At 39.8% G+C, this 72,089-nt stretch overlaps 2 protein-coding genes across 2 annotated transcripts; both read right to left on the bottom strand.

The window, feature by feature from the left end:
* Positions 1-38,987: 38,987 nt before the first annotated feature.
* Positions 38,988-44,745, bottom strand: c14h5orf15 (chromosome 14 C5orf15 homolog). Its single transcript, XM_023962356.2, has 3 exons — positions 44,588-44,745; positions 42,297-42,934; positions 38,988-40,484 (listed from the first exon to the last, which is right to left on the bottom strand). Exons 1-3 carry the CDS (start codon positions 44,706-44,708, stop codon positions 40,350-40,352), a joined length of 894 nt encoding a protein of 297 aa, XP_023818124.1. The 5' UTR covers positions 44,709-44,745; the 3' UTR covers positions 38,988-40,349.
* Positions 44,746-47,645: 2,900 nt separating this feature from the next.
* vdac1 (voltage-dependent anion channel 1) lies at positions 47,646-60,489 on the bottom strand. The gene is made up of 9 exons (XM_004076064.5): positions 60,352-60,489; positions 58,197-58,266; positions 57,216-57,265; positions 55,588-55,740; positions 54,962-55,014; positions 54,609-54,836; positions 53,738-53,888; positions 51,640-51,697; positions 47,646-48,682 (listed from the first exon to the last, which is right to left on the bottom strand). Exons 2-9 carry the CDS (start codon positions 58,261-58,263, stop codon positions 48,591-48,593), a joined length of 852 nt encoding a protein of 283 aa, XP_004076112.1. The 5' UTR covers positions 58,264-58,266; positions 60,352-60,489; the 3' UTR covers positions 47,646-48,590.
* Positions 60,490-72,089: the final 11,600 nt, after the last annotated feature.

The raw sequence follows: 72,089 nt of genomic DNA, 5'->3' as shown, positions 1-72,089 counted from the left end.
TTATTGATAACGTTCCAAATGTCTGGAAGGTCATTTGTTTGATTTCCGATTCATTAAAGTTTTATTTATTGATGGTTGGTTTGCAGGATCTCTGCAGCCCGATGACTCCGTCGTCGGTGTCCCTGCAGCTGTTCGCTTGAATCCTTTCTTCCTCCACCAAAGACAAGACTCTACGTCTGTGTGACGCTTCCGTCACACAAAAGGAGGAGCACTTTTTTTTTGACATTTTCAACGTTCCAAAGCTAATATAAAACACTATTTTCATTCCTCTTTATTGTTTTATGCTGAAACGGGACATTTCATCTGCAGGAGGGGGCGTTTGTAACACTGTTTACTTCCGCATTGGTGATGGGATGACAGGTTCATGACGTAATGAGACAAATGAACTTCAGGATATGTGAATGAAAAGGACAATAAAGGCTGCAGCGATTGTCTACACCCAAACGTGTCTCTGAGCTCCTTATTTTACATATTAAACTCCGCTTTACTGACACTGAACCCCGGAAAGACTGCTACACGGAAAATAATCTGATTTTGAGTCGCCAAAAGGTTCAGAATCTCTTTGTTTTAAAATTATAATCCGGAAATGAAGCTTCACAAAAGGCTCCACATACTTCATCTTCAAGCTAAGCTCCGATAAACAGACAACTTCGGTGTTTGTTCCTTAATCTACGCCTTTTTTTTTGTAAATTTATGAGATTTTAAGTCGTAAATTTATGAGATAAAAAGTCGTAAATTTACGAGTTTTTATCTCCTAAATTTACGAGATAAAATCTCGTAATTTTCCTTTTTTTTTTTTTGGTGGCTCTAATTTTTTTTTTTTGGTGGCCCTAATACTCCGTCGTAGAAACGTAATCCGTCTTTAAAGTACATTTAGTTGCATAGTATGTAAAATAAAACATAAACAGGAATGAATGAAGGTATGAAGGTCGTTTCTGCTTCCCATTTCCCAGTTCTTTTATCCTGTAAAAATATAGAATAACTCTTTTAAATTACATTTAAAATACTCTTTTCATTGTCTGCCCATTTACTATATAAAACAACACAAGTAAAGGAGTACTCTGCACTTCTAACTAATCCAAAAATTTGATAAGAAATTCATATCGTTGTCTGAGTAACAACTATCTTTGACTCCTACAAATCTGGCCTTGTTAATTGTCCGTTGACTTTTCAATAAGTCCATTTAATTACAGATTTTATCACTGCTAATACTCTGGATTATAAAATGTAAGAGTATGATTAACCTGCAGCAGCTAGACAAGCTTTTTTTCCAAATGTTATCAGAAACAACATTATTAGTCATGTTTTGTTGGCTACAGGAACAATCTGATCAAAATCTCATGACATTTCTGACATGAAACCATGAAATCAATGATTTAATGATTAGATTTTTATTATGTTGTCCATTAGAGGACAACCTTTCTGGAAAAAACTAATCAACCTGCTATTTTGACACTTTTCCAACCAGATTCCTCAAAAAAACTGTGTTTGGGTTTGTCTTGTTAACAGCTCGCTCCAGTCAGAAGCTGTTGAGCCCCTTCTGAAGAAAAGCAGCCAGAATCCGACCAATTTCTAATGCTCCTTTTATTGGAAAGATTATTAAAAAAAACGACTTATGATCCAATGGCACAACCTTTTGAACACAAGCAGCCTCTCAAGACAAACTTCAGTCAGGCTTTAGATGACAGCTCACGTCAACAGTTCTTCTTAATCTGAAAGAAGTCTTTGACAGAATGGACTATGAGATCCTCCATACCAGGCTGGAAAAGTGGGCAGGATTATCAAATACAGGTCATGGTAGATTTGACCGTACTTTGACAGCAGGGGTTAAGTTGTGTCTTTGGTGAACTGAGATCTGAGAGCCGAATCATGCTCAAAAATAAACATTCATTCTATATTTCTGGACGCCTGGTTTAATGTGGCTTTGACACCAAACCAACATGATCCATTAGACTCTGTTGCTGCAGAGCTGTTAAACTCCTGGATGTATTAACAAAACATAAACCTTTGGATTTGGTTAAAAAAAAGAAGGAAAGGAAAAAAGGAAAATTGAAGAGCTGGTTTCTGTGAAAATAGTCCATCCATCCATCCATTCATCCCTCCATCCATCTTCTGCTTCTCCGGGACCGGGTCATGGGAGCAGCAGTCTAAGCAAAGATCCCCACTTTTCCCCCGCCCAGGCTACTTCCTCCAGCTCCTCTGGGGGGACCCCGAGATGTTCCCAGGCCAGCCGGGGGACGTAGTCTCTCCAGCGTGTCCTGGGTCTTCCCCGGGGCCTCCGCCCAGTGGGACATGCCCGGAACACCTCTCCAGGGAGGCGTCCAGGAGGCATCCGGACTAGATGCCCGAGCCACCTCAACTGGCTCCCCTGGATGTGGAGGAGAAGCGATTCTACTCCGAGCTCTCCGCGGGTGACCGAGCTTCTCACCCCATCTCTAAGGGACCGCCAAGCCCCCCTGCGGAGGAAGCTCATTTCAGCTGCTTGTATTCAGTACCTCGTTCTTTCATTAATGACCCAGAGCTCATGACCACAGGTGAGTAGTGGAACGAAGATCAACCAGTAAATTAAGAGCACTGCTTTCTGGCTCAGCTCTCTCTTCACCACAACGGACCGGTACAATGACCGCATAACTACCGACGCTGCTCTGATCCGCCTGTCAATCTCACACTACGGTCCTCCCTCAGTCATAAAAAAGACCCCAAGATTGTTAAACTCCTCTCCTGGGGCAGGAGCCCTCCACCCACCGAGAAATGGCAAACTACCTTTCTTCGGTCAAGAACCATGGCCTCAGATTTAGCGGTGCTGACCCTCATCAAGACCAATAGTAGAGTCAGATATCACAGTATCATGCTAGATTCACATTAAGACCCCACTATATCAGCTTTTTAGAATCTCAGTCAAACAGAGACACAACGATCTCATGTCAAGGCTGGATTTAGAGAAGCTTATTCATGTGTTCATCTCCAGCAGGCTGAACTGCTGTAACAGCATTATGTCTTCTAAAAGACAAAAGCTCCCTTCAGAGTGCTGCTGCTAGATTTTTACATTATAACCCGTCTATCATTCCTGTTCTCACGTCCTTACTGGTCAGCAGTTCAAAAGGACTGTGATAATCCCAATCTGATGCTAGATTATAAATCAATCGGTGATGTTTGACCCAAATACCTTTCAGATCTATTGTTGCTACACCAACAAAGCAGAGCTCTGCCAAAAGCCATCAGTTTTGTGAATCTTTATGTTAGAACCAGAGTGAAGCTGCTTTCAGCTGCTGCTCAGTTGGAGCCATCTTCCTGATGAGCTCATGTGTGTTCCAACTGTTTCTAAATTTAATTCTAAACTTCTTCTTTTCTGCATTTGTTTAAAACACTGCAGTCTTACAGTTCCATTTAATGTACTTTCATTTGTTCCTGTTTTTTTTTTCTTATTTTCTTTTCTGTTATTCCTGTTGCTAAAAGTCTTGAATTCCCTGATTGTACATAAAAACTTAGCCTTGCTTTGAATCTGGGTAGTTAATCAAAAACCAGTTTGTTGTAGTCTCCTGAGATTTTCACCAGTTTTCAACAATTTGAATTTTATTTCTTTATTTCATTTATTTTGTCCTGAAAATTCCATCTTTCCCCTTTATATTCTTTCAGGTATTGCTGAATTTAATTAATTAACTTATTTAATCTGAACTACTGGGGATATTTCTTTTTTTTCTGAAACCGAAAGTGAAATTTACACTGCATCCTTCTCTCCTCATTACAACATTCACCTCATTCCTATTTATCATTAAATCTTTAATGTCACCTTGGTGTGCGACTCTCGCAGGAGAACACATCATAACTCCTATTCCAAAGTGTCCTTTCTCACCGAGGATTTCCTCTTGCCTTTTTCTGAACTCCAGGACATCTGCAGCCGGCAATTTATCGCAACTACAAAGCTGCACTGCATGTCTCAAAAGTACCGAAGGGAGGGGTCGTAAATCTCCAACACATGGGGGGGCATGTTTCACTCCGTGGAGGATGGGGCTGGGAAACATTGAGCACTACATTAGTCATGACATGACTACAGATATCGTAGAGTTGGCCTTAAACTGTATCCTAACATAATAGGTTTTTGGGAAGGACACAAACCAGTAATCAAATTGAATCCATTTATTTCACAAGTAAAACTGTAACATATTTACATATAAACAATCAGCTTATTGCGAAACATTCATGTTATTTAGTACTAAAGAAAAATGTATTGTGGCGCTGTCTCTTTGTTTGGAGAGGTACCATGAAAACGCCCTTGGTTCCGTCGTGAATCCCAGTCTTTCTGTTCTTTGATGATAACTCATCTTATGTATAAAATTAGACTTTACAAAAATATATGCTATAGTAGTTTTGACATATTTCCAGTTGAAGTGCATATCATAATTAATTTCGACTCCAAAGTAAATGCAGGATGGAATTGAAACAAACTCTCTCACACCCTGCTTTCATTACACATTCACGTTTATGTTTTTCCAAGGATCATTGAGGTCAGCTAAGAGCCTCCCTGAAACTTTGTTGAATCCATCTCGGGTTTTTTTTAAGGATGCAGGGTTGTATGAAGCTGTTCAAGCAAACAAAACTTCAAAACTCACGTTTCTATCAAAGTAAAAAATAAACCACATTCACCATGAAACAACTTAAAAAAAAGATCTCACACGAAACACACGGTTGAACTGTTTGAAGAGTCAAATATCCTGGTGCTTTCAAAGTTGGTACCCACAGACATCACGGACGGTTCAGGAGTAAATACCTTGAGCAGGAGATCGGTGACAGGCTTGGAGCGAACTCTGAGCAAGTGAGTTGGAATCAGATTCCAAAACACATCACAGGGTCTCCCGGGTGAGGCTTATGATGGGGATTACCGAAACCAGGAACAGCTGAGAGGAAGGAAACATGGGAGTACCATAGAGCGGGAGAGTTTGCTGGGTGACAAACATAAAACATGTTCCTCGTGTGTACCATGGTCTCCTAGAAAAGACAACTTCTCCATCGGTGCACGTCTCCATTTGTGAGCATTGTTGAATTGTTGACAACACAGTTTCCACAACAAAACACAAATGATCCCTAGAATCTTGACATGATATAACATCACATTAGCAAATATCTGCACATGTTACCTCTGGCTTTCTGTGTGCCTGACTTAACTGATCCATCTCGAGTACTTAAGCAGAAATTAGAGCTCTTATAATTCTAAGGGAAAGAAAATGAGAGCCAGCTGCTGAATGCAAACCACTGGTTAAAAGATGATAATCACGTCTGACAGGGAATTAGCACCCAGAGTGAGTGCTGATGATTATTAGATTTATCCTCTGAGTGGACAATTACACTTTAACGTAAAAGATGTACATTGTGGAGTGCATTGTTTTTCTACGAAAAGAATTTTGTCATCACAACAACAAAATAAACCCTTCATTTGTTCTGGAATTGGAAAATGTTTTTTTTTTTCTGCAGCCTGTTCTAATGCCTGTTTTTTTATTTTTCAATTTTCTACACATCTGCTTTCATCTTTGTTTTGAGTAAAACCATATTTCCAGCCATCTAAATAATTAAGTTCAGGTGTTCTCATCACTTCCACGGCACGAAGGCGTGCAGACTGCTTTTCCAAACATGTGTTTCAAAAAATTAGGTTTGTTCTCAGTTGCTCTACAAAAACCCAGTGTGCTGCATTAAAAGGTTCCCCCTCTGCAACAAGTCCAATCATAAAAATTTACTGCAATGAAGCCAACTGACAGCGAAGCAGTTGGGAATGACAGCAACCCAGCCACAGAGTGTTAGTAAGCTGATAGAGTGGGGTCAGCAAATGCTGTGGTGCATTGTGCCAACTTTAGGTCGTCAACTTTCTGTGCTGACATTAGTAAAGCTTTCAGATTACGGTAGCTCAAGAACAATGGCCAGAAAGGTTTAGACAGTTTTCTAGAGCCAAGCAGCTGCAAGCAAGTGTGGTGTAAAGCGTAAGGTGCATCAATGCAAGTCGCCTTAGGCTCTAAAGCAGAGGAGAAACATTCCCCTGGAGGGAAGATTCTTACCTGTTCATCTTAAAATCTGATGGGTGAGTCTCTGTTTGGCCACTGCCAGGAGAACAGTACTCGTCTGACTGTATGATGCCAGGTGTAAAGTCTTACTGATGGTATCTTCTGATGTTTGGATGTATTTTAAGAACTGGACTTGAAATTTCAGACAATTCCATGCTGTGCCTGGCAAGGCTATGGATGAACTTAACGGGCCTGCACAGAATTCAGACCCGAACAAGACAGAGAACCTTTGGGATGAAATACACTGATGACTGGGAGCTCAGCCTTCTTCATCATCAGGGTCTGAATTCATGAATGCGCTTTTATAAGAATGCTCAAACATCAACATAAACACACTCTTGAACTCTGAAAAAGTGTGCCATAAAGACTTGAAGCTAATGTAGCCATTCTAAACTCTATGGACCACAAATAGTGTTGTTGCTACTGTTCACATGTGACTTTTGCCTTCCATAACTCTTCATCCGTTTATGCAATCAATTTAATTCCAGAGGATTCAGAAACAGAGAAAAGCAGCTTTGTGTTGGTATACCACATTTTGAAGTAGTGAAGTGTTTTCACAATCATTTATATACAGTTGAGAAAATTAAATGCGTTTCTGTTGCAGAGAAATATTGATCAAATAGTATGTTTGGAATGCTCGATGTGTTTGTGGGTATCTATCATTATTGTTTTTGTAATTTAAGATTAACATCTGCTCCCTATTTTTGCTCATTTCAGCTCCGTACTGACCGGAATCAGATGACATGAATTCTCAAAGAAAAATATATTTTCCTATAAATAAATGCTATTACAATTGAATCGGTTGGTTCACAAGGGGCCCAAGTCCACAATTTTTCAAAATAGAGATATTATATGTTCTATGGTCTTCAAGGGAAAAGCTATCTGATTATGTACAAAAAAGTCCCAATTCCGTTGTAACGTATTGACTATGCTTGACATTTAAAATGCATTAAGTGCAAAATTCCTAGACTTGGGCCTCTCTTGCATGGATTTTGCTTTATCCCATAGATGGCAGCACTAGTTATCCAATATGGCAGCACCCCTGTTTAATTCAAGAAGGGCCCAAGTCCAGAGACTTTAGTTTGCTAGTCCTCTGAAATGATAAAAGTGAGGTTCTTCATATTATAGCATTTATAAGCTATGAACTGGTGCTAAATCTGGGGAAAGTATTAATCATTTGGTGAGCCTCCCTTTAAGCTATGCAATTAAAATCATTTCCTGAAAAAACAAACCTCTTGGACTTGGGCCCCTTTTGAACTAACCGATTCAATTGAAAAATGATTTTACCAACATACACATTATACACAGTTAGAACACATACATGCATCCCTTCAAGACATACCACACCCACAATGCTGTGTTTTGTACCAGTTACTCTTCTCCCGCCTCCATGACATGACCCCTCGTTTGATTTGGCCCGTGTATCTCTGAGGACATTTGGAGCCTTTGATGGCAGGAAATCCCAATCTGTGTGAGGTCAAGCTGGCCACAGGAGCTAGTACTGGTAATAATATTTGTGAGCATTCACCCTGTGAACATTTAAGACGTCTGCAATGCTCCTCAGAGAGAGTTTAAAAAGAAAAGCTGAGTTTTGGCAGCAAAAGACTGCAGGAATTTAGGAAATTCCATTTCTTTTAAAAATATAAGGAAACAGTAAATGCATTTTACCTCTAAAAAAACTTTATCTAACACTTTTTATAATAGAGGAGCAATTAAAAAGAAGATAATAAGGTATTTACACAACAGCTTTAAAGTTATATAATATGTCCTTCTTAAAAACAGAACCAAAAGACGTGAAATGTAGGCAGAAAGATTACTAACAGATGTGGTTCCTTAACATGTTCATTCCTCTTTAATCACAGATGAATCAACTGCTCTTCAAAAGTGTTAAGGTTATGAGCTGCTTCTAATCAACTGTTTTATGTGAACACATGCAAAAAAAAAAAGCCAAAGAGTAGCAGAGTATTTGTTCGATACACATTTTCCTTTCAAATAGGAACCCTATCAGTTTCCAACACTTGTTCAATCTTCTTGATTCAGCATGTTTTCATTGACTATTTTTGCAGTAATTTAGACCACAAAACAGAATACAAAAGGTCTGCCATAACAAGTACAAGCCAAGAAAGACTACAAAAAATCAGAGCCACTCCTTGGTGAAGACATGACACCAGTCAAGTGCCGCATAATGGATGAAAACAGAAAGGGAGAAATGACTTAACAGCTTGTTGCTTCAATTAGCCCTTTGTTGTGAGGGTTTAATCTCAATTATCCCACTCCCTCAGTTTTCTCTGTCATTTTTATATTCGCTTTCCCCCCCACACACACATTAGAACGCTTAGAAGCAAAAGACAGAAGAAGGTTTAAATTAAGCAGCACCCTGGAGAGTCTGTAAATACAGACAAAAGAACAGAGGAAGACGGGCTGAAGAGAAGGCTGTATTAAAGATTTAGGAATGACGTTTTTCAAAGAAAAGCCAGGGAAGAAATGTAGATTAAGAAAGAGGATAATTAGGGACACTAAAAAGTATGTTTAAAATATATTGGATGCTCTTGTTAAATGCATTTAACAAGAGCATCCAATATATTTTAGATGTACTTTTTATTTTCCCTAATTATCATCACTTAACCCAAATGACTTTAAAGAGTAAAACTTAAAAATGATCAACTGAAATAAAATCTTTGGCTGAATAACTATCACTGTATCGCTACACTATAACAAATATAAACAGGAATAGCGAAAAAAGTAAAGCCAAGGATGTCAGGAATAAGAAAGTCAAAGGGTACATGTCAATAGGGACAAACAACTGATGCAAGAAAACCTGGGAATGTGCAACCAGGGGAATTTTCAATTAAATAGTAATCTTACTTTTAACAAAAGAATCTTAACCCTCCTATTATCCTTGGAGTCAATTTGACCCCAATTCATGTATTCAATAATAGTTAACCTTTTTCTTTTACTTCATATGTCATGACTTTTCCTCATTTGATGGAGACAATTGATTAGGCATAAAATGATCATGATTATACATATTTTTTAATGTGCTAAACACATATTGCACACATTGGTGTTCCATGGGGGTCAATTTGATCCCAGGCTGTTTTAGCTGTGTGAAACTTGTCTGTCTGTGTGTGTGACCTAACATTCCCACACCTGCAGGTGCAGAGTTGATACATAACGGGGGGGGGGGGGGGGAGAAGTATTCCCACGAGAACTTTGATACTTCTTCTCGTGGTGTGAAATCCTGCCGAAATGAGGAAGCCATTGTTGGTGTTGAGTTGATCACATCCAAGTCTTTCCATTTACACATGCCACCCCTCTAATATCATCATCTCAAGTAAAATATTTTCAATTGATGGTTATGTATTTTATGTTATATATATATACATATTATAATGTTGAACTTTAACACACTTTGCTGCTGCCTCAGTCAACAGAATTTCCCCGTCGTGGGATAAATAAAGTTTAATCTCATCTCATCTCTCAAAATGAAGAACTCGAATAATGACTTTGTCTTCAACATGAGTGACTGTGAGTCTGGTGGGACACACTCTGAGCAAGAAATATGTCTGCAAGGATCATGCACAAACTCTCTGCACATGCTGTGTGCTGTAGTGCAGACTAAAAGCTCGACTCGGGGCATAAAGATTTGTTACATTTCTATCTGACTTATGTTCTCATTATGATTTTCTGCTTCACACAAAAACATTTATGGGGGGAGGGGGGGGGGGGTACTCTAACTCTGCGACTGCTGGTCCCAAGCCTGGATAACAAAAGAGGAGGGGTGAGTAAGACTTTATAGTTTCTTACCACAAATACGTCACAAAAAAGGAGATAAAAATAAGTAAATGAATGTTTTCATAAAAGTAAAGAGGGTCACTAACTTCAGCCAATATGTTTTATTCTGTGAGAGTCATGAATGTGCACCCCAAATTAGAAAAGATTTGGATAAAAATTTTCAAGATCCGCTTACTCTAAAACTGAAAGTTTAACCTGATGGTAACTCAAAAGCAAAGGTCATATCATCACCAAAACCAATAGGGTTCAAACTCTTGTGGTCTTTTATGTTGTCAGTAAATTTGAGAAGATTTGAATAAAAACTTTTCAAGATTCATTCTTTCTAGTTTAAAAGTTTGGCCTGATGGTGGCGCTAGACAACAGGTCAACCCACTGATCTGTTTCATTATCAAGGGGTTATTTATGTATTCAACAAATAAACAATGTGCCTGACACAAAAACCTGGTTAACAATGTTATGTAAATCCTTGTCTGAAGGCAAATATCGGGTCAAATTGGATCGGTTAGTTCAAAAGCGGCCCAAGTCCAAGAGGTTTGTTTTTTCTGGAAAGGATTTTGATTGCATAGCTTAAAGGCAGGCTACACCAAATGATTAATACTTTACCCAGATTTAGCAGCAGTTCATAGCTTATAAATGCTATAATATAAAGCACATCACTTTTATCGTTTCAGAGGACTAGCAAACTAAAGTCTCTGGACTTGGGCCCTTCTTGAATTAAACAGGGGTGCTGCCATATTGGATAACTAGTGCTGCCATCTATGGGATAAAGCAAAACCCATGCAAGAGAGGTCCAAGTCCAGGAAGTTTGCACTTAATGCATTTTAAATGTCAAGCATAGTCAATACGTTACAACGGAATTGGGACTTTTTTGTACATAATCAGATAGCTTTTCCCTTGAAGACCATAGAACATACAATATCTCTATTTTGAAAAATTGTGGACTTGGGCCCCTTTTGAACTAGCAGATTCAATTGACCCCAAGGGTGAAATGTGTGAGTAACATTTGAGGATAATATCAGGGTTTATTTAGTCAAAGACGGAAATATCAAATTGAATGAGGCACTTTTCTTTTTATAATAAATTAATTGAAACTTCCAGTCTGTTGGATGTTGCCATCTTCAAATTGGAACAAATGTTGCTGGGGTCAAATGTTTTTCAAATGGGTTTGCATACCATTTTGCCTTTGTTGCATTACTAATTAAAAGATTAAAAAATACAATTAAAATCTTTTGTAAGGGAAAGGAACACAGGAAGGTTGTTAGTCAAAGAAAAGATTATTGGTTAAAAGGGGAAAAGAAAAAAGCTGAAAATGTCTTAAAAGCAAACGGATCAAGGTGGAATAAGCAGGGACAAGTACACCACAAGTGTACTTGTATTCAAGTACACTTGAATGCAATGTTGGAAATATGAATAAATGTGATAGAACAGCTGGAAATGATATACGAAAAATATAGAAAGCAACTTTGTCAGAAGAATGTAAAACTCCTGTTTCTATGTTTTCAATAAAAATTCCAATGCATTAAATTGATGCAGTAAAATATCCAACATTCAGAGTTCACATGAATGATGCTAGATGCTGTACTCTCTTCCTATTTAGGTGAACAGTTAATTGAACAGTCATGTCTTTCTGACAAATTGAGACTCATAAGGTTATCCGTAGTAGGAGGAGAAGGACAACGAGGGAAAGAAGAGGCATGACATTTAAAACTTCCTAAATTCCTCACAGTAGAAAGAAAAGAAGTCTTTAAATTTGAGTCTGACTTTTGCAAATAAAAAAAAGGAAGGCCTATAATGATTTAAGGAAAAACTGATGGAGCACTTCAATTACTTAAACCTTAAGCAACATCTACGCCACAATCACAAACAATTTAAATAAAAACGAATGAGGTAACTTTGCAATACCAACATAAACAATAAAGGTTATCATTTCATTTCTAGTGGGCGTATTTTCTTCACTGCGCAGTTTTCTTCCGTCATTCACAGGTTTAGCGGAGCAGGTTTGGTTGATATTTCAGGCAAATTGTGCATTTTGTGGTATAAGCACCAAATTGTGCAGGGCCATATACCTTAGGATCCCCTATTTAAGCAAAGCATGATAGCCACAAGAAAATATAAACAATACTTTAAACTGTACATTAAAATATGTTTTTTTTTAACTGCATATATGTTTAAAATCTTGGATTTTCTCATGGCTAACATGCTTTTCTGAAAGGTGGGGTCCCACATCCATGCCAGATTTGGTGCTTGTACCACAAAATGCACAGTTGTTTTGATAACCGGCTCCACTTGTTGATGAGTTAACTGAGATTTAATCACCAAAGCTAATTTATATAAACCTTCCATCAGAATAGCAAGATGATGGGAGCAATATTCTCCCAGCCTTACAGTTGGTGGCTCCATTTCCATCTTTATCATAACCCCATATAGCCTCTTTGGGCAAGACACGTCTTTCCTCTGGTGGATGAGGTTAAGCAGCATAATTCTTTCACCCTCAGTGTGTGACTGCAGAAGTGTTTGTGTCAGCCTGTGGGTAAATGATTAATTAAAAACACTGTATATGGAACATGATATATACAATTATATTGTTTATTTGGTATTTTAGAACAACTATATCCTGCACTTTACTGCTAATGCAGTCTGGTTACACCAAACTGCATTTCATTGCCTTGGACCTGTTCAATGTAGTGACAATAAAATTGAATCTAATCTAATCTAATCTTCCTATTTTTTTAAATGTATGTGATGGACATATCTGTGGTGAAAAATGTCAGTTTAATTAAGTGGAAAATTGTGATCTTGCAGTTTGGTTCAGTTTGCCTGATGTTCATCTATGGGAGCTTCCATTCTATTTGTTTTACCGTGTTTATTGAAGAGTTTCAGGGCTTTCATCGTTTAAAAGAACAGAAATGCACCAAATTTGAATGTAATGTTAAATATCTGCAATTTTTACATAGAAAAACTAAAAACAACTGTGATCCTCAGGATGTTTAATCAACAGTACTGACGTCCCGCTGGAAGCTGTTTAGCCATTTTATGAAGCTACATTTCTGTATTCTGCTGGTTTGGAAATTATCCTCATAGTTTAAAAGAGACTGTCATAGCTCCCAACTCCCAGAGTCTCAAACACGTGGCAGCTCTAACAAGCAATAATGAATTAATGCCTCAATTTTAACCCTCTGTCTGAACACATTTCTACGCTGGCGTTTTAACCAGCTTCTGTTAAAGTACCTGTCCTGATAAAGTTAATGTCTGGCACAATTCCAACCTGTGCCTTGCCTCAGGTGACTGCCGTCAAAAAGCTCCAGTTATGTCAGCCCCTTTCCTCCTGCCATTTACTTTCCTTATGAGCATCTGTTGGTCACCAGTCATAAGCAATCCTGCTGGCACACATGATGAGACCACAGCAGCTGGCGTGTTAAGTGGAAACCAAAAGCAGTCAGACTCTCGGAGGGGTTGGAGTAACCTCCACCTGACACTGGCTTCTCCTGTGTGTGTGTGTGTGTGTGTGTGTGTGTGTGTGTGCGTGGGTGTGTGTGTGTGTGTTTTTAAAAGTCTTCCAACAACCACAGCTGGTGCTGTGATAAAGATCATCCACAGTCTGAATACAGCAAGCCTTTTTTTTCATGCTTAACTGCTACGATAAACAGGGAAGGCTTGACATAAAACTCACCTCACACTTACTCCTTTTGTATTTTATATCATTATTATTATATGTTATTATTATTGTCAATTTATGGTTACATAAAAAGGGATCATTTTAGGGAGACACATTTATATCCAAAAGCCACACGCCAGGCAGTTGATATCCTGCTGTAGACGTTTTAGCATCTCTCACAGCAGCAGCAGCATATTACACTGAAAATGTTGTCTTTTCATGTCAATAATTCAGATAAAAGCTGAGTTCTGTGTAAAACACTGATTTTCAAGACTGACACACAAAAAGTGACTTTCAGTCGGTGTTTTAACCAAGTGAAAAAAAAATGAGCCTCCAATGCACACAATCCAGAAAATACAAACAAGTTTTAGCAAATAAACAATGTCAAGTTCAAAAGTTTAAAATTATTCTTTTTCTGTTTTTGTTTTTTCTACTGGTCAGTATGCAAATAAGGTCATTATTTCCTATAAAGGCTGGTGAAAAAAATGTGTAACAGCCCCTTTCAGAGCCTTTAAGCAGCGTGGAACCCCAACCCTGTTAAAGTGGCAGCAGAAATTCACGGGATGAAGGTCTTATCATGATTTCCTCCTGAAAAGATGCATTAAAATAATTTATGATTTTAAAGTTTATTTTAAATGACATTAAGTAAACCAAAAGGAGAAAAGAAAAAATTACCATGAATAAATATTCAATCAAGAATGCAAATATTAAAAGAAACAGAGAGTAACAGCAGTGATGCAAAGGCTTCGATATGGGCTGTACTAAACATAAGTATAGGATAAAGCTGCAGTAAGGCAGCAACATTAAAAAACACAAGAGAACCTTCAAAATAATAATAACAATAAAAAAATAAAAAGATAACACGTAAATAGGTCACAAAATGTATCCTGCTGCACAATTTAAGAAGACACAAATCATCCCTCGTGTCACTCCACCAATCTGATTACAATTTTCACAATCCCATTTCTAATAAATTCTGCACAGACATGAGGTTTGGACCAAAGGAAGAAAATGACAGCATCTCTTAAGTTAATGCAGAGCTGGTGAAGTGCAGAGAAGGAAAAGATCAATGGCATTTCCATCCTTTATTACCCACAGCAGGTCAAACTGTTACTCCTCAGGTTTGATTGACTGTGACCACAAGTAAGCAAGTTTCTCGGAAAGAGAACTCCTGCAGTTCTGCCAGATTACACAGATGCTTTTCTGCTGCTGACACAGTGGGTTTTACCTCTCTGCGCTTTGTCACACCTCGGTCCACCGAGACTCCGAAATCAGAGGGAAGGAAAGGATGCAGGAGGCCAGGAGACTTCCTGCATTTTTCATGACTGACACTCAGTCACAGACCAAGAGTAAAGTCTTGAAGGACAGCAGAGTCTCACCATAGTGACTTTGTTGTGAGGTTCAAATCACAATTATAATTAGGATTTGCATAATTTCCATTTGCTAATGTTTGAATCAAATCTATAATCTTTCGGTTGCCACTGAATAAATAAGCATGTTCTGCTTTGTTGGTCTTTATTTTCATCCATACTTCTCTTTATTCTCCAGCCAATTCCCTAAAAGCAGGGGTGTCAAACTCCAGACCTGGAGAGCCAGCCTCCTGCTGGTTTTCCTGAAATCCTGCCTTATCTACAGCTGATTACCAGGATCAGGTGTGTTTAGCCAAAAAGGAACTTCAATGGCAGGTTGGTTAGAAAAAATGTTAGACAGCAGGGGGGTATTCCAGAAAAATTGTTTAAACTAGCCTGACTTTAAGCCGGAACTCTGGCTGAAATCCGTCTGAACTTGCTTACTCTGGGTATGTCGGTTCCAAAAGACCGGATATGAGTTAGCATAATTACGCTCCACTTGGTAACCCTGGGTTAATGCACGTGCACAGCAAGTACATACAGACATTCTCAATGGATCGCCGATTTCCGGAGTCACCATGGAAACGCGTGGATAGAAAAAGAGAGCGCTATACTTTTGAGACAGAGTCTGAGTCTTTAATGACGGCGTATGAAGATTATACGTCCATCAAACAGTAACACGGCTGCATCATCAAAAGAAAGAGTTTCTGCTCGGAGAAAAAGAACGGAGAAAGTAAACGCACGAGTTTCTGATCTTATTTCCAATTACATTGTGATGCGCATATATATATATATATATATATATATATATATATATATATATATATATATATATATATATATATATATATATATATATATATAAATAAAACTTGTCCAGCTTAAATGAATTACTTTAATTGGTAACATGTAATTTAAAACAATGTTTTTTTACAACTCAAATATTTATCTCACTATTTATCTCTTGAACTCTCATATGCCTAAGTGTGAACCTACAGATATTCTCATTTTTATAACAATAAAATGAATGAAACAAAACGGGTTTCCAACATGAAAAATTATATCTTGTGATATTTTTCTGACTTTAACATTACTCCACTACTTAGTAGGGGTGGTAAATAATCTCTCACCCTCCTCTCCCTCCCTCTCACTCATGGTGCAGAAAGAATTAAACATAACAGGACAAAATAACTCTGCAAAAAACAGTAAAACAGCTAAACAACTAAACACATTTGGTCAAAAACCCACACTTAAACCCAAATCCGTCCAGTGAGGTAAAGGGAATGGTATCCCACAATTCCTTGCGGTGCCGATTTAACAGCAGCACCAAAGTTACACCTACTTAATTGAATTAATTTGAATGAAAGTTAAATAGTCTATGATACCTACTTTATTTTTAAGATCACTTAACTAAAAAATAATTTATCTTAACTGAAGCAAATAATTAAGTAAGATCAATGTAAATAGTTTATCTTTCCAACATCCATATGTGGTCTTATCACCCTCTCATGGTGGAAAAAGTATTATCTGAGCTTCTTCATCCACTAAATCATCTTCAAATGGACACGCCACGCTGCTTCACCTCTCTGTAAACAAACTAACCTTCAACTAAACCTGCTCCAGACCAGGTTATGTTCAGAGCATGAGTTGCTATGGCAACTTGACATATCCTGAAACAAACCTCCATTTCTGGAACCGAAAGCTGAAGTTATCCACTTCCTTAGCCTCAAACTTACCGTGGGAGCTAGCATAACCTGCTGGATCCTGACACCCTTGCCTTAAAACCTTGGCCACAACTGCCCTTACGAGTGGATATGTCTGCAGCCAAAAAAATGGGCAAATCACAAAATATCAAGGTTTTAGACCGCTTGATGAGCCTCTAGAAGAAATTGCCTTGAGGTGGCCACATAAGCCTCAAGAATACTACTCTCCACAGGCCTGGACAACACAAAAAAACACCATTCTTGTTGCCCAGAAATCTGAGCACATGTCCCCCCCAAATAGCTTTACTCTGAGACTTAGCAGCAGTTGAAATGGTTTCCTATTTGTTTGTTTCTTTAGTATTTTAAAGATAACATATATCAATTTAAGTATAAGGTATCACTGACTTTTCATCGGTGCACTTACTTGTTTTTTTTCTTTTTAATGGAAACTTCCACATACATTCTAAAAAATTATTTATGTCCAAATGAAGGAAAAAAAAATAAAAAGCTTAGCACACATGTCTGCATGGATTAGGAAACTTTTCTCTGCTCCATCTCTCAAAGACAGAAGTTCCAGTCTTTCCTGACATGCATTAGTGTCAGCATGGGGTTTTCAGTGAACATCCCCACAATTTCAACGGACAAACCGCGGCTCATCACTACTGCAACTAAATGAACTTTACAGAAAATGTCTATGCCTCGTCCCAAAGATTTAACAGAATCTGCAGCATCAGGAAAATCACCTTACTTCTAATTGTATTTATTTATTTCTCAGTTTAAATACTTCAACGCTTAGAAAACAAAGGTTACCTGCCTGCAGATCTGAAGACAATCCAAAATGCAGCTGCATGTCTCCTTTTTAATCAATCATAAAGGACCCATCACCGTTCAGATGTCTGCACTGGCTTCCTGCATCAACTACAAAGCCCTGATATGTAAGGAGGTCAACTAAAATAACTTTTCTATCTGAACACCTTCAACAAGGTCTTTACGTTTCTCTGAGCTCTGACGATATTACAACTGTTTTTTCTCCTGAACCACACTCCAAAAAAACCACATAAATCCTTACTTCTAATTTCAGAACTGTGCTAAACACTGACTTTTTCCAGGGCTTTTGTGCTCATGTACCTCTTGGTTTGTCCTAAAGTGTCATCCAATGATTAGAGCTAAATAAAAGCATCAACTTTCAGTCGTAACTATGTTTGGTTTTTCCCGCCATCAGCTTCCTGTGTTTTATTCATCATTTAGCTGGTAGTCAGCTATCTGGCAGCTGCAAACATGGATGACAGCTGTGATACGATCAGTCAGTGAAGTAACAATGAAGCGCCAGAATTCATTAGTATTTGGGTGACGCTTCTGTTAAAGCCAGATGTTGTGAAAACTTAAAAACATTCTCTGGGGAACTAAAATCTACGGAGCCCCTAAAGGGCCATTGATTAAAAAAAAAAAATAGAGGAAAAAAAATTTTTTTTGAAGTAAAAAAAAAATTTTTAGAAGTAAAAAAAAAATTTTTGAAGTAAAAAAAAAACAAAAAAAACTAACTGGTGCGCACCAGTTAGTTTCAGGTGCGCACCAGTTAGTTTCAGGTGCGCACCAGTTAGTTTCAGGTGCGCACCAGTTAGTTTCAGGTGCGCACCAGTTAGTATCAGGTGCGCACCAGTTAGTTTCAGGTGCGCACCAGTTAGTTTCAGGTGCGCACCAGTTAGTATCAGGTGCGCACCAGTTAGTATCAGGTGCGCACCTGAAACTAACTGGTGCGCACCAGTTAGTTTTGTTTTGTTTTTTTTTTACTTCAAAAAAATTTTTTTCACTTAAAACATTTTTTTTTACTTCAAAAAAATTTTTTTTTACTTCCAAATAATTTTTTTTTCCTCCATTTTTTTTTTTTTATCAATGGCCCCTTAGGGGCTCCGTAAAAATCAGTTGACGGTGTTTGAGCTTTTATTGTATTCCACATCTTGAAACGCAAGGCAGAGATTTTGAAAAATGAGGAAAAAAATATCATTTGTTTGCTTTTAACAATTTATTTGTCTTGTTATTAAATTGTAAAAAATGATTCTCTATAATGCATTGATTGTACTGGCCTAGGGGCTGCAGGTCCTTTGATTTGTCTTAAAGGAATTCAATTATATGAGAAAAGCTGTCATAAGAGTGTCAGCAGGAATGAAAGGAAAGGACGGTGGTGAGAGCAGCCATGTTGTTGGTTTAGAGACTCTGAGGAAGAAACAGAAGGCAGAGCTGGAGGTAGTAGAGATAAAGATGTTGAGTGACGAGGAGGGATAGGATCAGGACGGATCATGTTTTGGAGATAAATGCAGGGAAGCAGATGGAGATGGTTTGAGCGCGTTGAGAGGAGGAACATTGATGTTGGTAAAAGGAAGATGAAGTTGGAGCTACCATGAAAAAAGAGCATGAGGAAGACCAAAGAGGAGGTTGATGGATGTAGTGGAGGACGACATGAAGGTGGTTGGTGTGATGAAGGATGCCAGATGATTTGGTTTTGCAAGGGTCCATTTAATTTAAATGTATCAACATAAGAAAGACTAAACTGAACTAATAAAAGTGCACACACCTTTTTATGTTTTTATCTTAGCCCATCAATTATTTAAGTTGAAAAAAAAGAAAAATGCCCTTCAATTGAATTTGGGAAAGTGTATAATTTATATTTTATGCTGCTATGAAGATAACTCCTCATTAAAAGAGATATAGCTGCATATTTATGCAGCTGTTAGTGTTTTTAACTGTTAAAAACTTGAAAGAAATGCTAATATCAAAATAAGAGAGATGATAGCTATTTTAGGTGTAATTTTTTTAAATAAATGTCAGCTTAAAGTGAAATTTCTGAAACCAGGATGTGTCACTGTGTGAAACCCCCGTTTGCTTAAATCAACCCTCCTTAAGTCTCCACTTCCCCTCCTTCACTTCTTCTCCAGTTAGAAGGACTGAGATGGAAGAAAAGGAATATGAGAAACAGAAGAAAAGAATCATGGGATTGTCTTACAATCCCATGATTCTTTTTCTTTGATGTGACAAACCTGCTATCGGTAAAATCAGCCTCAATGCATCTTCTTAAATATCAAAATTCCATTTGCCAAGTAAAAATAATAACTGCCGAAACATTTGTGGATTTTAAGAGAGAACAATGAGGTGTCATTTAGTCTTTAGCTGTGACATAAGCCGGGCTGAGTGTATGCCAGCATCAGTTATGGGTCCAACGTTCGGAAAATGATCCCAACAGCTACTGGATGGATTGTTGTGAACAGTGATACAGACATCTGCGGTCCACAGAGCATGAATCCTAATGATGCTTTCCATCCTGCTAATTTATGCTTCCCCCTGTCCTCGCCCCTCTATCTTCTCGCTGTGGCAGGGAAACCAATCTCCCCCCAACATCATGAAGGATGTTCCAATCCCTTAAATTGTCTCACAGAGAGTGGAGCTGTGGGAGGAAACTCACAGGTGTGTGGTAGAGAGTTGTTTTTCCAGTCAGTTATGTTAGCTCAAGCTCAATTATCTTTTCTTTCCGTTTTATAATGACCATGGATCATTCAGAAAAAGTTGACAGCAGGATTCCTTCATCTTTTTCCATCCCATACTTTCAGTCTGTGCCAGGAAAGGACATCGGAGTGATCAAATCAGTGGCTCCTGACAGCCTTCATAGATATTAATCAGCACATTTACAGGAATTTTTATTTCTCGCTGCTTTTTGAGGAGAAAGCTTCGTTTCCTACGTGCTGAAATATCTGTCCTGTAATGTTGACACAGTATGTTTAAACACGGGATAAATAGGTGTTTGTGATTTTTTTTCAAGCAGTTATTCAAAATGCTGCTCATCATAAAAATATGACACCTCTTCAAAAAAAAACCACATGGAGGCAGATGCTCTTTACAGTGAAGGCCGCTTCTCTAGCGTCATGCCTTCTCTTATCTCTTTTTTTTCTCCCCTTTATCCCCAAAGAGCAAAGACAACAAAATATAGCAATCACATCACCTCAGTGTCCAGATTTAATAGTGTTGAATGCTTTGGCTTTCGACCAAACACCTACACTATTAATGGGTTTTGCAGAAGCCTCAGCTGCACCTTCTGCTGAGTGCAGTTGACTTTTTTGGCACGCAGGCAAGCTGACTTGAAATACTTAAAGTTAACACAAGTTCAAGAGAAACGCAAAAGGCCAACATGTTCATGGAGATGTGATAGAAGCACACAAGCCCTAATATGAGGATCTGTGTCCGCACAGATGGGAAAAGAGGTAAAACAGATAGATCAGCATTTGTTTTTTGCAGCCTGCAAGACAAGCAGTAAACGCATTCAGTCTGTAAATGGGAGAAACATTTATGTGACAGCAACATTGCAATGCTATAAATGAGAAACAACTACAGATGAATTCTGGATTAAAATGCAAGGACAATTCTCATTATCTTCACAGGATCATTGAGCCTAAAACAAATGTGATCAAAAATAACTGAGTAGAAGAAACTAGCAGGCAGAACTGCAAACAGTTTAATGAAAACACTTCCTTTGCCTTTTAAGTTTTAATTATATTTTGATAATAAAACAGTCTTACCAATATAAGCGAGCCTGCATTTCTTTTTTGTCACAGCAACATTTAATTTATCACAGATATCCTAACCTTCTGATATGTGTACAAAATACAGAAACAAAGTAAAAATTTCAATAACTACCTAATAAGGGATATTTCACCTGGTTGCCAAAAATGAACTACTATAGCAAACAGGATGTCTGTCTAAAAATAAACCAAATGCACAATAAGTGAATCTTTTACCTCCATCCAAGGGAGTAACATGTGCAAAATAGAATATTTTGTAATTTCATATGTAAATTGTCAAAAATCAAATAAGATCCTTCTGAAAATGTGACCATTAACGTGGCAAACAGAGTCTGACACAGGCTACACCACTCAGCAATGAAGGCAAAGTGGCACTAACAATACTAGTATTTATGTACTGTGAGTGATTTGCAAATGTAGGTCAGGTGTGAGGCAACCAGGAGCTGTGTGCTGGGGTTGCTGGGAGATGTAGTGCATTCAGCACTCTGGAAACAGTTCCCGCCGGTGACCAGAGGGGGAGACAGAGACTGTTTTATTGTAAAAGCTAAAAAAGATCAGTCGGTCAGTCGGTCGGATGGATGGATTTGATCATAGACCTGCTACAAACTGACTAATAACGATTTATCAACACCATTTATGTATGTAAGTTGCATATTTTTGCACAAATGTATTTCATTTATAACTTAACTATTTCAAAGTATTTTCATTATACAAAGGAAATATCGACGCGACAAGTTAAAAGTAAATAATTTTGAATAAATATGTCCATCATCAGTGTTATTGTCTTAATGCTTTAATGGAGCTGAGCAGCCAAAATTTCATCCTTGACCCCCATTTTCTTCTTTCACCAAAAAAACAAAAGTCAACCAAGCAATACTTTTTAAAAAGGTTTTTTAGAAAGCTAAAACATTTATTTGCAATTTTATGCAAAACAATTCAGCATTAAGATCCATTTTTAAATCGTTGAACTTGATTGTCTGGTAACTTCTGCATAAATGTGTGTGACACATAAAACTTTAAACATGATCTTTTACAGTATGACACCAAATGTGACCTTAAATGATATGCAGAAAATTATTTGTTTAAAGAAAAGTTACAGAAAGAATGTGAATGTATTTTCAGTTTGTTTTTTTTTGCTTCAGAATTACTAATATCTACTTAGTCTACAATCAAGCAAAGTCTGGAAAACACAAATAAAAAACAGAGGTGGAAGTTAATTAAAGCACTGAGATCCAATTGGCCACAGTATCGCTTTTCCAATAAACTTGACTAACCACAGCTTTCGGTTATTATAGATTTATCCATCTCTGCTTCCTCTTCACCTCTTCACACATCACAGACTCTTGCTAAATGTTTCCCTTTGGGAATGAATGGAAGGAGTTTGATAAATTGCGCTCAGGTACAGGAGGCTTTTCAACGATCTCTGAGCACACAAGGCCACTGGGAGTCACTGAATCGCAGCCAGTGCTTTGCTGGTATTATGTTTATGTCAATAACATTGTTTATTATTTTTTACATTTTTATGTCACGTCTTTTAAATCAGGTTATTTAATGTGTAGTAAACATTTCGTGTTCAGTGAACACTGTTGTAAAATCGTAGTCCCCTCGCAAACATGAAGCTGACAGGAAATTTCTCTAAAGGGTCCTGAGTGTAAATGCAGCTTCAAATCCCAATTACTAACAGTTGCCATGTCTTCAAAATGGCGAAACTTTGGGGAAAGAATTGCCGTTTTGCAAAAAAAGAACAGCTCACAGCATCTTTCCTGGAAAGACTTGCTCTGTTCACATTAAATAACAACCCTGTTGCTCTAGTGAATGCTAAAGTTGTTGAGGTATTGTGAAGAATAGTTAGAAACTGCCTTTAACTTTTATTACACTAATGGTTTAAACTTAATTCACTGAGCATGTATTGTCATCTCAAAATTATATTACATTTGAAGAAAGCACAGCCAAGCTATTGTTCTAACAGTTTCTTCCCATACTCCCTCTTTTCTGTGCATGTTTTCTGCTGAGCAGGCCTCAGAGTTATCTTCACTTTAGCCTTGGAGGTTCTCTCCAGCAGTAACCTGTGGGTGTGTTTTTCACACGGGGTCCATCGGACGATCTTCTGAATATGCAAATGCAGGGTTTTTATACCAACCCCATCCCTGAGCTCGTGGGTTCGGACTTTGAATGCACCATGTTCATCTGTCTGTCCCCTTCGTGTTTGTGCGAAGTAAAACCTCCACAAAAGATAAGTTTTGTCTCTGAGTCATTGTTCATTCATTTCTGTGTGCAGGAAGCTGAAGGGGAACGAACCTAAAAATATTCCTATTTTACAGTCCTGTTTAGAATCTCCAGTTTCCTCACAGGTATGATGGGGAAAAAAATAGAAATAAATCCAAATTCCTTCGAGTTTTTAAAGGTTTATGCAGGAAATACTTAAAGAGAGTGATTTAAAACCTAACAGAACATATTTGAAAAAATAATGGGAGGTTTCTTACTGTAACTTCTCAACCCTTAAGACAGTGGAAATAACACTCAACTCAACCCAAGCTCACCCTGCTGCTACTTTGCAAGTTACATGAGGAAATCTGATTTCTTTCTTATCTCAGGCGGATTTTTCCTTTGCACTGCTTCAAAATTATTTGTATTTTTGTTTGAAAGTCAGCTTGAAATGGTTTCAGAACCTTAAAACTATTGTTTAAGACTCCCTCAGATAGCCCAAAAAAAAAACGGTCATAGTTTCTGCAGAACGGCGGACATTTATTCGAAAATTCATCTCTGCGATGTGGATAGGACTGTTGATGCGGAGCAAGCCCACCACCACTTCCCATCACCCATCTGTTTGCATGCAGTCCCGTTAGCTTTCAGCCACTCACACCCCCAACCTAACATTAGCGGTGCAACTAAAATGGCGAGTCGTATCCGGCGCCACCCAGCCGTACAGTTTTGAGACAGATGCCAGCACAGAAAAAAAAAAGTCTAGGATCTAGTCGTCTACAAGGGGATGCATCAGAATGGAGTGGAGCAGGAAGCTTGTGCCCCGCCCGTTGTATTTTCTACCTAACAAAAACACTCAAACTTGTTTTATCTGCTCCTGATTCACAACATTTTTTAAAGAAATATTCAGAAATGCAGCTTTTGGCTTTACTGTCTTTATATATGTCCTCCATCGTAAGAGAAAATGCTGGAAGAACATTTCAAAAACATCATTGGAGAGGGTCTTTTACTATTAAAAAAACCTTAATTCTCAGCATTCACAGTCTTTAAATCTTATTTTGCCATTATCTATAAAAGCTGCAATTTTGACACAAGCCTTTCCAAATCATATTATAAAAACAAATTGGCATACAGAAGAAATTGAATGCAGTTTACATTTATTATGTGAAATAAGAGGCAATGTCATTTTTCCATCGGGGGGGGGACAAATGTGTCTGTTCTATATATATCAGTAAAAATCACAACATATAGTTAAGGCCTTCCTCCACTCTTTTATGTATGCTACCATACTCAACCCTCCTAATACTCCTTTAGTGCATCTCCTCCATTATGAAAATTGCTCCACCAGCCCCTGAACACTTGTCCCAGACCCCCACCATCACCATAACACACACACAATGTCCTACCCAACGCTGGCTTCTCTCATAATTCCTCCTGCTATATGGGCGCTGTCAAGGGATGAAATGGTTTCCTTGACCATAGCAGTGCCTGGTAGTTGTTTTAGTGTTTAGATTTGAGCAGAGTAATAAAGCATCACTGGCGAACCCCGACAGACAGAAAGCTATATCTAATAGGCCTGTCGCTCTCGTGCCAAATCGCTTCCTGCATTTCAATTAAGGACTCTTCCAGCATGGAAAAGTCTATATTAAAGAGAGTTTATGCAGCTTATTACATGCATGAACATAGACAGATATGATGTAGTGTCTGCAAGATTAAAGATAATGAATAAAATGATGCAGTAATCTTTGAGATGTTGCCACATTCTTTGCACAAATATGTTTGGGGTTTTTTCTGGTCTCTGGTTGGTTGGTTTTCCCTCGCTATACACAAAGTAAAGGACTCTGGGAATTCATCCAGCACCAAAAAATACAGTGGTAAAACCTCCATGCAAGCCAGCAGACTGTCACCCCTGCATGATGTCAGACAATGGGTGCACCAGACAATTTTAATTCATTTCCAAAGTGAGTTTAAGACTCACTATGGAAATTTACAGTAAGTCTTTAAGTCACTCAACATTTGGTTTTACGTCTGTTTGTTTTGAATAAGAATTATATATGTTTTGAATACTAAATTTCTCCTGCTAGGTCAAAAAAACGTCATGGGTTCAGAGGCATTTATGTCAAGTCAGGAAGCATGAATTCAACAAAGTGCGCATGCGTACTGACTACAGAAAGTCATGTAAAAAAAGACGCCTCCACGTCTTTTCTGGCAGCCATTTTTGTAGGAGCAGCAAGTTACTCCGGAATCTGAATGAGCTAGAAAGATTATTTGTTCTTTACTGAAGACAATATGGACATTTTGTGGTCGATGCAAAGAAGGTCACACAGGCGTCTAATTTACGGAAACACTGCAGCTTTTTTTTCAGCTTCCTCGTGAAAAACAGTGCCTCCAATCAGCGGCTTTGCAACAACAGACGTTCCTGCAGGAAGCAATATCAATATCAATATGTTTTGTTTGGTGCATTTATATGTTTGTTTTCAGTTTATTTAATTTTTTATTCAGTTTGGAACTGCCTTTATTTTGCGCATCAGCGGCACCGGGTCTTTGTTTCCTGTTTTAATCTGCCTCACTCGGAGTTCTTTGTCTATCAATTTGTGTTCTAAAAAAGCTTTATCTGTTGTACCTTCTGTTCTATTGTGATGCCACAGTGCCCTCATCAAAGTGAAGGAAAAGGGTGAGGAGAGGAGTCACAATACACCAAAGAGAAAGGAGTGTGTGAGTGCGCCTTACATTCTGGCACAGACTTAGGCTGACACAGACTTCTTTTGTTTTTCTTCCTCCAGTCTGTCTCATTTAAAATAATCATAGGCTTCATGCAAACAGCAATATTGCTAACAAGGTTATTTTTAAATTGTCACGTGGAGGTGAAAACAACAACTCTGTAATGAAATCAGGAATGAACGCACAAACAACACAGAGGAAAACCTACAAAACAAACATCAACAACAAATACTCTCATGGCAGCGACAAGGGAAGATTTCGGAGCCCAAAATCTTGACACCTTGAAAAACACAGTTATGTCACTTTGACCAGAGTCTTTCCTGAAATACAAAAAAAAGATTTTGATTATTTTTGTCAGTTCTTGGTGCACAGAAAAGCCTAAAAAAAAAAAAGGATCCACAGACTCATCTGCTGGGAACCAAAAACAGGGTTGTTCCACTTTTGAACAGCAAGGCAAATTTCGTAAAAATTAGCGACAGATGAAGCAGGGTCACAGTTGATATCTCTGTGGAGAATGGTCACATCGATGCAAGTGCCAGTCTTAGATCAGGCACGGCACCAGGAGTGAGCCGGGCGAGTCAGGCACCTCAAAGGGCCATGGTCAAAATGTGAAAAAATGTATTGAACAAAATATTAGTTCTTGATTTCTATTATTTTTCAGGTTTGAAGAGCCAATGTCATTCTGTTCAAAGTCTTTCAGAGTAAACTATATCCATTTATATGATAATATATTACCTTTTCCACACTAAAGAACACATTTTTTATGGAATATGAGTTATTTGCGCTGTTCATTTTCCTACCCAGAATGACTCGATCTCTAAGGCACCGGTTTTCACTTCGTGTGGGTGCCCGCCCCTTTCATGTCATCAACCTAGAGTCGGCTTTGCCAGCATGTCTGCGTCTTGCCCAGGAAAACAACTTCCGGACTTCTGCAAAGAGGGATCAGCATATTATGGAGCCTTACAAAATTGCTTTGCCGATCCCCGCTAGCACCTCGGAGAAGTGTTTGTGTTAGCCTGGGGGTGACGCTGGCATCGCAGACTCATGCTGGAAGGGGCTGTTCCTCTAAGTTCATACGTATGAATAGGGACCTGAATGGAGCAAACTACCGCTTCGGGTTGTTTTTTGTGAGGAATCAACATTAGAAATCACCTCAAAGCTCAAAAAGTGGATATTGCATTATATAGTCCTTTTAAATTATTTTTCACAAACTATTTCATTAGCGGTGTGACGTGTTGTCATGGTAATGGCTCCTGAGCCTGCACCTCTACTGCCGCAGGGGAAAGTGGTATATATACTAAATATCATTTTTAAGTGATAAAAAGCATCAGTTCAGAGTCAAAGTTCACCTCTTACTACTTGTTTTGTCCAACTGATTGTAAAGAAACAAAGTCCACAAGTAGTTTCCTAGATCACTTTGATTACAAGAATCAGCCACCACTGACTAATCAATAAATGTGCATCAACAACCAAACAATTTCTTTCATTAATTTATAGTAAAATTATTTATTAGCATTTATTTACTCTGTATCAATCAATACAGTGAGCGAGACAGAAAACAAACTACTTAAAATTAAAGGCAACATAGTAATTGATAGTAAAAAACAAAGTAGATACTGGCATTTGTATCATAGAGCTATTTGAAGGACAGAGATTTTTTCTAATGTCTTGCTCCCCCAGTCTCCCCGATCACCAGCTGTAGCTGTCTAGTTATCTAGGAGAACCTCATCACTTTTTCACTTTTCCTTTTTCAACTTCCCCCGCCTGTTACGGGGAGAGGAAGAGGGAGTACCCAGGCGCAGAGAGGAGAGGAGGCAGGAGAACGGGGCTTTAATAATAACAAATGACTACAAACCAAAATCCACTGCTTAGCAGGCTAGAAACTTGAAAATACACAACGCTGGAGCAGGGGGCTCGGGCTCAGGATGCGGAGCAGGGGGCTCGGGCTCGGGTTCCGCGGCAGGAGCAGGGGGCTCGGGCTCGGGTTCCGCGGCAGGAGCAGGGGGCTCGGGCTCGGGTTCCGCGGCAGGAGCAGGGGGCTCGGGCCAGACGTCCGGAGCAGGGGGCTCGGGCCAGACGTCCGGTGCAGGGAGGGGTTGAGGTGGTTCCAGTCCCCTCCGGTCTGCCCTCCCCCTCACCAGGAGCCTCCTGGACGCAGGAACGGGTCGCGGTGGGTCCGGCACCCTCCTGGACGCAGGAACGGGTCGCGGTGGGTCCGGCACCCTCCTAGGAGCAGGAACGGGCGGGGTTGCGTCCAGCAACTTCCTCGGAGCCGGAACGGGTCGTGGTGGGTCCGGGACCCTCCTGGGAGCAGGAACGGGCGGGGTTGCGTCCAGCAACCTCCTCGGAGCCGGAACGGGTCGTGGTGCGTCCGGGACCCTCCTGGGAGCAGGAACGGGAGGAGTTGCGTCCAGCAACCTCCTTGGAGCCGGAACGGGTCGAAGTGGGTCCAACTCCCCCCTGGACGCAGGACCGGGTTGGGGTGTCTCCAGGTCCACCTCCGGAACCAGGACGGGTCGCGGTGGTTCCGGCACCGCCCTCGGAGCCGGAACGGGTCGTGGTGGGTCAGGCACCGTCCTTGGAGCCGGAACGGGTTGGGGTGCATCAGGCGCCCTCCTGGACGCAGGACCGGGTTGGGGAGCTTCCAGGTCCACCTCCGGAACCACGACGGGACGCCGAGAAGGGCGGCGGCGACGACGGCGGCCCCCTCTTACAGCCAGTCGACTCCCGTTGAAGTAGGAGGCGGGGAGCTGAAAACACTCCGAGGTCCACTGGGTCGCGGCCCCCTCCTCCTCCAGAAACAAGTCCTCCCAGAGCCATAGGTCCTGGTCCAGGGGTTCCAGGAAGGACCTATGCCGGAGAACGTCCTCCTCCATCCAGGACACAGGGGAGGACTCAGAATGGGGGCGGCGGTGATGACGACGACCCCCTCTTACGGCCAGGCGACTCCCCTTAAAGTCCTTGTAGACCTGGGAAGACCCAGGGGTCCACCAGAGACAGGTCCCCTCTGCTGGGTACTGGTATGGCTGGTCCATAATGTTACGGGGAGGGGAAGAGGGAGTACCCAGGCGCAGAGAGGAGAGGAGGCAGGAGGTTGCAGGGGAACGGGGCTTTAATAATAACAAATGACTACAAACCAAAATCCACTGCTTAGCAGGCTAGAAACTCGAAACTTGAAAATACACAACGCTCGAAACCAGGGAACAGCACAATATGGACCAGCACAGGAGGAAGGGAAAGACTAGACTTAAATACATACAAGGGAACAAGACACAGGTGGAAACACTCAGGACTGATGGGGAAAGGTAAAACTTGAGACAACAACAAAACAGGAAATGCTACAAAATAAAACAGGAAGTAACTCAAACAGGCCCGAACATAAAACAACTAGAACATAAAGGCAAAGAACCTAAAACCGTGACACCGCCTGGTCTTCTGCTCTGCATTTGTCCTCTTCTTCCTCAACCCCAGAGTCATCCTCACACCACCATCCAATACTGTGGCTACACTCTCCAGCTGCCAGTTTGCAGCCACTGATCAAATATTTCAATGTCAAGACACATAGTTATACTAGTATTTCAACACACTTTTACGTATGTTTTTCCCAATTTTAGAACGCATAAGTGTTCAAGGGTCTAAAAAATACTACGAAAAACACTTTTAGACTTTGTTTGAGAAAACAATTACTGCACTGTGCAAAGATCACGACTGGACTGTGAAACTGGACAATCCTGCCTGTTTGCAGCAAAGCTCAGCCACAGACTCCTCTCCACGTCAAAAAAACTGGGATGGGTGTTATAAAAGCCCCCAGGCGGAACAGTCAGAGGATAAAAGGATGAGAATTTTTCCTTCAACTTCAAGTAATACTGTGGAGAGCAAGCAGAATACAGGAGGGTTAATTAATGCAAAGGAGACATACCTAAAAATACTCACATGCACTCATGCCATGCAGGCATCGGAAGCTGCGAGACCAAGATCAAAGTGGCAAGAAATAAAGCAAAGTGAGAGAGCGTGGCTGACGTACAGGATGCAAAGAAAAAAGGAGACGAAAAAGAAATAACAAGATTGATCGGAAAAGGGAGACGCAAAATGAGACTGAAATGAAATGCACAGATCTAAACTGTCTGAGGCGAACACAGTCAAGCATCCAAAGTGAGCAGTTTTCTTGTTTTGTGACGGAAGGAGAAATTCCCTTGAGTACAAAATATACAGATTTTTTTAAAACAGCCAAATGACAATAATAGTCATAAATTTGGAGTACAAAGAGGAAAAAATCTGGGATTATACTCTGACAAGAACTTTGCGAAGAACAGGAAACAACCCTAATGAAGGATCACAACAAGAGGGAATGAAAGTGCTCTAAACTGCAGGTTTGCGTTCCGTTGCAGGAGACAGTTTAGCTTCAAACGCCTGCTTTGAAAATACATATATTTAAAAATAAACCAATTTAAAAGAAGGAAAATTGGGGCAGGTGTCATCTGTAACGGGCTGCCTTTAGTTCACAAAGTTTCCCATTCTGGGATGTCAATCAGACTGCTACAGAAACAGATAGGTTTGTGAAGTTGGATTTAACATTAATGTATGTGTTTTTAACAGTGTTACGACATTAGACACTATCTTACAGTTCATTATTTTGTGATCTTAGTCCCTTTTTGAAATTTGAACTCAGTTAAACAAACGGAAAAACGTTTGAATGTGCAAAAAGAATTCCTATGGAAGTCCTAAAAACCAAGGAAACGCTAATGATACTGTGTTCACATATTTTACACAAAACACATCCAGGATGTTATTATTTCACTTAGTCTGGATTGGCTGGCTCCAGAATTAGTGCAGAATCAGCCAGATAAACATTTCTGATATGCAGTACAGACCAAAAGTTTGGACACACCTTCCCATTCATTTGAATGGGAAGGTGTCCAAACTTTTGGTCTGTACTGTACAAACAGCACAGCTTTAAATGTTATGATGCACGTCAGTTGCACTCTGCCAAATCTTTTCTCCAATGAATTTTTCATGTTTGTCCTACCTTGGCTCAAAAATGTAAGAAGGAATCAAAAGCTACTCAAAGCTAAATCTCAAATAAAACAAGAACAGAAAATGCAATCAACAATAGCAGCAGTGCAAACAATGCCATGAGGAAGCACTACTACACAAATATTAAGAAAGAGCGGCAGGAGACTGAGTCCAAATGCAGACGCCAGCTCTTGCAGCCTAGAGGCCCAGGTGAACAGCCAGCTGACGGCCCTCCCATGTTAGCCAATTACCTTCTAAGGTTGGCCGGAGCGCCAAGAGAGCTTATGTTAAGCACAAAGTCTTGTTAATTAGACTTTCTCTCTCTTGCTCTCTTTCATTCCTTTGTCTTTGTATTTTGCCACTGAGCCTGCCCTTCACAAAAGATAAAGATGATCCCTCTGGCTTTTATTTCTTCCGTACATTGAGAAAAAAAGGCTTAAGGCCAGCCATGCCGAAGATGGAGTATTGTCGACACAGGAACAGAATTCTCATAGATCATAAACAAAAGAGCGCATACAAAGTCTGAGTTATCAATACTGTTCCAGGGATATTGTAGGAACTGAGTATGGAAATGTATGTAATGAAGTTAAAAGGTAACTATGGCAAATAAATGTCAAGGAAAAAACAGTTCTTCCTGAAATGTTGCTAAATGATCCAGTTTTCAGCTTTTCAGGTTTGTGATGTAGAAGGGATTTGACTTAACTTTTTCCATGGACAAATCTTCTTATTCAAATCCTTGGTTATAGAAGAGCTCCAAGCAGAAAGAAACACATCCTACTTTTTTCAATCCCTCAATCACATCAGCTGCCTAATAAAAATGGTTTCTCCTGCGCCGGCATTTTTTCTGCATTACTTAAGAAAAAGATAAGTTTCAACTAAACTACTGGTTATCTTCATGCCTTTGGGTGTCATGTATGTCCCATGTGCCAATCATTGACTGTTTATGAGAACAAGACTCAGTGACCCCCCCCCCCCCCGGCATTCCAAACAGGAACAGCCCGCAGGCTCCAGAAAGCCAAAATCTCATATTGAGAAATAAACAGCTATAATAACTATTCTTAAATTTTTTTTCATAGTTTTTTCTTAATTGCAAGTTATCTAAGTTACAACCAGACCAATCAGATGCATCCATAAAAGTCCGTGGTGCCTGTTGCCCCCCCCCCCCCCCCCCCCCACGTCCAAAGTTCAAAATGTTTGATTGACAGATTCTCCCGAGTCTGCTTTCAAGTGGAAGGGGTGTGGCCTTCCAACAAGCTCACTCCTGATTGGTGAGAGTGGATGACAGAAATGATAACTCAGAACCATCACTGCTTTTCACATCATCTGGCTCTAACATGGTGGCGTCCAAATCGCAAAGGAATGGCGACTGAATTGATTTCATTTATTTGGAACCGGAAGTAAGGCGTTTTCTATGGGTGGCGTCACACCCGGCGAGTGGCGACCCCTCACCGGCGAGCATTCAGCTAACCCGCGAGGCCTACCATCGAACTCCGGTAAATCGGCGGCCTTCCTCTCAGCGATCACTGACACCGAAGCTAGCCTGGCCAGGCTAACCGCAAAACAAGGTCGACATCCAGCATCAGAAAACAGCTTCAGCAGCAGCAGACAATCTGTAACGATTTAAAATGCCACCCACAAAAGGCAAACAAAGCAGCACAATGACTGAAGAAGCTGAAGCTGCGCACATCGAGCCCCTGCATCGGACATGGAAACCGTCACAAGTGCTATTGAAAACATGTTTGCCAATATTTCCAAGAAGATCATATTTCTTTGTGGTGATTTTAACATAGATTTGTTGAACCCAAACAATCACACCAAGACAGAAGATTTCACGCATGCAATGTACAGTCTAAGCCTATATCCATTAACCAACAAACCCAGCAGAATAACAACAAACAGCGCAACCTTGATAGATAATATTTTCACAAACTGCATAGAAAACAGAATAAAAGGCGGACTACTAATGACAGACATCAGCGACCACCTCCCAGTATTTGCTAACTATGAATGCCTTTGTAGAGAAATAAAAGAGAAAAAGCAAATAGTTTACCGAAGAAAACTAACAGAGGAATCAATAAATACATTTAAATCAGAACTTCATGCACAAACCTGGAAAAGTCTGTATGAAAGTAATGATGTCAACGCAGCCTATGAAATATTTATGCAGGAGTTTACATCCATATAGGACAAAAACTGCCCACTTACAAAATCCGGTAATAGAAATCAATGTAATAAAAACCCATGGATGACCACTGGACTGAGAAACGCATACAAAAAAAAGAACAGTTTATAGAAACAATTCTTAAAAAACAGAACTGTTGAAGCAGAACAGCGATACAAAAAATATAAAAACAAACTAACCAGTAACATGAGAACATGCAAAAAAGACTATTACACAGAAATATTAGAAAAAAATAGACCTAAAGAAATTTGGAAAGTATTGAACAGTGTCATTAGAAAACACAAAGAGAAAACAAATTACCCAGACTGAAAAATGAAAAATGAACCCTGAGGTGTACCAGTGATGTAAGAGTTGATCTGATGAAAGACACATTGTTGAACATGAAGCACTGAAAAACTGTGTAATTTTCTGCAGTTTTGGTTAAAAGTTCATTGATCATTTCTAGAAAACTCAGTTTTGAGCCTTTTTCCTTGTCTGAATGAGACAGAGATTGGCTGTTCCAGAACCAGAAAAAAACATTCTTCATAAGATGGATCATCATGTGCTCAGGCAGCTTTGATGAGCACCTTCCCTCTACTTTCTTCAAAGCAATAAACTTTATTAACTTTCTTTCTTTTCAGGTAGATTTTTTTCTATGCCTTTCTATCTCTTTAGAATTGTCTGTTTTTTTTTCCCTCATAGTCTGATGCATAAAATAAGGCTGATGAACCTGCTGAGATTGTTAGCACATCTCCAAAGTTCTTTTTACACAAGAGACACTGTTAATAATAGCTATATACATCTCTGAAATTCAGTTTATTCTTTTGCTCAGATGGGGATTTTTCTTGCACCCAGTTGCATCATGCATTCAACCATGGCTGTTAAATTAACAAAAAGCCCACATTTAGAAGCTGAATTTGGATACCAAATCACTGGAGGCATATTAGCAAAGTCCCCATAGGGTTCAACGCTTAGTCATCCTCAAATATATTGGGGTCCAGCAAGGTCAGGTGTTGGTGCACTATAAAGGTCATGTGACATGACAGACAGGTTTAGATGTCACCAGATGAACTGAAGGGGCTCCGACCAGCCTTTTTCCTCCCTTTTACACAAAGCTGTTGAGGCAGATGTCCGCCCTCCCTGAGGCTGGCTCTGCCTCCTTCTTGTTTTCTGTTAAAGGCTTTTTCCTTTGGTTGTTTTTTTTTTCTAAAAAAAAAACAAAAAAGAGAGCTTGCTGTGGGGGAATTGTTAAATTGTTTGCTTTCTCCAATATGTGAAGTGTCCTGAGATTACTTTTTTCTGTGAATTGGCACAATACCAATAAAAGTGAGCTGAAGTCAATTCAAACATCAGAAACGGTGAATGAAACCCACTGCATTCAGGACACAACACCATTAGCCCTCGCAGGAACAATGCAACACTGCCTCCTCTGAATTATAACCCATTCTGAGACGCGGGGGAGTCCTGGAGTTAAGACCACATGCAGGGATGACATTTGTGATGCTGCTGTTCTTCCATGAGCATTTCTGTGAGCATTAACCACAAATGCATCTTGAGCCATGATGTGGCTGCACACACTGTGATACACCCGCTCTCAAAAACCAATAAAGCTGTCTTTCAGCTGGAGGCTTTGACATCTTTTGTTGCAAGAACAGTTGAAGTTGTACCAACTTGACTTTGCCAAAACTTTGCCCTGGATGTGATTACACAGTTTCACAATAACTGTGACTATTCTCAGACCAGAAAAAGGCATGGCTATAGTTTTGATCTAAACATTTTCAAGCATAGATAGTGGATACTTCTACACAATTTTTGCATGGAACTTATAAGAAAAGTTACCTAAAAATGTTGAAATTCATAAAGTTCAAGCTCCTAGTTTTACCACTCAAAAACATTCGTAAGAAGCAGATTTTATAACAAGATCTCCAGAATATGGATCCATGACATAGATGTAATTAGTCAAGTAGAAAATGATGTTTTTACTGAACTCCACCTGCTTTGTCGTTTGAAATAACAGCAACAGTTGGAATAGATGTACTACCTAGGAATAAATATTTTACAGGTGGAGGCCACTAAATTTCTACACATCTTCTTTAACAATTTATCTGTAGTTTTCCCGTCACTCCTGGAAGTATGAGCCATGGTCCAGAGTTCCTGCTAGATAAAAATGCCTAATCTGCTCTTTAGAAGGTTTCTGGTGGGAGCAAACCATTGCTACCTTTGCTCAAGCGACATAAATCCACCCCTCTGGGACATTGTGTCTCAGTTCCTCCAACAATACCAGACTGCACCTGAGACAACTGAGGAGCCAAAAAAAGGCACTTCTACAGAGTAAGGAACAGACACACCCTAGGACAGGGGTCCCCAGACTGCCACCCGGCGGCCCGCCCACCCACCCATTTGACCCGGCCCCCTGAACGATACCAGAGAGCTAAGCTAAAAATGTTGCTACTGCAACCTCACTTTGCCCTAGTCATAGAACTTGAATGTGACCCCCCCCCCATCAGAACGGAAAAAAATGACACAAAGTTTAGGTAAGGGAAACATGGATTCAGAATGCAGGGTATTTAACTAGGAGGTTTATCAGAGAGAACGAACAGTGGCTTCCACTAGGCTAGACCCCTGGAACCTCCGAAACCGGATCATAGGGAAAGAACACAAAAACCTAAAGAGACTGTTCATATGAGCCATTTAGGAGATTCTGCTCTCACAACTGAACATTCACCTAAGATTGCACATGGACAACAGAAGCTTTACTTCTGTGAACAACCCACAGAGAGTTACCGGTATTCGGTTTTTTATTTTTTAAAATCTAAAATACTGTTCATTTATATTTCCTGACTTTTTATCTAAAGAACACGGAGAGAGGGTTATTTGTTTTTTATTGGTTTCATAATAAGTGTTATTATATATTTGATCATTTTCTTTGATTTGGTGAAGAACCCAGAGAGGATTATTTGATATCAGATGGGATTATTAATATTTGGTTATGTGTGGCTTTCTAGGAAACAATAAATGTTTACATTTAGGCAACACTGCGATCATCACACCTTTTCTGTTTCAAACGGACCCTGGCCCCCGATCAGAGAATGGAAACATCATGTGGCCCTCATTTGAAAAGGTTTGTGGACCCCTGCCTTAGGACACGCCCTATAGAGCTGGACTATAAAGTATAACAGCTCTGCGACACCATTTTGATTTAATCAATTTGCTCTGAGAAATGTCAAACTTTTATTTGCAAAGTTTTACAAACACATTCTAAGAGTTCCTGACAAACATTTAAAGTTGGTTTTCCAAACAGTAATAATGGTCTGCTGACAATGCAGAAGGAAGATCAGAAAGGGGCAGAAACATTTTCTTCTAAGTGAATGAAAAAATGTTGAATAACACTTCTCTGCAAGAAAAAAACACATTTCTTAACATTGCATCTTTATTATCTGTCTGAGTTTTCTATGCTTGAATCACTTTTGAGTTTTTGCAGTCCGATATAACTTCTGTTTTTAGATACATGATGTATAAAGGATTTCTGTTTAAAAGCAAAGCTAATCAGTATTTGTATTTCATTGATCGTTTGTAGCTGTGAAGCTACGTTCACACCGCTCTCTGCGAGTGACCACTTTCAATGCAGTCTATGTAAACCTGCCTAAATGCAGATTTTGGGCTCCTGCGTTCAAAACTCTCCCGTTTGCCTCTCGCTATGCAAGTTCATACGTACAAAACACACACCCATTGAACGCACGTGGCAATTTAAACCAGGTCAAACTTTGACCAATCAGGGATTCATATTTGGTGATGACGTTTAGATAGCCTCCCCTTTAATTCACAGAAGTGCCAAGCTTTTGAAAATTGCTCATATAGGAGAAATCAATCATTGTGATTTGCGTTCAACTGAAATGCTATCACCCAAGTCTTTCATATATCGGACTAGAGCTGTGAGCAAGATTCATGAGATTTGTACCGCTTTGACATTTAACACCAGGCCTCTTCCAGCTGTAGGTGGCGCTAGTACCGTGTGAGCACCAGGGGCTAAACGTGGATTCTTGAACGGACGTCACGTGTCCGGCGTGAATGCAACATAAGACCACCTGATCTGATCACAGCTGCAGGATTTGGTGCACGCCGGTCTTTGCCCCACAGATTTATCTGCTACAGGCCCACACTATCTGTTGTCCACTGTTTTGACACTTGAGTGGGGGAAAAAACAGGATTTGTTCGGTGGGAATATAGCAAACAGGCTGATCTAATCCAGATGAAAATACAGAGAGTGTTTCCGAGGACAGTCGATTTAGCAGAAGTGACCTTGATAGGTAGCTCCACAGGAGACAGTGGAATGGTCGAAAAGGTTTTTGCTGTTTAGATAGACGACCTTTAATGCTCTCAAAGTGAGAAATTGATCAAAGAGATTGATCTTTTTTTGAGGAACCCTTTCACGTCGTCAATGAATTTACAACAGAAAAGTGATCTGTGACTTTGAAGACTAGGAGACGCAGGATCATCTGTAACCTGGAAGAGTTCAACTGGGCTGCTGATGTTCATGTACCTGCCAGCGTAACCCGTGTTGTTATCAGTAGAAAACACACTCTCGGGATAGATTAAGTGTCTAATTAAAGCAGGGAACGAGGGGCGGGGGTAATCAAAACTGCAAATGAGGGATAATCTGCAACACAGGAAGGTTTTTGATATTTAATTATCTCACCAAAAAGTCACAAAACACCAGCAGAAATGTGGGCATACATATTCAAACTGTATTGTACCCAAGTGTTTCAATAGGATTACCAAATATAGAACATTTTTATCCCAGTAGACAGAAAAAAAAGTTTCAATAACATTTATTCAGATAAATGAGTTTTTAGGGGTGTCAGGATTTTTGCCTTCCTCTTGGAGAAAGTGAGCCTTTTTCTGGCCAATATTTAACTTAAATCTCTCATGACATTATACAAATATTCATAAAGACTCCATCAATTTCTGTTTTTTGCATCTGTGGTACCTGACAGCAGCTTCAATATATGTTATGGAGCTTGTTAAAGCGTGACATCAGTAGCTTGCGATGTGACCTTTCACGCTCCACTCAAGTACAGCAATGCTTTTTGAATTCATATAAAATATCTGGGGGGAAAAACAAAAAAGAAAGAAATGCTTTCTTTCCCCGGGTGTGCATTGTTTTAACCGTTGTTCAGATGTCTACTGGATGGCTTTATCATGATCCTTATTTGTAAATTAACTTAATTTGCTCTTAAGCCTATCTTTTTCTAACGTGCTGTTTCTTTTATGGAAGCTGTGGCTTCCATAAAAGATGAGTTTCACTTCAAATGGCTCAAAAGAAAAACATTTCCTTTTTCTGTACATGTGAGCACACTGCCTCCTTGTGGCAGTCTAGTGGTATTGCTGCTAATGAACGTAAACAATTAAAAGACTAGTAATATTATATCAACGCATGAAAAAGGGTTTTATATCACACTTTATCATACCTTTGACATCCAAAAATGTCTTTGTTTTCACTAAGATTTATCCTTGATCCTTTACTCATAGTTACTCTCATCTTCATCAAGCCCAACAGCAAAGCTGAGCCTGTAAATGCCACAATAAAGGGATTAAACCTTTGAGCTGGTTCAGATCAAAGTGGATGCGTTTGCCAACAACGACATGTCTGATGCCAGCATAATTAAGCTGTGACAACAAAAGCTGTTAATCCTATTCAAAAGCAAAAAAAAGTGTTCATAGGATCACTTAGACGTCGTCATCTGAGCAGCACAAAATCATGACAAGAGGGTTTAGATAATTTGTGCTTTATTGAAGAAAACAAAAAAAGATTGTACAATTTTAGATCATTTAAAAAGCAGCGCTAAACATCTGGAAAACTTCCCATTTATGACTTAGCTAGCATGACTGAGCAGCACAGTGCAAAATCCATCCACCCGCATAGACCTCGCATACAGACGGGACGCCCGAAACATCCCAGACAATGGCAACACACCTAAAAACAAATAGCAGTTGTGCGATTAGTTGTACACATTGAAAGGCAACAGATGTGCAATGAAGAAGAGGATGGCAATAAAGATGGATCGATTCTATTTTCATGCGTTGGGGGGTGTTTTATGGCTTGGTGGGCCACACAGGGATGAGGCCGCCGCTCACTTAGGAGAGGCAAATAAAAGGTTCTCCGCCTCGCCCCAGAGCACGCAGACATGTCCGGGTTCAGGTGTGACGGCGGGGACTTCATTGAAGCCGTAAAGGAAGAAGGCCAGCTGCAGGATTTCTGCATAGCATCGTGTGAGCCGTAAACCCAGTGGAGGTACTTCTGAAGTTAGATATAAAGTGAACTTTTTAAACTAACAAAGAAAAAGAAGAAACAATCTGTGCAGAAATGGCTTCAGCTCGTGCAGAAATGAGTCATTTCAACCACTTTCATTTTACTTGTTGCTCAATCTGAGAACATTGAAAGAAAAAGGACGTTTATTTATTTAAAAGTAAATAAAAAATGATTTTAAAATAACTCAAAACATGGTGATATTTGTAAAAAAAATATGCAATTTCTCAGACTGCACGCTGATATCATGAGTTAGTTGCAAGAATTAATTGAATATTATATATTCAATTTAAAAAGATGATTGAATCTGTAATAACTATGACGTACCTGAAGCTGCTAAAGTGTCTTTCCTCTAAACTCGTGAGCTTCAGCGCTAAAGGATGAGAGTCGCATCTTTGTAAAGCCGGTCTGAACCAGAAAAGCTCAAGAATACATTTATTTGATCACACTTCCACTGATCTGAGCTTTCAGCTCAGAATTCAACCTTTGGAGCAGGAGGACCTTCCCATTATTTCCGTCTGATGTTTGATTGGTATAATTATGCATACATCTGTCAATCACTCTCCAAGAAAATCAGTTAACAAAAAATTATCTCAATACATTTCCAAAGTAAAAAAAATAGAAGAGGATTCTAGTTAATAGGGTGAAAAGTTCCATAAACAAAAACATCCCAAAATGTGGGGGGAAAAAGATTGAGAAATTATAAAACTCTAAAAAAAAACCAACAACATTCGGGTCATCTTCTCTTCCTTTGACGCGTTAAGCCATAGAAACCATCTACCAAAAAGCATCTCAACCTGGTTGCATCATTTCAGTAAAGCTTGATTAAAAGATGTAGTCACTGGTCATCTTGAGAGACGGCATCGCTTCGTTGACGTTCTGGTCCAAGCGGCGGTACTCCACGGTGTCGCGAGAACATAAACCATCTTTCCACCGCCGGCTCTTGACCAGGAGAAGAATCTGAAAATGGAAGAAAACGAGAGCAAAAATGAAAGAAACGAGACCAACTACATCAGAAAAATGTCCGTCATGATGAAGAAAGTCATTCATTTTGTTGATGATACTGTTGCGTTCTTTGAAGTGCTAAATCTCTATTCAACAAGCTAAAAATATTTGAAGCAAGGTTACGGCTGCATTACAGTGGGGGAGTGGGGGGGGGGGGGGTTCCGCCAAGTTTTCAAGCAGCCATCACCAACGTGACTCCAGTCTGAACAGAGTCCCCCCAGCGGCATTCTGGTGACTCCAGCATGCTCAGGGATCACGGGATCCGCTAAAGCTCAGAGCGACTGCACTGCATCACAGATGTGCACCAAAAACAGGAACACATCAAATCTTTAGGAGATGACTACACGAGAACTGGACAGAGTGAGTGTGAGGTCTTTTAGGATCATCAAAAACATGCTAAGTAAAGGTGGCAGAGTAAGAACGGGCGGCAGTGGTGCAGCGTTAAGGCCGATGATCAGAGGATTGACGGTTCGATTCCTGCTTTGCCCGTCCATGTGTTGAAGTGTCCTTGGGCAAAGACACTGAACCCCCACCTTGCCTCCGGTGGAAGGTTGGTGCCAGTGTTCGGCAGCGGAGCCACCAGCAGTCTGTCAGACCATTCATTACTGAATGTCCCTTTGCTGCCGCAGATAAGCGAATTTCCCCATCATGGGATCAATAAACTTATCTATTCTATTCAATTCTAAGTGTGTGAATGGGACTGTGGCTGTAAAGCGCTTTGGGCCTTTGAGGAAGTAGGAAAAGTGCTTTACATTTATTCTGATGAATATGATGACTGAGTAATAGCTGTTCATTTCTAAATAAAAGTCTGTGTTTCAACATTTGCAGATTTGTTGTCAGTCACATGACTCCTCCGGTTCATCACAAAAAGCTCAGACAACTCAAGACGCTTGTATGAGACTTTGACTGCGAGGAAGGTGCTGAGTAAGTGTGAAGTGTGAAGAGCACGCCGGCCTGTCGGCCTCTGGGACTGGTGGAACCGAGCCGGTTCCACCAGTCCCAGAACCATTCCTAACCACTGTGCTGGGGTCTCAGCTCTGAGTCTGCATCATTTCAAAATTCAAACTCAAAACATGCAAATCATGTTAATGAGTCCACCCAGCAAAGCCCGTGTGTGCGCAGAAGTAATGCTGCACAATGGTTGTGTTTATGGAAACCCGTTTGATGGAACCAACCTCGCAGACTCACACTGCTGAGTCTTTGTGTTTCTGTCCATGTAGACACAGATTTGATTAAAAAGACAAATGAAACATTAAACATACACAAAAATAATTCAGTGCTTCTATGACGTAAATACAGATATAAATGATCCTGAAAAGACTAGTGTCAATTGAAATATGGGGCAAAATGAGACGGTAAATAGGAATTTAGTTGCGATGAGAACAGCATTGTTGGAATTAGATCATAAATGTAGAGAATAGATAGATAAAATCATGTTTTAACATGTTCTGGTGGCATTTTTCTGATGGACAAATATTAGGAAAGTTAAGCTCAAAATTGCATTTCTGAGTGTTTTTTCTATTCAAATCAATGTGAACGAGGAGCAGATGAAGCAAACGCCCTTTGAAAAAGAAAATACGATGGACAATTTCTAATGAACTATTATCGCTCTGTAGAAACTATGTGATGGAAAACAACTCGTTTTTTTTTTCCACTTTCGATAGAAACGGCACATTCATAAATAAAAGACCACTGGAGACCTTTTGAAATGGCTCAAAGTATGATGGGAGTGGGTCTTTAAAACTGTGAGCCATCAAGCCTACTCACCCTTCTCTTGTTGTGATAGGTGATGTAGACGATGGCCACCAGGAAGGCCAGAATGACCAGGTGAAAGAAGAAGTGGGAGTCCTGATCTTCAGCATTGTAGTTGTCCACTTCCTCAATGTGTATCAGATCTTTTTTCTTGTCAGGTTGCTTGTCAGCCAGATTTTTGCTGATGTCAGTAAGGAGATCTTTGTCCTCATCATCACCTTCTTCTTCATCGCCGTCTAACGTCTCTGTCGCGATGGAATCAAACTCAGTAGCCAGATCGATGCTCGGCAGGGCTGAAGTGTGGGGCATCGTTGGTGGGGCGTCCGACTCAGATTTTGGTTTTGTTGTATCTTTTGTTGTTTGAGTATTCTTTACAGTTGTGGCTGGAGGTGTTGTAGGACGTATAACCGGTGTTTTGGTGTCAATTGCTGTTTTGTTGTTATCAACAGCAGAATTTACATCCTTCTTGTTGTTTGTTTGCTGGTTTCCTAGCATTTCTGCTGTAGCATTTGCAGGTGGCGGTTTTTCTGTGCCATTATGAGAAGCTTCAGTTGGATTTGCCGGCGTTGAAACAACTGGGTCTGCTGTTTTCTGTTTTGTGGTTTCTGAGGAACCTTTAACATCTACAGGCTTAGGGGGATTGATTGTTGGACCTGTAAGTACAACAATAATGTAAATTAAAAATGGAAAAACTCAAACAATATAATTTTATAAGTAAACATTAAACCAAAAAATTTCTATTTGTTCAAAAAAAGACTTTTCTGTGATCTGAAAGGATTAACTATTTTCATTTCTATAAAATCCTCTGAATGTTTTGTTCTAAGACACACAGTACAATTAAACATGTCGACGAAAAAGCCTAAAGAAAGGGCATTTTACACTCAGTGATATACCACATGTAAACATTACATGATGCCAAATAAATTCCAGACAGACTAGCATATAAGGCACCAGCGTCTTGCTCAAGGCATGAGCAAGAGTTAAGGCAAACTACAGGCCACTACTGTATGTGCATTTGTATGTATTCACCCTAAGAGCTTCTCGGCTTGCATTCAACATAAACTTTCATTTTTCCTGCATTCCTGAATCACTGATACCATTCAAAAACACTGGTTCCTGGGTGCAACAATGGCGCCTCTGGGGTCACTATGGGACCTTTAGAACATGGAGCAGGCCAAGAGAAAGGAAGCAATATGAGGCATAAGACATTGCAAGCATAAATAATCAGGTAACAGGAGGCCTTTGTTCCAGCAACAGTTATGATCTTTACTGCATGATCATCCCCACATGAAAAATTATCAGCCCCCAAGTAGTCTAGTTGTTGTGTCAGACTAACTTATTGTTGTGTAATCTAAGGTTATTTCATTTTTTTAGAAACACTTTAAATGTTTAGAGCTTCATATTAACCATAAACTACATACATTTCACTTGATTGGAAACACAAATTACTACACGAGAAACAAGAAGTTCCAGTTGTAAGACGCAGACAAAAACAGATAACTAACTCCCTGTAGACTAGGCAGCTTTTGCTGTCAGTAAAAATCAGTCTAAATCATTTTAACGACGCGACGCGGACTGTGTTACGTAACACATAGTCCGCTTTTTGAGAGAAACAAGGCGATCCAAATCGGGGAAAAACAAGAATTAAGGACTAGAACCTGGTTAATATGTATAGCTTTTGTAACTGACCATGGCATAAGCGGGTTAATGGCCTTCGGAGTGTGCGTTTATTACCTTTTTAAACGCACTTCGCGGAAGCAACCGTCTTCCGGGGTTCAGGCTTCCGCGGCGTGCGTTAGTAATAACCGCACACTTCGAAGGCCATTAACCCTTACTTCCAATTCCATTACTCCAAATGACAATCCTCTCAAGACAAAGCATTAAAACTACGACTTTAAAAACAATTATAATAACTAATAAAAACATTCGTTTTACGAATATTTTTTTAATAAATTCGATTAACTCAGTATGTGCTACCAAACTAGCTATACAGTACAACAAGGCTAACGTCCCTTAGCTAGCTTGACAGCACCCTGAGTAACCCTTGTGCTATCCTAGGCACTTTACCATTGGGAGTTGGGTCATCTAGACCCACTAGACAGTGCTCTGAACCTTTTTTCTTCAATGATTTGTGATCTTCACTGGTGTCCATGGATTACATGAAATCTTTCCACCTTTATCCACCTTTGTCATGGTAGGGAGAACACGTCAATCAATGTAAGGGTGCGGGTCATCATCTAAGATAGCACGAGGGCTGGACAGAAACAAACTGTGACCATCAAATTCCTGCGAGAAGAGGTTCATACTTATCGTTTTTTTCCCCTCCTCTGCTAAAACACATCTGGTGAGAAGCAAATGAAGAACCAAAAGGGAAAAACAGGCATAAACGCCGCTGCTTCTTCGCTGTGCGCTTCCGTGCGTCGCCATGTTGCTGCGTGGCTGAAAGGGCGTGGCTTACAAACGCATGTAATATACTGAAGTGGGCGTGGCTTCTGCGACATGTGAGAATGATTTATTTTTAGCTTATTAAAAATTATTATATATATTATATATATAATTATTATAATTTATTTATCCAATATACTATAATTGTTTTACGTTTAAAGCTTGAGTCCTTAATTTTAATTAACCAAAACTAGTTAAACTGACGAAACTAAAACTATGACTTACTAATACCACAGATATGACAACAAATAATTTTGTTCTCACGTATTTTTGATGAGTCATACAGTTTTATTTCTCCCAGTCAAAATGTGCGCAGAACCATCTTTTCTTGCAGATTTTTCTTTATTTATTTTAAGTCCTGCGCATACTTCCACCTTCTTGACGTGACGTTTGTCTGCGCAGTCGCCTTTGAAAATGAGGCCTCTGCAGCAGCTGTGTCCTCTCTTTAGTTAATTTTTCTTTTGTATTTTATTAAAACACAATATTTCTTCCTGCAGCAAACAAATGTAGAATTGCATTCCCAGTGGCATAAAAAATCCTGAATGCATTTTAATGTGTCACCACTGCTATGTTTTCTGCAGTCAGACAAATGTTTGTGACCAGAAAAACCCTCTTCTGAAAGGGAACTATACCTAACTTAGTTATCTCAGATTTTACTGAAAATTTCAAACTTTTGTTTTTAAAATTTTTAACTTTGGTTATACAAGAGTGAATAGCTTTTTTTCTAAGGAGAGGAAACATCTGATGCCTTAATCTTCTATCCTTTCTTAGTGACAACAGTCATCCTCTATACATTTTCACATGCCCTGCATAACCTCTCATTGATTGGCTGAATCGGGTGATTCGAGGCTATAACTGGTTGAAGACATTTGATCCAGGGAATTAGAAACATGTCTGTAAAGCAAGCAGGATAATAGAGGAGCATGATTTAAAAAAAAAAAACAGCTATAAACAATTTATAGTCACAGTAAATTAGGGATATTGCAAAAACCTCAGTGGATGTCGTGTACTGTACTGATAGTGAGGCAATTGTTTCAGGCTGGTAGACACCCCTCATTTAGTATTTTTACAATGTCTGATTGGGGCCAAAAGCCAAAAATTGTAAAAGAAAACCCATTTCATTATTGCATCAATTTCAATATGCTGTGGGTAAAAAAGAGGGGTTTGCCATTAAGTCATTTCAAGTTCATCATTCAAACAGCCATGAACACACAGAGTCGCTTAACGGACGAGCAGCTCAATCTAACCATAGTGCGCTTTTGGTCAGAAGTTGCAGGTGAACTTGGTGAGTCTGACAGTGTTATCAGCAGACTTACATCAAGACACAGAACTACTGATAGAGTTTGTGACAGACCGCAACCATGACCAGTACCTAAGGAGCTCTGCACTCAGACATGTTTTTTTTAATGCCGCACGGCTGCAAGGCTGTTTATCAGATTGTGAGGGGCTCTAGGGTTTCCAGACAAACCATTCACAACTGACTCCACCTCTTTGACCTAATCCTTGTATTGTGGTCGGGTCAAAGTTGACCAATTTTCACATTTGAAAATTTTGACCTGAACACAATATATGTTGTGTTGAATGCCAGACAGCTGTTGCAGGTGACTCCACTGACACTAAGACACCACCATGAACGTTTCCAGTGGGCATGAGACCATGTGACCTGGACAACGCTGTCCTGTTCACTATTGAATGTTGGGTCATGTCGCACAGGAATGATGGTTATCAGTGTTGCTGGAGAAGTTGAGGTGAGCAATGCATCAAGGTCAACACACCGTATAACTGTGCTAGCTCAGGGGAGTCTGGGCAGGCATCACCAACCGGCAGGAAACCAATTTCCTGACTGAAGATGGCTCGTCCACTGAATTTACTTACCTCAGAGACATCACGGAACCCATCATCGTCCTCCAATTCCACCAGCACACCCCTAACTTTCTGTTCACGGATGATAAAGCTACACCAAATTCACAGCTAGCCTTCGGGACGTCAGAATGCCTCATTTGATATTACCAGCAATCTCCCCTGACCTCAACCCCATAAAGGACATCAGGGACCAGCTGAAGCAGAGACGGGATGATCGTACCCCACCCCAAAGTGACCTGGCAGAACTGCATAACGCTTCTGAAAGTTTAGCATGAGAATTTGCTGTCAAGCTCTGCTTGACTTTAGTTAATGATCACTATAATTAATTAAGCAAATATGACTTGGGAGTGGTTTTTCTGTTTATTTTTTATCTATGCATTTGATAAATCTTTGTGAATTTTTTATTGTATTTCCTACAATGCTTGAAATAAATCAAACGGTGGAAATAACCGATGCTTATTTAGGGATTTCTTTATTACCGTCTTAATTTTTAGGGTAGTAAATGTCAAATTAATGGGGAGCCGGTTTAGCTCGTGCTGGTTTGCGGTGCCTTCCGTCCGTGAAACCAGGGTTCAACTCCGGGCTTCTCCCTGTTCACTTCTCTACCTCTGTGCCGGTTCCAAGCCCGGTTTGAGAAAGTTGCATCAGGAAGGGCATCCGGCGTAAAACATTGCCAAGTTTACCATGCGACTTGTTCGCTGTGGCGACCCCTGATGGGAGGAGCCGAAAGAGAAGGAAGAAATGTCAAATTAATGAAAATGTTTCTTCTCAAAGGGTAGTTATACCCGTTTCATTCAAATTCAGAGCAAATAGGAAAAGCGCTCATATAAATAATGATTTCACTAACTTATTGTGAGTAATGTCCGTCACAGCATTTTTAAATCTGTATGGATAAAAGGGTGGAATTGAAGACATTCCTCCATTATAAACTTACACATTTCACTGAGACTCTTATAGAACTACATTTCTGAAAATGCATCTGTCTCATGAAACTATATCAAGTTAGATGTGAGATGCAGATTTATGTCACCAAAAAAAAAAAGCACAAATACAAAGTGGCTCAAGATGTTTTTTTATTTAGTTCAGGGAATGACAGGACTCAAGTACAGTAAGTATGATTCCCATAACCATTTGTGGAAAACGACCATCCCCTGGAGTGTATTTCATCTGGATATCCTCTCAAATTTTTAAAGCAGAGCTCTACAAATCCCACATTTTTTGATCATGGAGGATTAACGTCTTTGTCTTAGTTAAGACTCCTCAAGTGAATTAAACTATGCAAGACTCTCAATAAAATATTCCTTTCTGCTATTTATGCAACAAGACGGTTCACACCAAATGTAGACACAAAAGACAAGTGAGACAAAAACACTGAAAGCACAAACTGGGGTTTAGTGTTTCTCAGAGCAACAAGGAGCAGCTCAAAAAAGGAACAACAAACCCTTCCTATAATATAATATTTTAAACTGAAAGAGCTCTCAGTGCACAAGTGTTCCAGTAAATCCTTTTTAACCACATAGATGTCTAAGTGAGGAGTGCTTACCAGACAGCACCACCACCTGTTGATGCAACAACAAAACTGCTGATGGACTCGACCCTTTTTGAGATTTGGGCTGATCTGATCTCGGCGGTCCCTTTTTGCTGTGGAGGAGCGCAGTAAGCCACAAACTAAAGCGTTGTATTCCTATGATTCAAAAAGAAAGAGTGAGGCCAAAGTGAAAGTACTCAAGGCTACATTTCCCTCTCAAGCTTTGCAAATTTGCATCAGACCTCCTGTTAAAAGTTGCAGTTTTGTTCAAGACTCTTTAAGTGTAATATTCCCTTTAGTGGTCTTTAAAAGTGGGAGACTTGACCTTTATGCTGTCCTCCTTCCACCAAAAAAACAAACAGGAAATAGGTATCTGTGGGGAGTGAGGAAAAAAGGTTGTTTTTTTTGTTTGTTTTTTTCTTTAACATTATTTTGGTTTGGGAAATGCAACGGGGAAAACTGGAGTCTTCCACCTATGCCTGGAATTCAAGACCTAGACCAAGCTTGTGGCCTCCTGCGTTGATGTTTTTGCCATCAAGAAGTGCAGACAGCGTCAGTTTGATGCCTGAAAAACACACCAAAGAAAGAGGGTTTTTTTAAATTACCAATGACAACAAAGAGTTAAAGACACCTCAGATCCATGTTTTCCTCTTAAATGCATCTAATACACCGATAAAAAGTAGTGATTAAGAAATTCTTAAAGTAATGACTTATTCAAAACGATTCAACATCTACAGTGTTCCCTCGCTTACCTACCGCGATATGTGAAATCCACAAAGTAGGGTTCCAGATGCTCTAAGGCTGTAAAACTACACACTTGATCCACTTTTCTCAGACAGACATGAACATTTTCACACTTTTCTCTCCTGTTTAAACTCTCAACGTTCATATCTTTATAGAAAAACAAGTCCAGTATTAGTGATCTGTGATCAAAGATTTATGTAGATTTGGAAAGCTAAACGCAATCTGTAGGGATGAGATGTATTAATAAAGGCTCCGGGCAATCAGGATGCAGAACACCGAGCACAAAGAAAAGAAAAAAGCATGCAGAGTTGCGCTAAAAATAAATCTGTGAAACAGTGAAAGATGAACTGTAATTTAACGAGGGAACACTGTATCAATTTGTCAAGTTTCTAAAGCAAATTCTTGTTTTTTTTTCATGTAAAAGCAGCTTTTCTGCTCATTTTTTATTAACAAAACATGTTCTTGAGGAAAGATCCAGACTTGTTTTCTCTAAGCATGGGATTTTTTTTACCGTGTACTATTGGACCTCTCCCTGTATTGAGGATATATTGTACTGTATAGTACTGTGTACTATAGTAATGTATAGTACTATAGTAATGTAAACTTTTTTCTGCCCTTTCAAAAGAACTGGCCCTCAGGCATAAATAAAGTTGTTTGAATTGTATTGAAAACTACTTTTCATAATCAAAATTGGTGTTGAAATAGAAAAACAAATTTCACAAAAAAATCATTGAGTTTAAATTATAATTGCAAGGATGTTGTTTTAGTTAGGTTGTTTCAGGATCAGATTTAGTATTTTGGTAGTAAAAGTTTCAGCTTGTCGAAAATCATCAACACCAAATTCCACCGACCAAACTGCAAAGTATTTCAACCTCGAAAAGATTAAATTTACAGCTGCAAATGTCATTTTTCCTAGGCCTACACAATATACCGCAAATTTATCGTTATCGCGACATCAAGCTGTGCAAAATGCATACCGCAAAAGACGGCGAAAATTGCAATAAACGGTTACCTTAAATGTGCTAAAACATACTCATGGCAGCTTGAAATATTGAACAAATGAAATAAATCCCTTTATGCATTTAACCAATCAGAAGGACCCGTTTACGTTGTTGATCAATCAGATGAGCCCTTTTATGTTTGATGTTTGCCTCCTACGTCAACAAGGGTCAGAGGGAGTATAATTTTAAACCGTTGCAGTGAAATGGAAATGATGTTTTTGGTTGTTTTGCCATTTGTTTATGTACCACAAATTACCGTAAATTCCGGACTACAAAGCGCACCCAATTACAAGCCGCACCCACCCATTTTCACGTGTTTGACTGCTTTTATACATACACAAGCCGTGTCAGAGTACAAGCCGCACATGTGTTAGGCGATATTGTCATCCTGACAGATCAAGGCCAGCATCCCAGAGTGAGTGTGATTCATTAGCACATTGTGGGTGGTGCCAGTTTTGCCTCTGGCTCATGTATTTGAGTGTATCGACATCTGTCATACAGCATGGACCTCTATTCTGTTCACAAGTTCCTCAGTTATGGTGTTTTTATTTCATTTTTTTTTAACTTATTGACAATCTAGATATCATACATAAAATTACAAACAGTAACCATATAATCAACATTACATCCCTCAGTTATGATGAGGAAATTTACATCCGCGATTCCACATTTCCCATGAGTCTTAGGGGCTAAAGGCGGGGCCAATGCCCGGCTCGCCATACTGTTGTACGTGTTTAAGAATGAGTATCAGCAGTGCATGGAGGGGTGAACGGGTACAGCTCTCCTTCCGCTTGTGTCGCGCAGCGTTATGGGAGTAACAGGACTGGTTAAAAAACACACTAGTAAAATAAAGCAGCGACGACTGAAAAGCGCGCGCCTCAGCGCGATACGCGCGCCTCAGTGCGGCGCGTGCGTCAGAATTCAGAAGCCTCTGCGCTCCGCTCCCGCCCCGCGCGCTCCTTGTCTCCCCTTCCTATCTACTCCGACACCTCTGGCCAGGGCGGCTTCAAGGAGGAGCACTTCGTCCCCGTTGCGCCGGTGTAAGGAGCAAATAGTTTCTGTGCAAAGCAATCGGACTTAATACTGTACGTTTTGTGTATGAGGGGCGGATGCGTTGTTACGTGTGGGAGCCATCAGACTGCCATCGGCCCCGCAGCTCAATCAGCAGGAGAGTTTTTCAAAGCAAAATTCCGCTTTTACGGTTTCCTTAGAAACCGTAAATGGAGTGTAAATTCACTCCATGCGCTGTTCTCTCCGTCATGCAGCAAACCGGCTTTTCCAAACCCGTTGGTGACGGTGGACTTTTTTACGCTGCTTTTAACGATTGCTTTTAACTTGAAAGCTTCATCATAATGTAGCGGCGATCACGTGCACGTTGGGTCTAATGGCCCCAAAGGATTCTGGGATGCGGCCGGGCATGCGTGTTTCGTTTTGTTGAACCATGACTGAAGTGTCTAAGACCTGAAGTCAAGTCCATGCTGTTTGGCTGCTAAGAGGTGTGTTGAATATAAATGCCTTGTGCTAGAATTCAAACTATTCACTGAGTTCGAAAGTACGTACATGGCGGCCGCCAATTAAATCCATAAATTAGCCGCGTCACTGAATAAGCCGCAAGGCTGTAAGCGCAGGAAAAAAGTAGCGGCTTATAGTCCGGAAATTACGGTATATCGTCATCGCAATATTAATCACCAATATCGCGAGTTTTCCTCATATGGTGCAGCCCTAATTTTTCCTATTCAGGTAGAAAATTCCCAAACTAGAAAGTAGCTTCACTCACCTGGCTTCAGAGTCTGAGTGTAGCCCAGACCCACGAGGCTGGAATTGTTCACCTTGGCCTGAGAAAGAACAGAGTTTAGCAACGTTAGAGCGGCTGAACGGGCTTTTATAGACACTTCAGTCTCACAGCCAGAGAGTCCTGGTTTGAATCCCAACTGGGTCCTTTCTATGTGAAGTTAGCATGTTCTCCTCGTGGGGGGGGAGTGTTTCTGGCTTAATGGCTTCCTCCCACAGTTCAAAAGCATTCTTTGTATGTTAATTGGTGCTTAGCTGTGAATGCGAGTGTGTAGTTGTTTGACTCTTTGTGGACTATGGACTGGCAAACTGTCCAGGGTGCAACACAACTGTAAATAAAGTAATAGGGATAGGCTCCAGCATCCCCATGACCCAAAACAGGAGGTAGGAGGTGTAGAAGATGGATGACTGCATTCATGAACAATTGAATACATTTTACTTACAAGTCAAGTAGGTTTAAAGTTAAGTGGGTCAAACAGAGATAAAAAAACTAAACATTTTTCCCTCTTCCTCTACTGACTTTCTGCTCAAACTTTTCAGAATAAAAAAAAAACAAAAAAAACAAAAATCCATCCATCCATCTTCTTCTGCTCATCCAGGACCGGGTCACGGGGGCAGCTGTCTAAGCCAGGGGTGTCAAACTCATTTTGGTTCGGGGGCCACATTCAACCTCTCTGATCTCAAGTGGGCCAGACCAGCAACATAAAAGCAAAATAACAGTTTTGTTTTTTTTTGTCATTTGGAAAAAATGCCTCAACCAACATGGTAGTCTATTATTTATTAATACACATTCATTCACAGAGGCCAAAAGGTCAATAGCTTTTAGGGAACAAGACTTCTGCAGCCTCCAGCATTTTTCTATAAGTTCACTATCTGAAAATGGTTTGGATGTTTGCTCCAACTTGTCTGCAATCAGGTGTCTGTCACTGCTCCATCACTGACGTCACGCTGCAGTAAATGCAGACGGTTGGTCTTCAGTCCAGCTAATAGTTGGTAAATCTTCTCTTTTCTTAACTGCAAATGGTGAAAATTTTCTTTATGGTGAGTCTCATATGTGCTGAATGTTGTATTCTTTGAGCCCTGTGACCTGTTGATGACGTAACAAGCAGGCAGGTTTTGCATTCGGCTCCATGAACAAATAATTCCTGGAAAGCTCAGCACTCCACTTCAACCTTTCTTTCTTTTTGACAACATTTTGGTCATTATTGTGTCACTACTGATCATTCTCATAGCAATGTAACAGCGGTGAGAATCTAAGAGAACCAAAATACATCTTACCCACACCCAAAGTTGTTAGGATTCACTTTTGAGAAATGCTGTTTCACCTGCTTTGCTTTTGCTTTTCTCCCCCTAGTGGCGGAATTGCGCACTTCGGTTATTTCTTTAAAAAATCATAAATGGGCAAAGGAATGGACTAGAATTTTAAGAATTTTTTTGTTTTTGTTTTTAAAACATCCTAAATTCTTTTACTTTTCATGACTGGGCCAGATTGAACCATCTAGTATATGTTTGACACCCCTGGTCTAAGCAAAGATGCCCAGACTTTACATTTGTCCGTGGAGAGGGAAGATGAAAACGTTATTAAAAAATACATTTAAATACAATTTTTTTTGTGCAACAATTGTTTATATGCAATGCATTGTGGTCTGTATATTTGCAAATCTAGTTAGCATCGATTCACACTGGTTTTCCGCAGAGACTTTCTAGGGCACTCGATTTTGGAACTGTAGATTCGTAAAAGCACCACAAAATGGTGAACAACCAAATAGAGCACTATGTAGTGAGTAGTGAAGGAATTCAGACATACTCAGTTACAAGACTTTTGGGTAAACAGGTTCAGATTATAAACAACCAATCAGAGTAATTAGCTCTGAGGGGGATTTAACCGAGGCTCAAGTTGGAGATAATTCAGTTGAAGCCCGTCTGTTCCAGACAGACTCTTCCTTTTGAACCTTTTGGCAGAAGTTCCCCTGCATTCCTATCTTGAAGACCTAACATACCATGCCAAGTTGGTCAGCAGAGGCAGTAGAGTGTGTAACTAAGACAACAACATTGTGAAGACCCCCATAGAAAAGGCTACTCACAGAAAAAGATGCGTCTGGATCAATCTGATACTTGGCAGCAATGCCAAAGCGAGTGTTGCTGTTTCCAGCTGTCCAGGACAGGTTGACGGCTGTCTCCAGCTGCTCGTTCACCTTCTGGTAGATGGATCCACCAAACTCTGTGCCATCATTTCTGAGGAGACATAGAAATATGTTGAACAGTGAGAAGGAAAAGGCATTTTTCCCTGTGGGGAACACTAGATGCTATAAACGAATGAAATGTGTTTTCGATGTTCCCTAAAATATCTTGGCGGTCTAGGACTGTGACATTCGTGGCAACGCACCACACTCAGGTGGACTTTCACCGATGCAAAGCCTGCATTAACCTCCGTCTCACCTTACATAACCACTTCAGCGGGGAAATAAACCCGGCTTTGCCAGAGGGGTGCTGCACGAACACTCTACCTTGTCCTTCCCTTCTGCCCCCTGAGACTGGCCCAGTCTGCCAATCACACTCACATATAGTAAATCCCATCACCTGGGTATAAAAATACCTCACTGGCACCTTCGTGCATGGCAAAAAGCCAAACAGGAAACGTAAAAGTTAGATGGCGAAGAAAATGTGTAGGACTCGTATAGAAGCAACAACAGAGAGTGAGAAAGTTTCATGCATAGTTAAAACTTCACTTTAAAGATAGAGTACTATTAATGTATGAGTCAACATGCTTAAAATATACTCCACAACCTTTTTCAGTTCTTTCTACATCAGTTCCATAAACTGAATTGAATTTGTGGCTCATTTATGACAGTCATTTACCGGGAAAGAACCTTGGCGCTCGAGTGAAAATCAATTGAGCTCGAGCGAATGCAAGACTGCAACCCTGGATCTATGGACTTCTTCATGAATTCTTACACGTTGGTGTGGAGCTGGAACTCATCGGTCTTGTATCCAACGGCAAAGTTGCTCTGGGTGACCTTATTCCTGCCAGCCTCAAAGGTCATCTGGTAGCCGGCGAGCCAGCCTTCATAACCCACCACGGCGGCTCCATGGATGGCCGTCCCGTTGATGTCATAGTTAACGTCGCAGCCGACGTTGACGTGGTCGCACTTGTATGCCGTCTTTACTTTACCTCCTTTCTTGCTGGATGATTGGGGAAAAAAGTAAATGTTTATTGACAGCAGGAAGTTTAGAAATGCGAGTTGGTGTCTTTGACGGCTCATTTACAACTTTTTTTTCTTTCTAAATTCTATTTGCAGTTTATTTACCCAGTGTTTGGTGAAAAGGAGGAATCCAAAGTGAGCTTCAGCCCCTTAGCCAACTGCGGAAAAGAAAAACCCAAGTAAGACGACTCAAAACAGACAAACCTCTTTGTATAAACACCTCTAATTTCTCATTTAAGCTACAGAGTTCCCTCGCTGTATTGCGATTCACCTTTTGCTATTTCGCAAAATATAGTGCAGTACAAATAATATATTTTTTTCAAAGCTTACTGTGTTCTGCATTCTGATTGGTTAGAGCCCTTGTTACTCAATCCCCGTTGTGCGGCGTCTCTTGTACAAATACATGCATGGTCTCCAAATCTACATAAGTCTTCCATCGCAGGCAGATCTTTGTTTTGTATTCTATTTCCCTGGACTTTTTTCCCCCACAAACGTTTGAACTTTGAGAGAAGTGGTTAAAGCGTGTAGTGAGGAGTTTTATAGCCTTTAAACATCTATAATCCTACTTTGCAGATTTTACATATCGCAGGTTATCTTTAGAATGCAATTCCCACGATAAAGGAGGGAGTAAAACGCAATCGCTACATCAGCCGCTTCTCTAGAAACGTTTACGACTAAAACAAACAGTAGGATCATATTGTGTTTTTCAGTTTTATTCCGTTAGCAATTACCTGGTCCTCAACGGTGATCTCAGTTCCCAGAGTGTTGTCCGTGTTCCACTTCTCCGTAAAGGTCAGTCCATGCTCCGCCCACTTGTATTTAGTTTCCAATGACCCAGCAACCTTGCTCGTCTCGGTGTTGGCAGAGCCTGTGCTGGTGAACTCCTGCAGATGTCAAAAATCTGTGAGTTCGGACTGTTGACTAGAATTCAGGAATAAGACATTTCTAATTACAAATTCATTTAAATCCTAAATCTTAACTAGCTCGGGTGGGTTGGCCCTGCTTATCCCAGCGCAGACGGAAACATTGGTACCTTTAAATCTACAAATGTATTCTTGGGTTGGTACCGTCTTATCTCCAGGAGCTCACAGAACAGAAGAGCAGCAGCAGCTGCAGCAGGAGCTACAGCAGCAGCAGCTGCTGTAGCTACAGCAGCTGCTGCTGTAGCTGCTCCTGCTGCAGCTGCAGCAGCTGCAGCTGCTGCTGCCGCAGCTGCTCTGTTGCTGTAGCTGTTGCTGCAGCTACAACAGCAGCAGCAGCTACAGCAGGAGCAGCAGCTACAGCAGCAGCAGCAGCTAAAGCAGCAGCTGCAGCAGGAGCAGCTACAGCTGCAGCAGCAGCTATAGCAGGAGCAGGAGCTACAGCAGCAGCTGCTACAGCAGCAGCTACAGCAGCTACAGCAGGAGCAGGAGCAGCAGCAGCAGCAGCTACAGCAGCAGCAGGAGCAGCAGCAGCTGCAGCAGGAGCAGCTACAGCTGCAGCAGGAGCTACAGCAGCAGCTACAGCAGCAGGAGCAGCAGCAACTACAGCAGCAGCAGGAGCAGCAGCTGCAGCAGGAGCAGCTACAGCTGCAGCAGCAGCTACAGCAGGAGCAGCAGCTACAGCTGCAGCAGGAGCAGCAGCTACAGCTGCAGCAGGAGCAGCAGCTACAGCTACAGCTGCAGCAGCTACAGCTGAAGCAGGAGCAGCAGCTACAGCAGCAGCTACAGCAGGAGCAGCAGCTGCAGCAGGAGCAGCTACAGCTGCAGCTGCAGCTACAGCAGCAGCAGGAGCAGCAGCAGCTGCAGCAGGAGCAGCTACAGCTGCAGCAGGAGCAGCTGCAGCAGGAGCAGCTGCAGCAGGAGCAGCTACTACAGCTGCAGCAGGAGCAGCAGCTACAGCTGCAGCAACTCCAAAAAGAGTTTAGATTGAAAGAATTGGTCTCTCTGGACACTTTCAGATTACTTTTAAATGAACGCGAGACAAAGTTACCAAACTGTGAATGCTTTATTTAAGACTGTCTTTTCATATTAACCGGGTGTAATTGAGAAATGTGTGTTATTGTTGTGCTGCTGCCTCCAGGCCAGGACGCTTTTGCAAAAGAGATTTTTAATCTCAATGAGTTTTTTTTTATCCTGGTAAAACAAAGGTGTAATAATAACAAAAACACATTTTAACTAGCTAGCATATAGATAACCTTTGAAAAAAAGCTTTTGATTTTTTTATCCCAGTCAAGAAATAAATGTCTATGCTATCTTAGAGGCTTAACTGTGATCAGATAACAGTTTATTACCAACAAGGAGCTACCTAAATTGTGATAAGAGTCCTGAAGTACAGACTGGCAGCACCGAGTATCTGAGAAGAAGTGACAAAAACATACCAGTCCATTCTCAGACTTTGTCTTCAAGTCCAGCTTGATGAGTCCGAAACCTAAAATAAACAACGTTGTGAGAAAAACCGCTGTCATTCTGTTTAACCTGGTAGTGACATCGCTGTCAGAGAATCCACAAAGCCAGCGGTTGTGCTTTGGTCCTCCACATTTACTCTCTCTGAATAAAGACGTTTAAAAAAATAAACATGTACACAATAAAAGCCACATACATATTTATTTTATGAACATTTAACAAAAAATATCATATGATGTTAAAATTAACACCAGACTCCAGGTATTCCAGCTCATAGTAGGTCTTTGTGTTTTTATGAAGAAGCCACTCTCAGGAACAAACGTTTGTGATCAAAAAGAAACTCTGGTGTCACTCCAAATTTCATTCATCTAAATGGATTCATCTAAACACAAAAAGTTCTATAAATCACTGGATTTAAAAGTTTGCTTTTGAAAAAGGTTTAATGAGCATGTCTGATAAATGACAACTGAATCAGATAAAAGCTCTTATATCATGTCACAGCCTTTGCAGCTGTTGAGATGTTTGTTCAAGGCATTCTTACAGAACTGTCTATGTGCAACACCCTATTTAAAGGGACTTAATTGAAGTCAATGGAAAATCAGTGGTTGTCTATTTATACACAAACATAGCTCTACCCTGGCTTTTGTCAGAGCAGGTTCTGTAACATGGACCCAATACACCCATCAGGTTACAGTCAGGTTACATTTTTATACAGAAACTAGACGGTTCTAAAAACGTTTTGGGGATTACTTCACACCACAATAAAGACGAGCAACGAAACAAGGAAAGATTATTTAAATAAGAGGTGATGTTTGTATTAATAGTCCTGGAAAATTACAATAATCCCAACAAGTGTTATAGCTACTTTTATTTTACATGAAATCCAGACTTTTTGTTTTTTAATCTCAACTGTAATCCAAACCTTGGAGAATTCTGATTGGCTAATAAGGGCTCACCATATCCCTTTGTAAAGACATCCCTGGCAGACTTTCCAAGGTCAGCATAGGTGGGAGGTACAGCCATTTTCTGAAAACAAAAGAAAAAGCAGGTGTAGCCTGAGAACGGATTGAGAGTAACAGGAAGATGACGGGACAGGTGAAAGAAGTAAAAGCTTAACTTTAAAGACCTGCTCTGATCATCTTTTAAACCATATTAAAAGCTTCCCCAGGGGTCTTTTCATTTCTATGACATGGTTTATGCCTATCATCCATCTGTTTATAGGCGATCTCGGAAGCTTACAACCCCAACCTAATAATAAAAATGGCTAACAATATTCGAGCTATCTAGCTGTACAGTTTTGAGCCGGATGCCAGCTCAGTTGAGGAAAACTTAGGGCAGATGCATCAGAATGGAACCAAAGCTCAGTCAAACTGTAAACAAACCAAGACCACCTTAAAAATGGTCCAAGAGCAGTTCCTGGTCCTGAAGCAGGATCCACTAGTTGGGTGCATTCAGACTGAAAATTTGTTCCAGAATATCGTGGGGAAACGAACTCTGGTTCACTTTAAGCAGACCAAATGTATCCAGTCTGAATACCACCGAAGATTCAACCAAGTATTTTTAAACCTCTTTAAGAGTAGTTGAAAACAAATATCTGAAACTCTGTAAAACAGAGAAGTTCATGAGGACCATGGTGGTTGCTGGGTAGATTCTTTGCCAACCGCTTCATGGCGGCACTCAGACATTGGCACAGACCAGTTCTTTGTCCACCTCTTTCAAAACCAGTCATGCAAATATTTCATAATCGCCCCCACATAAAGAGACCCATTTACAGAGCACAAATGTAAATAAGGACTTGTGCAGAGTTAGCGACAACGTAATATCTAGTAGATATGACACGAATTTCAAGGGTAAGCTGAGCGAATGGCAGCTGGATCCTGAAAACTCCAACTAAATTTGCAGGTGTTTTTTTTTTAAATAATTCATTGAGATCTGAAGCAGCAGATTGGTATTCAAGTGGACCCCAGCTGAAATCAAAGCTTTGTATTAAACAGCATTAAGCACTTCACGGGAGCCAATCAGCAGCCATCACAAGTCCTATTTTATGCTTTTAGTAGATTTTCAATTCAAAATGCAGCAAACAACTACCACATTAAGTCCTTTATGTTTGCTCTATTCCTTTTTACGTCATTTTCAAACATCCCATCATTAGTTTTGGGTTGTTCTGGTGTCATTGCTAAAGTCTGTCAGTCCTTCTTAACATAGATGTGAAACCTCAGCCAGGAAACTGACTAGTATAATTCATGTGATGCCCCAGCTTCCCCCTGGAAATAGCCCATTCATTAAGCAGCTCAGACCCACTCGCAATGCTCAGACACGCCGTCTGCACTGGTACACCTGCTGTGTCTGCCGCGTGCTGGCGAGGCTTCACGCAGAAATGTCCGAACCCTAGAGAGGACGCACGAGGTCAAAGACACGACACTCCCTCCACAAAACCTAAACTGCTTTTATTTGACCGTTTTTCAACAAATGTGAAAGAAAAAAGGAAAAGGACCCTGCAATAATATTAACACGACAGGCAGGGACCACTCATAACATCTTTAGCTTAACTTTGAGCCGGCTTCCGAACGTCCTTCAGCATCACTCATGCGTTTTTTAAAGACATACAGCAGTAGCCAGGAAGAAAAGTGATTCCTGGAAAGTGTTTTGCATTGATTTTGCTCTCCTAAAAAACACCACGAAGGTGAACATTTCCCTGAAATGAAGGTTAAGAGGAGAGCATCCTCCTGACCTCGCCTGCTAACCGATTAGCACGCTGTTTAATGACGTAAAACAGAAATAAAAGTGGGTACAAATATAATAAAGTACAAGCTTCAAAAGAAGAAGCCGTTATTAGCTACTGCAGAATTTAAAGTGAAAATTAGACACACGATTTTCCAAACAGCAAAGCAGTTTTTTTGACCGCAGTGCGAGACATTAGCCACAAAGCTAGCCGCAGAGATGGCTTATAAAAGCAGAGGGCCTAACCATCCTGCTGCGTTCCAAACGTCAGGATGGCGGGACCATCCCGGGAGTCCGCGGCGAGGCGCGGCCCCGGTAACAGCCAGGAGCAGCTGCGGTCAAACGACGCCATTTTTAAATAATATTCAGAGGAAAGTCTAAAACGCCTACCTCCGTGGAACAGCCTGAACTGAGAATTGTCAACTGCACAACGACAGGGGAGGGAGAGGGGTAGCGTCACGCGCACGTTGAAAATCACGCAAACTCCGACAGCATGTCGTCATAAACAAAGATCCAATTCGGGCTCTCATTGCAAGACAGCTCACTCCAATTTTTTTTTGAAGCGCCAAATGTTAGTGGACACTATCTTCTTTTTATACATGTATTTAATGACATTACATAGATTAAATCAGTCACATTATTTTGACTGTTTAATTCTTTTGTACTCTTAGAATTTCATCAAGTAATTTTCCTAAAACAAATTCCAAACGAATCACTTCACTTTTAACAAATAGTAATGATGAGGACCTTTGCAAAGAATAAAATGTGATACATAGATTTTTTTAAAAAGAGCAGGTAAAACTCTGCAGACTAACGTTTGTGTTTAAAAAGCATTTTAACCAGCTAAAAAAGAGTTATCTCTATTTGTTTTTGTTTTTTTTGAATGGTAAATTTTTTTTTTACTTTTAAAAATTTAAACAGGTGTTTTGTTAGTAACAACTACTGAAATAGGATATCACATTTAGCAAAAGAAATTCTCAAAAGAAGAATTGGTAAATAGCTTTTCTTTCCCTTCCTCAAATTGTCTTGCTTTTCACAGGACACAGCATAAAAAGACTCATCACTGGATATCTAAAATTAAGATAAAATAAAAAAAAACTTGCAATAGAACATTAACAATTAGCTCATATAATAGCTTATATAACTACTGCATCAAAATATAATTTACAACTAAAAAAATGATTCTTGGAGATTGTTAAGGGATACTTCTTTTCAGCTCTAAAATAAAATTTCATTTAAAACTTGGACATCTCCATCCCAGTCATACCCATTTTTGTTTTGTTTCAATACTGTTTCACATGTTTTTAGGACTAAATGTGAGAAAGCAAAACCATTCACAGGTGAAACTTCCTCTCTCACAACAGTACTCACTGAAATCCTCAACTTCAAAAAGAAAAAAGGTTTATTGATTAATCTAGAAATTGCAGTGAATATATTAAATGAGGTTGTGGCTGTGTGTTTTTTTTGTCTGAAGTTTAAGGTTTAAAAGAGGTGGAGTCAGAGGTGGGGACTGTGATGGAGACGGCTGGAATCAGGTTGTAATCTATTATTTGACCAGTTGATGTCGCTGTTACCAAAATGTTGTCAAAACCTCCGTTTCCTGCTTAAATTAGAGTTGATGGTTCTTGGGTAAAATCCTACTCTTCTTCCTTTTGTTTGTTTTTTAGAGTCCACTCTTTGTTCTTTTGCAGCATTTCAACTCTAATTTCTTATTTTTCCTTTTCATATCAAATTAGCTTTCATTAAAACTTCTTACAAGTTTTGATATACAATTTTTTAATAGATACTAAAATCCCATAATATTGCCGTGTTTATTAGGTAAAGAGACATAAATTGTTAAATAATTACTTGCTAGTAAAATATTCTCTTCACAGATGTCTGCCTGATTTGTAATGGAAGATGATTATGCAAAAGAATGACTTCCTGAGATTTACTTCAACAGGAAAGTCAAAGCCAGGAACGTTTTATCTCTTGCCAGCAGGACTTTTCTGTTTAAGTATTTTTCCACCTGAATATTAAGTATACATTAGCATAATTCTCCTGTCATTAAAAGGAATGACTTTAAGGACTTTTACCTATGATAATCTCCAGGAGACAGACTCATCTGCTTTCTAAAGCTTTTTCAATCATGGTTTAAACACCACCAGCTGGCTACCCTTCAAACCCTTCAATGATGCATTTTTCCTAAAAGGGCTTCAGTTTTTGACACACCTAAATGAAAAGTCATTGTAAAATGTTTTGATGTTTTTTTTTTCTCCAAGAAATATTTAAGACAGTTGTGATGGGAAATGTGATTAATGGCAATAATTTAAGCCATGAGTGCAAACAGCGCTGCTCATAAATTAAGGGAGTTGTCTGACAGCTAAAGAGGAGAGATGCTTTTGCTCAGTCACCGACATCCACAGCTTGCTGTCATTAAACAAACACACTGAAATGGTTTCCCGATTTCTACTGTGGAGTCGCCGTCTCTGCTTTCTCACCGAATCCCAAGGAACAGTTAATCAACAATTAGCAGCATGTTTGTCAGGCGTCTTCAGAGAGGAGCCAAAAATAATAATAATAAAATGCTTTTCTAGATGATCCTTAAGTCATATGTGGATGCTCTGATTTCATCTCCCAGGCTTCAAAGCCAGCGCTGTGCTCACTTCAAACAGCCGTCATGGAGTGTCAAACCCGTCTCCAGAAGACAACAAACACACAGAAAATGTTCATCAGGCCCGGCCAAGCGTCACCAAAGCAAATACAACAAATTGAAAACAGATGTCATACTTTGCTCCATATGGATTAATAAAACTGCCTGTCACCCTCCTTAGTATTTAATTCAGTGGTTGCATCCAAACTCCTCCACCTCTTGAACTTCATCCCAACCATTCTGCAACCATTTCTATGCGTCAGTAACTTCACTGCAAGCTTCTGCGTTATCCAGCCGAGAGTCAAAGTGAACAAACCAAAGTCTTTCTGAAAGCGGGGCTTTAAATCACTGCGTTTGTGTTTAAGCAATGCTAAAGCCATCACCTTTTAACCCCCGACCTTCTGACATCAAATGCACCCTGCAGCGAGGCAGGACTGAGGAACTCATGGATTCACTTTGGGGAAGATAGAAATGATGGACAACATTACTCATTAACGCAACAGACACAATCCTGATGTTTAAAAAATGTCAGGACTATTTGCTTTAGTCAGTCATGAAGTCTACCAGTGCTATTTAAACATAAAGTGAACATATATTGAGGGAAGCTAACTATCACTCCTGTTATGTATTTACTTTATTATTTTTGTTTAATAATAATTTAGACCTTTAAACAGGATTGTAATGTCAATGATGCACTTATTCAAATGATTAACAAACCAAAAGTTGTCCCAAAATTTGCACCCATATGCAGTCTGGAGACAGGAACCCTAATGTTTTTTTCTCTAACATTAATGCTTGTCTCATATTACAGCTAGACAGATAATGACGTTTTCTTTCATTCAAAATGTGAAAATACTATAAGAATGAAATGCAGCTGAGACTCTTTCACAAAACCTGACTTCAAAGTGGAAAAAGCAAATGGAAAGAAGCAGTCTGCAGCGGTGCATTTGAAGAAAACGCATGCCTTTTTTTTGTTTTGATCAGCATTTCTGTTGATAAGTGGGCGATGTGATTGGAAAATGGAGAGCTGCGTGAACTTTGTAAACACATTGCGGGTATGAGAAAATGTCAAGGCTCAGCTGTGGTCAGATTGCTACACAGATCAGTGAGTGACTCATTTTCAGCGTGTGATGCTGGTGTGTGTCTTTGTGCATTTGAGAGAAAAAGAGCAACGTGTTGTGAGCGCACGCCGCCCTGTGTGTCGAGCAGATGCTGCGATCGTTATCTCTCATTCATGGCGTCCAAGGAAATGTAGCGTAAGCTGGTTAACAGTCAGTTTCTCAGCATATGCCTGACAGATAGGAGCTGATAGTCTCTGACGTTGTTCATGAAGCCACCTGCTGCCTTGTTCTGTGGAAACTGAGGTAATGCTGTGTTGTTGCCCAACTCTGCGTGTTCTGCCACATTGATCACCTTCGAAATGTTAGTGGAGCAGCAGGATGCAATTCAGATGACAACGTCAAACCATTTAGAGAAGGCAGAACATAATTGGAAATGACAATATTTTGTGGTCACCAGCCCAGGTTAGACTTACTTAACATTATTTGTAGAAATAAGGGGGAAAATCTGCTGTACATCAATTTATTTAGTTGGTTTAATCAGGTATAGAATGTGAGAGAAAAAAAATTCAAATAAGATTAAGAAAAAAAGGAAAATGAAGTGATAAAGACTGCCATTTTCAAAATAATTTTCTTTTTCAATTCCAGATTTTCTTTTGAACCAAACATTCAGGAGAGGAAAGAAATTAGTAAATTTGGTTTTAAAAGTGAAATAGGATAAGAAAGGCATCAAGGCAAAGGGAAAAGCTAAGTTCAGTCTTAGAAAGTTGGTTTCCAATTGTCATACTCAGAAACTTCACTGTCCAAATGACAACCGACCTCTGACCTCAGTTTGTGAGACAACTCTAGAGGGTGAAAATAACATTTTATGGGTCAATTTACATTTTTCTTTATTGTCAAATGTCTTTCTTTCTCTGTCTCTGTGAAACATGGCTGACTGATAATTCAGAGATCCTCAGCTGAAGTGAAGGGAAGACTTTTGAAGAAGCTTCCTCAACAGACTCAGCCTCTCAGTTTGCTCGCAGAATCTTCTGAGCCTCCTGTGCGTCTTTTTGTCCAACCCTGGAGTTCAAAGCTCCAATGTTGTGAACAGGACTAAAGATTGTGAAAGGACATTGTATCAGTTACATTTTCCACCTGTGTTCTGCACAGCTGATCACTTGGTAAAGAAAAAAATATCCCTGTTTGAATATGTGACCTCAGGAGATCCTCCACTCTTGAAGTCATCCAGTAAAACTTTATTTATATAAAGTGCTTCTCATGCAATGCACAGCTCGAAGTGCTTTACATTTAAAAAGCAAAAAATAGACACAGGTGTTACAATAAAAGCCCTTTACTCTCACATACAACCCATGGTCCCACAAGCAATGAATACATATAAAGGTTAACTTCTGAAAGAAGCTTACGGCTGGGCTCTGCAGGAAACAGAACATTGGGATTTTTATCAGCTTCAACATTTCCACAGTGCCCAATCAGACCGAGACAGCAATGGGGTCCACTTATTTGTGAGGCTGTAGTGTTGAACTTCACCCAGCCCCAGCAAGGGCAAAAACTGCAGCAAAAACCCTGTGATGGGGCTTGGGGGGGGGACAAGAGGAGAGGTGTTTCTCTCTGGTTTGTCTTCTTTGTTTTCCTTTAGTGAGCCTCCATTTGCAGGAATGAGGGTGCCTAACCTGGAGGACACAAGTGTTGACTGAACCCAGCACCACTCAGACTAATGAAGACACTTGGACGAGCGGCGAAACATTTCAAGAAAGAAGATTTTAAGTCTAGTTGCCATGATTTAACTTCAAGAAAATGTCACCTGAATGAATAAGAACCTTCATTAAAACTTTCATAATAAAGTCCCACTCCAATCACCTTTTGAGCTATTTTAAAAGCATTCCCAGTGGTCTTTTAATCATGATTATATTGTTTTTAGACAAAATAAAAAATAAACAAACACGTCTAGAACATAGAAGCAAAGATCTGGTCTTTTTCAAGTGGATGCATCAGATGCATCAGAATGGAGTTTGTTGCCTGTCTATTGTAACCTCTATGACCCAGCTACAAGCTTTTTCCTCTGCTCCTGATTCACAACAATCTGAATAAAGAAATACTCATAAGCGTAATTTTGAGTTTAATTTACTTAATAAATGTCCTCCATCATCTGAAAAATGCTACAAGTGCATGTTAAAACGTTATCTTCATTGGAATGGATCATTGAGGAGAGCTTGAGTCACATGATCTGCATGGGTTTTTGCATTTCTAAATGAGACGATTTGAACCTAAAATTTGAAAATGATTCATATTTTCTGTTTCATACAAGGATTAAGTTATTTTTCACTTTAAAGCAAGAACTCTGTGATGGATTAAACCTTTCAACCATATTTGGATCAATGTTGATGACTGCTGCAGACCTCCATGAAACCTTGCAGTTGTGCAGCTTTGGGCGGGGCTTTTCTGTCAAGCATCCAGCAGCAGTTGTTTAAGCGTCAACAACCCCCTGAACTAACCAATATGCAAAACTAAAGATTAATGCAAGGAAATCTATATTTCACTTTATAGCACGATTCACATCTGCTGCCGATAACCACAATATAAAACCACAGACTTGGCAGCAGGGATTGAAGATCTGGGCCTGCCAGCACTTTCACCACAAACTTTCAAACTGCCACGCCGAACCCCGCCACCCCCCAGCCCCTACACCCTCCACACATACACACACACACACACAGAAACACACACGCTATGCTACATCCAGGATCAATGTGTGTACTGAATACTGGATTTTGTAATCAACACATTCTCCACATTATTCCCCTCAGGTGCCCCGCCAACATCAAAGGAGGTAAAGGATGGAGTGGTATCTCTGTGTGCCTGTGCCTTTCAGTGCACGAAGCAGCCCAGCTTTCAGCCCCGAGACACAGGCGGGGAGCAGCCGAAGAAATTTGATTTCATGACTACCACATTGCTACCCGGCAGGTAGGGCTGTGGTTTGTGAAGATCGCAGGTTTTTCCTACACCTGGTTGTGAGCTGATCACACCAATTCGGTCTTTATACCACAAGATCAGATATGAAAATCCTTGTGCGCACGCTTTTTATGGTTCTGCACACAGCAGAGGTACTAAAAGTATTAAAGTGTCACTCATTCATGGGGGGATCTAACTTTGACTCTGAAAATAACACGTAAAGGCATTTAAACATAGGAATAAAATATACGTTTCGTTGAACAAATTTACATTTATTTAATGTAAAAATGGAAATTATTCAGCAGGTTTCAATATTTGTGCTGATTTTCCCTAATTTGATGCAACAAACAAAACAAAAAATCAACTAATTGACATATTTAATATTGAATCTTCAAGATTGTTGGTAAGGTCTGTACAAACCAAAATATTCAATAATTGGTCCTCATGAAAAGAGATTTAATACTAATAATTATTATTATTATTATTTTTTGAGAAAAGTATTTCTCAAAGTGATATTTTTATGTTTTGCCGAAAATCAACATTTCCATCCATCCATCTTCAGAAGCCGTTGAATCCCTTTCAGGGTCATGGGGTTGCCTCACAGCAAGAAGACCCCGGTTCAAGTCCCGGCTGGGGGACCTGAAAACAGAATCATCAATGGGGAACCTTTCTGTGTGGAGTTTGCATGTTCTCCCCGTGCATGTGTGGGCTTTCTCCCAGCGTGGTTACTCTAAATTATCCTTAGGTGTGATTGAGGCTCTGCAACAGACTGGCAACCTGTCCAGGATGTCCCATGCCATCACCCATGAGGGGCCGGGATGGGCTCAGGTTTGATTTGTGATCTTCACTGGTGTCCATGGATTACATGAAATCTTTCCGCCTTTATCCACCTTTGTCATGGTAGGGAGAACACGTCAATGTAAGGGTGGGGGTCATCTAAGATAGCACAAGGGTTAATGAAGGAACAAAACATTTTACAGTCACAGTGGCATCCTCCAACTGAAGTTGGCTGAGCTGCCACGCAAAGGTGCTCACCGGCCCACCAGAACCTTCTTGCCAAACCCATGGGCAGGCAGAACAGGATCGGCACCGGACATTTTTCATTTTTACAGTAAAACCATTCCTTACATCTATTTCAGTGTTTCACCTTGAATTTGAAAACCTTCTTAAATTAAAAGTGAAAAATATTGAACCATTAAAATGATGTTATTAGAATGTATCATTTTTTTTGGCTTTAGGACAAATACCGGTACATTTCTCACATTAGAATAGGGGCTGTTATTCAAGACCATCATTCATTCTTTATGACTGAGCAGTTGAGCTTTATTTTGAAAAAAACAACAACCAATTGACATGAAACCAAACACATTACTGATGTTCATGTTGGATAGCTTTTTGGAATTGGAACTGATTTATTTCAAGCATTCAAAACAAGCAAAAAAAAAAAAAAAATACAAATGATGACAAGAGAGATTTACATATACATTATTTGATCGGAAAATAAGAAATCTAAAGTAAGAGATACATATTCAATTATATACATCCACATGTAAATGCTGTTATTATAATTAATCTTAATTATAAATATTTTTAATACAATGCATGACAGTGAATCCATGAAATGCAAAATTTGTCAAAAATAGTTTAATTAATTGCTTGAAAAGGAGTTGGAGAAAATTATATAATCCCGTCCCTTATATGCTTTTCTTAGCTATTTTACTTCTTTTTTTTTTACATCTAAATCAAATTGTGGTTCGTAACTTCTGATAAAAGACACATTATTCCAGAAACTTTACTTTTTTACTTGAAAGACTTGTATAGAGTTCCCTACAGCGAGGTTTACTACATTGACTCAGTCTTTATTTAGACTTTTGTTCAGACATGAAAACAGTACAAAGTTTTCCATAAGTTCTTCAGAAATGTTTGTGCACCAACTCTAAGATTCTCCTCAGATCAGGGAACATTTGCCCTGTTTTTTTTAACTCTAAATTCCCCCAAAAATATAACATTGTTAACTTTTGTTTAAGCCATTTGGCCACAAAAAACATCCATGATGTTTTCTTTCTACCAAACGTAGTGTTTTCTCTTTTACAGAAAAGTCTGTAAAAGCTGCTTGAAAAAGCACATCATTTAACAGCAACCACCCTGACTTTTTTCCTTTTCAAGTTTATTTGAGTCTTTTTTCATGCACAGTATCACATCATGTGGCTGAACTTTTGTCCACAAGACAACATTTTTTGCCTTTTACGTATCGAAGACAAAGTGTCCAAAAAAAAGCCTTTTAGCTATTTTTCAGGTCAGTTGCACTTTTCTATTGTCTTGTTTGAAGTATTTCCTCGTATTTTGTGGAAAATCTCTTGTGCAACTTCAGATGCACGAATTTCACTTTGAACCAGACAGTTAATTCCATTTCCACAGCACACAAAGTTACAGTTACCAGGGCGGTGCATGAAGATTCTCACATGTGTGTGATCAGCACTGACATCTTTCAGAGGTTGTGTAATTTGCTCTGTCCTTTAGAAGCATCGCCTTCACAAATGCTCTACTGTAGACGTGAAAAAGGCTCTTTCAACTGAAAGATAAGTGGAAAGAAAACCAGACCACACTGTTGTCTGGAAGTAAATACTGCGTTTGTCAAGAGACTGACGGTTAAAACTAAATGCCAAGTGCACTTCGAACTTCTAATGTACGAATATTCACACAAATGCATTCAGTCTTCCACCTTTATGCAAGCCACATCCACAATAAAAACACGTTTGCCATCTGATTTCTGCATGTGCACATCTTTTATACGTGGTCTTTCATGTAACAACACTAAATATTGCCCAATTTACTCATTTGGATACAAAAACATCATAAACCTTGTGTTGCACCCATATCACTTTTATATCTGACAGCATTCACATATGTGCTACTTTATATACATGAATTTACATAGATTTATTTGGAAATTAGCATGAAGGAAACCTTTTTTTTGTTTGTTTTTTCACTTTCCTCTCATCAATCAATCCTTATTTAATATCAAACCTAAAGTTAAACCAAGTCCAATCTAAAAAAAAACCAAAAACAATCCCCAAAAGATATCTTAACCCTTGTGCTATCTCAGATGACCCCACCCTTACATTGACGTGTTCTCCCTACCATGACAAAGGTGGATAAAGGTGGAAAGATTTCATGTAATCCATGGACACCAGTGAAGATCACAAATCATTGAAGAAAAAAGGTTCAGAGCACTGTCTGGTGGGTCTAGATGACCCAACTCCCAATGTTAAAGTGCCTAGGATAGCACAAGGGTTACAATAAGAAGATACAGGTAAATGTGTAATTAAAAAAAAAAAGTGGGTGGGGTGGGTTTAAACAAGTTATCTTCTTTCCACTTTCAATCAAGCGACTTGATTGCTTAAAATAAACCAGTTCCAAAGTTCCCATTGGAGAGCTTGCCTGTAGCCCATATTGACCAACAGATGGTGGTGTGGGTACCGGATGTTCTCGGGTTGCCGGATGTTCTCGGGTCCTTCGGGGGTCCTTCCAATGAGTTATATCACTAGAGGAGACATCACGAGGAGAGCACCGCCATCTTGGTGAGGTCAAGTTTTGAAGACCAAACCACTTTTTATAATATTTAATAAAGAGCTCTGTTTTTACTTTCAATCAGTTCATTATATGAAAAAGAAGAATGGCTTGAAATTGCTTAGTTTTGTTCAGAAGTACAAACTTCACGAGTACCCCTAACTTAACTAGTATTAGACTATTTAGATTTTTTCTATGTTCCTTTATTTTATTTTACTTATGTTTTTATTTATTTGTGTGTTATGTTCATTGTTTTTCTTTTTTCCCCTCTATTCTTTATTTTCTATGTTAATATTTTATTTGGCAATGGTGACTGATCTTCGAGGCAATATTGATTACATTGTTATTGTTCGTTGTTAACGTTAATGTCATTGTTAATGTATGATACCGCAATTGTCAATAAAGTTTTTTTTTAAAACTTAGCGACGTTAACTCATTGGTCGTGGCAACTTACAGCCAATCAAATAGTGTGACGTCATCATTGGTCGAAGGACCCCGAAGGACCCCGAGAACATACGGCAACCCGAGAACATCCGGTACCCACAGTGGCAGTGGAGCAGAACTACAAAACAACCAATCCAAGAATGATTTTTGAAGCTCTAAAGGATTTCTCAAATATTTTCAGAAAAAAAATTGAATTGCTTTGCTGCAAAAACAAATTTCTTAACACGTTTTTCAGTTTGAGAAATGTCGAATGCTAAAAGCAGCCATAAAAGAGTTGGTGTAAATCACGTTAAATGTATTATTTATAAAAGCTTTCCTGTTTTCTCAGCCCTATAGTTATCTTACAGTTTAAAGTCCTACTCCAACTATCTTTTTATCTATTATAAAAGCATTCCAGCTCAGACAAGTAAAATAAAGACGTTAATAAATCTATTTGTCTGCAATGGATGCACTGGAATGCAGCGGAGCAGGGAGCTTGTGACAACAACAACAAAGCTTTTTCAAATGTCTTTTTTTATTTTGTCTGTCCCTGATTGGCAACAATTTGCATAAACAAATACTCAGAAATCGAATTTTCACCCCAATTTCCTTCATATAGGTTCTCCATCATGAGAAAAATACCACAAGGACATGCTAAAAACACCAAAAACATTTTTTTTGGAGTGGGTCTCTAAGGAAGTATATCAAAAGTTGTCAAACAGCAAATACAAAAAGGGGTCACTTTTTCAGTACACCTTGACAGTTAATTCATCAGAATTATTGATTTTTCTTGAATTTATTCTGAAAAATAAATGTATTTCTTGAATCAATATAGTTTATAAACTCAAATTAATTAATTTATTTATTTTTTAAACTTGTCCTGCCTAACAGCTGGGCAAACAGATGAGAGCTCTTGTGTTGGACATATTACACTTGAACAATAGGGATTATGAATCTTCTGACAAACCAGAGGTATGTCTGAATAAACCCCTTTTGTAATCGAGGCCAAACTTTATTCATTTTAATCATATTTTAAAAACCTTTTGTGTTGGACCGGACGGAAAAGGAAAGGAGGAAAGAAGAGAGAGAAATGTAAGAGAGGGGGGGATAGGAGGGTGACCATGAACCATGAAACCATGAAGCAGCATAAAGCAAATGTGAAATATTTCATTCAATCACGCTAAATATTAGTGCAAAGGTGAGCAAACACCTGTGCTCGAGTGAGTGGTTATGTTTCTCTTAAATGGATGATGGAATGTAAAAAGAAGGGAGAGAGAGCCCAGTCACCCCCACACCATTGCCGCCACCATAACAGCAGAGGCATCCAGAACCCCCCCAACACTCGCACGGTAGCAGATAGTGAAACAACCACCCCCCAGGGCGATCACATCCGCCACCCAGGCCAGGGCCAGCAGGACCGCCACGGGGTCCCCCAAAGCCAGAGAGCAGGAGGGCATGGGGGGGACAGAGAGTGCAGCTCCAGCCCAACCGTC

This window comes from Oryzias latipes, chromosome 14 (assembly GCF_053564925.1).
Source record: "Oryzias latipes strain Hd-rR chromosome 14, Olatipes_Hd-rR_3.1".
NCBI classification, from domain to species: Eukaryota; Metazoa; Chordata; class Actinopteri; order Beloniformes; family Adrianichthyidae; genus Oryzias; species Oryzias latipes.
This window is presented reverse-complemented; position numbering and strand designations above follow the sequence as displayed.

Bases quoted from the DNA above. Each gene is read 5' to 3' on its own strand.
- vdac1 (XM_004076064.5), bottom strand. From the start codon at position 58,263: ATGGCTGTACCTCCCACCTATGCTGACCTTGGAAAGTCTGCCAGGGAT. The intron at 55,015-55,587 runs GTAATTGCTAAC...TCTTTTCCGCAG, and splicing joins AGATCACCGTTGAGGACCAG to TTGGCTAAGGGGCTGAAGCT. The intron at 53,889-54,608 runs GTAAGAATTCAT...ATGTCTCCTCAG, and splicing joins TTCCAGCTCCACACCAACGT to AAATGATGGCACAGAGTTTG.
- c14h5orf15 (XM_023962356.2), bottom strand. From the start codon at position 44,708: ATGGCGACGCACGGAAGCGCACAGCGAAGAAGCAGCGGCGTTTATGCC. The intron at 42,935-44,587 runs GTATGAACCTCT...TTGTACTTACAG, and splicing joins GGAGGGGAAAAAAACGATAA to GTCCAACAATCAATCCCCCT. The intron at 40,485-42,296 runs GTGAGTAGGCTT...TTCCATTTTCAG, and splicing joins CCTATCACAACAAGAGAAGG to ATTCTTCTCCTGGTCAAGAG.